This window comes from Sceloporus occidentalis, unplaced genomic scaffold, assembly GCF_023333645.1.
Source record: "Sceloporus occidentalis isolate IW3139 unplaced genomic scaffold, rSceOcc1.0.p SCAF_96, whole genome shotgun sequence".
In the NCBI taxonomy this organism is placed as follows: domain Eukaryota; kingdom Metazoa; phylum Chordata; class Lepidosauria; order Squamata; family Phrynosomatidae; genus Sceloporus; species Sceloporus occidentalis.
In genome coordinates, this window is record NW_028317076.1 from 2095005 (window position 1) to 2167093 (window position 72089).

General features: G+C 38.8%; 1 protein-coding gene across 1 annotated transcript; it reads right to left on the bottom strand.

The window, feature by feature from the left end:
* Positions 1–6283: 6283 nt before the first annotated feature.
* Positions 6284–46707, bottom strand: LOC149284264 (choline transporter-like protein 1). The gene is made up of 17 exons (XM_089496958.1): positions 46691–46707; positions 46555–46602; positions 45722–45809; positions 38770–38912; positions 37865–38001; positions 35810–35903; positions 31710–31879; positions 28858–28947; positions 27890–28029; positions 25990–26176; positions 24097–24262; positions 23465–23621; positions 22616–22699; positions 20707–20844; positions 11250–11486; positions 10253–10327; positions 6284–6307 (listed from the first exon to the last, which is right to left on the bottom strand). Exons 1-17 carry the CDS (start codon positions 46705–46707, stop codon positions 6284–6286), a joined length of 1995 nt encoding a protein of 664 aa, XP_089353084.1.
* Between the last annotated feature and the right edge of the window lie 25382 nt (positions 46708–72089).

Sequence of the window (72089 nt, forward strand, 5' to 3'; positions counted from 1 at the left end):
GTCTGTTGCAGCAGTGGGAGCGAAAGAATCAGACATACCATTCCAATACCCTTTTAACAAACCTGACTCAAACAACAAGGGGGTATTTTGTGAGCCAATGAAAATAATCACAATAAATAAACAAAAAACAGAACTGGCTCCATAATTGCTTTGCTTCTGGTTGGGATGTATAATGCATACTAATTAATAACTTCAAGACAGATATAGTTACACAAACATTAAGTGTATGAAAGTTTCTTCGCATTGTCTAATTTTGAAAGAAACGTAAGAATGTAAGAATGTCCTCACTTAGTATTCTCAACTGGGAAGGTTAATGACCATGAACAAAAAGCAACATGATATAAGCTACACAATACAACTATTATGAGGTTATGTATAATGAATAATAATAACTGTGGTAAGTGGTTACAGTGGAAATTGTAGTCAGAAGTACCTTGGTCTGATTTGTCTTGTTACAAACTCTGGTGCCAGTGTAAGAAAAGGGCTCTCAGCGGCTGCAGTTGTGTCAAGGCCCTCAGACGGCCCAGATGCTCTGCACCACCTGCAACTTTGTTCTTGTGTCTAGCTGTGAGAGCAGATCTGTGCAACATATTAGCACAGTTAGTAATAGTACTGGAATATCATCTCCAGGCACCATCCATGCTAGGGTTGGATCTCCTACTGCTGGGTGCTAGACAGAGGTGCCCAAGGAGAAGGCTGGTGCATAATGAATTGTAACTACCAACACAGTATATAAAACTCTGTTCTTTTGTGTGTACCCAGGCTATGCTTAAATGAGGCCAAAGCACATCCACCAACGGCTAATCACCTCAAAGCACTCTTAGGGAAAATCTTAGTTATGTGCCCTTGATTTAAATTGGTAGTTGGCTCTGGAGGAGACTTTACTATCACTGGTTGAGTGTCTATTCAGAATACAGTTTCTTTAACAAGTGCAGTCACATGCTTACTATGAAATGTTCAAAGTCCCATAAAGTTCAATTCATTTAGCTAAGAGGGTTTTAGTAAATAAAACACTAGAAGGTCATTGTCTAATGGGTAGTAGCAAATCATCACATAATCACAATTAACAATCTAAAAAAGCCCTTTATATTTAATCTGCACTAATTGTACATAATACACAGGCCTCTTATCACTTAAGGTTTGTAAACATCAAACATACCTGTATTTCACAGCAATGTCTATTTACATGGACAGATTATATTGTGGTTTATTATACAGTATATCTGGAGTGTAGAAGGCAGCTATACTTAAAGTTTACATGCTCTCTCTCCCCGTTCCACAAAAATATATTCATATTCATTAATTTTATATAAAACATAATATTTTATATAAAATATGCTAAGGATGCCCTCTTATTTCTTAAATACCCTCTTTGTAGACAATATTCATTACTAAACAGACTAGACCGTTATATAGATGAATCTGTGTCATATTCTTGACTATAAATATTAAAAAAGTGCTAAAATATTTACACTGCGATGTGAGAACACACATCTTCACTGCTGTTTAGGTTTCTTAAACACTAAATTGAATTCTGAAACCAGTAAACATACACAAACTTTGACTGAAGACAAGTCATTTGGCCATATAGTCTGCTAATCTTCTATGTTCAGGATTGCCTTATCCCTATTGTGTACATGCTTAACTTTAAACCACTTATTAGAAGAGTTATCGTAATATTAACTTCCGCTTATCAGCACCCCTTTCATATGCTCTCAACATTTCAGGTAACCAAATAAGTCACCTAGAGGTGGGAGTGGGCACAGCCAGAGGCATAGCCACCCATCCACCTTACCCTGAGAGCCACCTAATGGAGCCATGCAACAGCACAGATTTTGATTTTACAGCACCCTGGGCTGGTCAGGAGATCTGAGGCTAACCTGAACCAGCCCATGACCACCACTGCCCGCACATTGCATAGTAAAGTCAGTGAAATGAAACTACAATGCTCATGCAAATGCATTCCCGAAAAATGCTTAAAATGTGCATCAATCAGCGTATAAATCACACCAACGTAAAGCAAAAAGACTAAAGCTGGCATCCAATTAACACTTGGATGCTGGCTTTGTTGGGGGAGATAAAGAGACAAAATTAACAGTGAAATGTGTGTTGTATTCTCCCTTAAAACTAGCCATAACCCATCCGCATTAGAGTACCTTATGTTAGATACTCAGTAATTGTACCTTGCCTTTTTATGGCCACCCTTTTTTCATGCCGGGAGGTAAGATATATTTTTTCTCCTTGCTGTGAATATCAATCCTGTTATATTATTACAGCCTACGTTTACTAATCAATACTATAATTAGCATTTAATCTTACAAGTCTGGGAGGGAGGTAATTATTGTATGATGAATAATATTAAGGACCAAGCCAGAAGTTTTCAATGATTCTTGATTTGGTTATTACGCGAGCACAATCTGTAAAGCAATCGCTACAGGTGACAATGTTTTTCTTTTTTGAATAATGCTAGCACTAGAGTGTGTCTGATTATGCCAATCACACAGCCTTCCTTTGGGTTTAGGATCTGTAAAAAGAAAGAAATGATTGAAAAGTTTGGTTCTTAACCTCAAATTTTGTATTGCAGGTTTAGACGAGCATCATTGACTGTTGTATTTGCAAACAAAAAGAATATTTCCTGGAGGTTAATGTACAGTGACATTATACAGTTCCATTATCTCACAAAAACGCTGCCTAAGTTTATCTGGAAATCCAGCTGCACTTCACTACCTTAAAATTCCAGCTCAATGAATAGTGGTTTTCCTACAAATTCTAAAATTGCCAAATTAACTACGGAATTTACTTGTTTTGTAGACTTACCATTACCACTCGCCCTTATTAATCAACATGTTATATGTTTGAAATACAGATGAAAACGTGTGCCGTCTTCTTTTGATAATTGATAATAGCCAAGGATACATCTAGCAGAATGCATCTGTAGAAGTGCCTTTTGTGGTCACATGATTTAACATAATTGATAATCAAAGTGTTCATGATGTGTAAAAGCACCAACCATTTCACTTGACTGCTAAAACAAAATGGTATCCAATGATTTCTTCAAGAGCTTAAATCTGTTCACTTCAGAGAAAAAATTCTCACCAGTTCATTATTTATAATGCAGTTAGTCATAAGTCATGACCCAAGATTAATTAAAGACAGGGATTGTCAGGTGCACGTGGCTCCTAATTCGCCTAAAACCACTTGGTGGAATCACTGGATTTTTCTGTTCTTCTCCAAGTTGAATCTACATTCATTTTAATTGGAATGTGGCTCATTAGCTCAAAAAAGGGAAGACTTCCAGCTTAATGATTTGCACCCAGGAACTTTGTTAAGGTTAATGCTAAAAAGCCCCCTATGAAAAAAAATCTGCATAAAGTTTCTAAATACGGTATTTGATTTTACTTGATCTTGGGTTTAGCCAACTCCTAGTTGTCTGAAGCTGCTGAAAAGCTCTCAAAAATGCCCCACAGGGTATAATTTGGCACATCTCACAAGCTGCCATTAAGCACTTACAGTTACAGTTGGCAGGCGAGTTGTGGTTTAAACTCTCTCACTATTTAGGGCCACTACTAGCTTTTACAAGTTTCTCCTGCATAGAGGGCCCCATTTTATGCATACTTCAATGTATGAGGAGACTGGATAAATCTCACTGATTTAGCTATGCCTTACACAGGACTAGCCAAGCTCTTCTTGTAGCAGAAGATCACTGGGGTTGGCCCTTGATAATGAATCGTGATGTGAATTCCACTGCATACAACACTCCTTTTTTGTAAATAAACCCCTATGTGCCAGTATCTGCTTCAGAGCTGCAAACGCAAAGAAGTAGCCAGGGACTCATCTCACGAGTCCTGTTCGCATCTGTGAAAGCCATGCCTTCTCCAAGTACACATAAAGATCACTTAGAGTTTTAGTTGCAGAGTCAGGTAGCTACAAGTCACTATTCAATGGACAGACCACTAGTAACTAAGTTATGGATCCAAGATTTATGAATGATGATGAGAAACATAAATTATGTAACATGGATTTCTTGAAAAGAGTTTATTAAATTACATTCTTAGCTGCATAAAACCAGTCAAAATATATGAAAAATCACTGTAAATACACATAGATCCATTTTTATTATAAAAAACACAACGTAAAATAAAATGAAAATCCCTTTCCCCATCCTACCCCAAAAAAGAGTCACAATGGTAAGACTTTTTTAAACCTTCTGAAAACATTAAACATATACAGTAGTATCACAAGGCCCTTTTTGTAATTTCAGCAGGAATAGGAGCAAATCAGCCAATAATGTTACGCCAGACAGGCCAACTTGGCATACGCTCCTTTATCAACTCCTCATTTTGAAAAGAGGCCAGCTCACAGAAGTATTGCTAAACAATCCCTGTCAATATTAATATTCAAGGTGCTGTTCCACTTAGACAAAACATACCCTCCAATATATTAAGCAAATAAACTTTAATACATCTGTCATTGTATAAAGGTTTCGTCACAAACACGACAAAGAAACTTTAAGGAGCATTTTCTGCTTCTATTGCAACAACCAATCATTCCCTGTGTTTGTGTTACATGCCAATTCACTGCTCCCAGCAAAAATTCTAAATAAGCCATATTTTTAGATGGTTAAAGAATGAAAACTGGGAAAGGTTTGGGCATTCAGCAGTAGTAAGAATGATATTTCCAGTGCTTTATTTAGTTATAGAAGTATAAGTGGACCAGCACCATTTAGCCATGTTCTGGTGATCTCAGTACACCATGCACTTGTAACTCTTTCCCCTGTGTTGGCATAGATACATTCTGCATAGACTCTCACCAACAAACCAGCTGTCTGGTGATGGTACAACCAAGAGTTAATAACCTGAGCCCCACTTTGAAGAGAACTGAGGAGAAAAATATGTTTCCGAAAACTGTAAGCCCTACGATGTGTGCAGGTACCGCAAAACACAATCTTAAACTTCCATTTGTTTCTTTTTCTTTTAAGATCTGTGTAATACCAAATTAAAATGCATTGTATGATTCAGTAAAACAGCTTTTGTCAAGAATCAACATTTTTGGATAATCTGCTTCAATATGACAAAAAGATTCATTAATTAACATTTTAGTGGATTATAGGAATTTATCAAGATGTACAAAAGACATTTGATGACACGTAAAAAAAAAAAAAATAACAACAAACAATGCTCTTTTTTCTCATCAGGTTACATTAAAACGTTGTTATTACTAATTCAATTATTTGAATGTCTGAAAGTTCACAATTTAACAGCCTGGCCTTTTTCCCGTGCAGTGCTTCTCAATCCAGTTGTTTTTTTAATCATAAAATGAAGTTAATATATAAAAAAAAGTACACTTTACAAGTATTATTTTCAGTGCTCTGCCAAAGCTCTCTCTTTTGGTTCAGTAGCCCTATATATATACTTCATATATATCCAGTCTGTTGTACAAGAACGTGGTGGATGCCAGAAGTTGGCAAGAATGTCAAAATCATGTAAACTGCCCGGGACAAATTAGTCAATGCTGTCGCTTGCAAAACCTTCTAGGATTACTCAGTCTGCATATACTTTTAAGGGAAAGCGTATACAAAAAAACAAACCTGTACACAAACTATGGACGGTACATATTTTTAACTATATTTTGTATATTAGTCCTTTTTAAAGGTGCTGTTTGACAAACATTAAAAGTAGTCGCTAGTATGCTAAGCAAACAAATCGTAGCAGACCAGACATTTTATTATGAATTGTATTATCAATGGCCAGATATTCTAGTATAAGATTTGAATCAGTTTCTATCAGTGCCCTTTTTGCCATATGTAAAATTAGGAATGAGGCAAATCTTACTTTTTGGGTTTTGGGGCATTGAATACTACTCGGAATTATGTTTCTAGTTACAACAGCACCTTTAAAAGGTAAAACTATTGTAAACCGATATGGACCTCTAATTCATTAAACGGTGCCTTAAAACCTGAAAAAGTGTCACTCTAACATGTAACTGAGGTACGGCTGCTATGCACTCCCTAACTTTCATATGTCAACACAAATTTGATTGCAAGAAAGAAGAAAAAAAAAAAACCTTTGTTCGTTTTCCCCCAGACACATACCTCGACCTTTGTACGCTCTGCACATCTAGTACAAAGAAATAAATGTAACAATGCTGCTTGCAGCAACCCATATGAGACAGAGCAAAAAAATATATATGTATATATAAACAGGAGGTTTAAAACCCTGCTTTTGTTTTGGCTGCTTGTGTTTATTTTGGAATGTCAATGGGATCCAATATTGCTGGGCTAGATTCAAGCTGAACTTGTTCCAGAAGCCTAGAAAACAAAGCCATACAAGGTAGTCTTAGACATTGTACACAATGTGGAATACAGAACACATAGTAAAAGGCCTCCAGTGTAAGAATAGGACAGAAAAGGGGACCCATGCCTAATTAAAGCAAGACTGGCTAATAAATAATTGAAGTCCGCTAACATAAGAAATAAGGTGCTTTCTTATGATTGCCCAGCTATATGTTAGGGGGTCTGGTGTCCTACAGCTGCGCTTTGGTTAGCTTGGGGAACTCACCTTTCAGGAACGTGTTTTGCGCTCATATCAAAATAAGAAAAAATTTAATTAATTTTACATATTACAATAAGATTTAAATATATTTAAGCTAGCAGTCAGGGTTTACTAAACAGAAAGCCACTAATAAGGCTATTCTTAACACCTCTGTTTATAGTACAGAGACGCCATGTCAAGACGCAAGGGGGAAAAAAAGTCTTCTTTTGACGCAGCTGCAATGCATTTTTGGAGTAGCACATTGACATCAAGACGATACATGTTCCTGATTGCCATTCTCTACAAATGTATTACTGATACTTTTAACTAACATATCTAACAAAAAACAGTTTTAGACTATTAGTATCCCTAGCTCTTTCAGTCACATTTCATCCACACTAGTCGTAGAACCTGTTTTAGACAATCGCCAATTCTTCATAAGTTTTAGAACCTTTTTTAAATGGAAAAAAAAAAAATATACATTGCATATAAATGTCTTGAAAGGCGGCCATTCCCACTGCCAATTGTGTTTTGTTGTGTTGCTGCTAAAAACATCTGAGCATTGGCAAAAATCACAAATTTATTACACCAATTAATTAAATCCTGAAATTCTGCCATGCCCAGAGGAACAGATGAATCAGATTTATTCAAAGCATCAGGATTAGACATGTTTAGAGAAGAAGAAATAAAAAGATGCACTAATAATAGTTTTACCTTTAGCCATTGAAAAAAACAACCAAAATTCTGCTTTGCAACAATTTACATTTTCAAGTCTTACCCTTTATTAATAATCGGGATCACTTTGCTTTTGAGACATTGAAACAGGGGCTCATTAAGGGTTAGTGTTTAAGCCTAACACAATGATGCAGGCATTTTAATGGGTATTTTTTCTGGAATAAGTTTCAAATTGTAAAAGTGATTTCAAGTTATTTCAGATGGAAAAAAAATACACATTACACTGTCTTATGTACCGTATTTTCCGGCGTATAAGACCTGGGCCGGTCTTCAGGGCCGCGCCGAGGTAGGTGCAAGATCGTGGTCTCCCCAACTAGCCCTGATCAGAGGGCGCCCGATGAGCAGGGCTGGTTGGGGAGATCACGACCTCCCTCTAACTAGCCCAACATTAGGGAGCTCGAGGTCTGGCACTTCAGACCTCGGCTTCCGTGCTCCCTAATCACTACGTGCCGGCTATTGATGCAGAGCGCGGGGATGACGTCATATCCCTGTGCTCGGCATCAATTGCCGGCGCGTAGTGATGAGGGAGCAGTAAAGCAGAGGTCTGAAATGACCTATGGAAGATAGAAGATGAGAAAGGTAAGAGATGGGGAGAAAGAGGTGTAAGTGCAGTGTATGTGTATATATGTGTGTGTAAGGTCAGTGTATGTGTATGGTCAGGTGTGTGTAAGAGCAGTGTAGGTATTTGTGTGCTTGTAAGCTGGTGTGTGTGTATATGTGTGTTTGTAAAGGCAGGGGTGTGTGGTGAGGGCAGTGTATAAATGTGTATGTATGGACAGGCGTATGTTAGTATGTGTAGATATATATATATGTGTGTGTGTATGGACAGGTGTGTGTAAGGGCAGTGTATGTGTATATGTGTGTTTGTAAGCTGGTGTGTACGTGTATATGTGTGTAAAGGAAGGGGTGTGTGAGGGCAGTGTATGTCTATACATGTGTGTGTGGACAGGCATATTTTAGGGAGAGCTGACCCACCCAATCCAAGCAGGCTTTGTATACAACAACCAGCCAATCACCGGTAAGGTACATCGCTTGCCGTGATTGGCTGATTGTTGTATACTGGGTAGAGGGGTAGTCTTATACGGCGAGTATAGACCAAACTCGATATTTTAACTGGAAAATTTGGGGGTCGTTTTATACGCCCAGTCGTCTTATACGCCGGAAAATACGGTACTAAGTTACTCATATGAAATTAGTCTGTGGCACTCATGCACATGATGTTTGAGACATTAAAAGTTGGTCTGCTGGGTACCAAAATAAAATAATTCCAGTATCACTGTATGACTTAAAAAAATCTGCTAAATCCATAGTCCAAATTAATTAATCTAGTGGACTAGGTAAAGAGTAAAATATTTGATTACTAAATTAGAAAGATGTTATTTTTTGTTTCCCGGTCTGGGGCAAAACAAAACAAAAACCTTTTAAATTGTATTCAGAAAAGTCTACTGAAATTATCTTGGGCATCCTCATCTGAAATGAGAAATTATTGTAAGATCGTTTGTCTCTGTAAGTTGTTATGTTACATACTACTTGTTATGTCCTGTCCACCAATTGTACAGCGCTACAGAACTTGTTTGTTTAATTAGTATTATTATTTATTGTTTTTTATAGCGCCATCAAAGATGTAAATCAGATTTTTCAAAGAAGAGCATTTGAGGTTTTAGACGTGAAGTTTAAAACTTGAGGTGCTACAGTTTTGTGAATATTGATAAACCTCACCTTTTCCACAATTGTGTTGCTCATATATAATTACTGCAGGGCAGATTAGCAGAAACTGTGAAAAGCAGCATTTTGTTCGACAGGAAAGCTGACTATAGTACATATCGATTAACTGTGCATTAATTCATATTTTAAAATGATTTGGTATATAACATACAAAACATGAACAAGAGCAAAACAAAGTCTTTTTTTCCATAAGATAAAGCAGTGTAACAATTAAATGATATAAGCAAGACATTTAGAACAGATGGAACAAGTGTTTTTAGCAAAGCTGAAAGGAATATACAGTCTGTCCCACAGTACCTGTTTACAATTTTCCAACACTAGCTCAAACACCCACAGAATTATTCAATTGTATTGTGTCTCTATTGTATACAGTGAGATGATTTTAATCCTAGCAAGTTTTTTGTATGTTAGGAAGAGTATGGGTGCACAAAAATACTCTCTCTTGGAATATATAATTATGATATAAAATCACAGTTTTATTAAAAAATATGTAGAGGAAAGCTTGAAACCCTCAAGCACACTGTCTAGTGACGGGTTTATAGGATTTCATGCAGAGGCCGCTATGTTTGACTTATGTGTTGTAATAGCAGCCAATTATAGTACAGTTATGGCTATGAGTGACACCACACATGTCAAGTCCTCACGAATTGCAATAGAAACTCATCTAAAGGGAAAAAATCAGGAGAAACTCAACTTCAAATGAGTTTTATAACATTGAACTTGTCTGAGTGTTTGTAAATACCCACTATTTTTCATAAATCATAAAATGAAAGTGAGACAATCCATCCATAAAAGGTTTCACTTCTGTCGATGTGTCCAAATTTGCCGGTGCAACAGAACATATTGATCATGCCCACACAAAAACGCAAAGACGGGCAACAAGTGCTTGTTAACCAGGTTCAATATGAACCCTTTTTTTTTTTATTCTGGCCCTCCTCTATTAGCACTGGCCATTAACTTAATGGATCTTTTAATTTCCCAGGAAATATATCAAAACAAACCTCAATTAGAGGTCAATAATGGTCCTAAAGTTAGGAGGACAGAATTCCCTTTCAGCTTGCTTTTACAGGAGATGGTTGAAGCTGTAACATTAGCTCTGCCAGCCAGCTGATAGGTAAGCAGACAAGCACAAACAGAAAGATATCCTGAGTGATGCAGAAAACAAACAAGTCACCAGAAGTAGCCCAGTCAGTGAAGACAGAAAGGGGGAGGAAGTAAAAGTAAAATTCCTGGAATGTGGCCATCTCCTTGCCTGCACCTACCATCGGTTTTAGCTCTCTGCCCTCTGCACCACTGGCAGTCTCTTTCATGGCTCTTCTGCTGTTTTCCACAAACTCCTGGAAGAAACAATTAGAATAACATCACAGCGGGGAGCTGTATGGGTAATCCTCATCATCCTGGTTTTCATTAAAAAAAACTTTTTAGTGGTTATAAAATGGATGTGATCTTTTAATGGAGATAATATTAAGATAATGTAAATTATATTTCCCCATGTATCCACAATTAATAGGGCTTGGCTTATACTGCAAAAATGGTAACTGTGTCTGTCTGCATTTGGTTAACCTTATTACCTATATTGTTTATAGTTTTATTGTTAAAGGAATTAAAGACTAGATGCATGTCCTAAGAACAAAAGACAGGCAATAGAAGAGCATGTAAACTATTAAATATTATCCACACACTGTTGAGAGGTTTAAAAAAATGTCAATCTGACTGATTTTTCATGCAGGTTGAATTAAAAATACAGAACTAATTTCCTGGGGGACGTAAATGTGGGGTCATATTTTTGTTTGTTGATTTTGTTGTAAAAGAAAAAATTTCAATAAAAAAGATTTTTTTAAATCTGCATTGTGATTTTTATGTCTCAAGTGCATTACTTGCATCTATCAACATTAAACTGCGTCTTCCAACACTCTCAACCATTCTTCTAATTTACTTAAATACTTTGTTCCACCAGGGGCGTCTACCCTATTGCAGACCTTTGTACTATGTGGAAAAATACATTTTCAGTAATGATTCAATTAGAAGAACATTCCATCCACAGAAGAGCCTTCAGGGGTCCTGAAAGCTCATGTGACACCTTTTTCTATGTTGGTCCAAGAAAAGGTATGACCTTCTAATGCAAATATTACTGTTTGGTTTGACATTTTCTAGCACAATATGTAGCGTATCTTTAAAAGTAGTAATGACAGACTTATTTATGGATGGATTTTCACCTCTGACAACTTGTCACAAACAGTGAAAATAGTTGACACCTACCATGAGAACTTTGTCCATGTAAAATTCTTTGCCTGGGCTCCCATCATTATATTTTGTGTCAATGGCAAAACACAGGAAGAGGACATCCACCACCATTTCATAGATGGATAGGAAGCAGTGAGCCACCAGGAAGGCAAATAAGCAGACAATGATGAGTGGAAGTACCCACACTGTATAGTCCCGTTGGTAGTTGAGGAGCATAATTCCTGCTAGGCCTGTACTGCACATAATCAGGATCTAATGTCAGGAAAAAAGGGAAAAATAAACAGAATGAACAGCATTAGCAAGTAGGTGATACACTAAATCAATCTACAACAGTGTTTCTCAACATATTCTCATTCAAGGGCATCAATACATTTGCTTAACAAGTAGCAAGCTTTTTGACATAAAAACCACAAGAGCTTCCTGTCCAATGTAAGTAGACCCTCAAACCAAGAAAATACTGAGATCTCACACTTTCAAAGAAACTTGAAAACACTTTATAAAAAATTTAAAATAAAAAGCTCCAGGCCGATGCGTGTCAAATTCAGTATTTGATACCTGCAAACATTTAAGTTCTTGTGCTGTAGCTATTTTACTGTAAGGGGTCCTTCAATATTAATTTTGAGTTGGGCAAGATAATAAGTTAAACAAGTTAAAGAGTAATAATACTACTACTACTACTACTAATAAATTATTAGCGCTTGGTGTTCAGCCACAGGCATAAATCTTCAACAAGATAACAGTGATAGGGTACAAGACCAGTTGGGCAACCAGTATTTTATGAAGACAAATCAAAATAACCCACAGCACATAATCTGCTGGCTAGACTGCAAAATATTTGACGACAACAGATTTTATAATGAATTATTTTCAATGGGAAAAAATAAGTATGAACATGATGATTAAGACTAAAGGTCACAAAGCATTATAAAAGTCATGAAAAGATGGTTTGAAATCATACAAAATGATAATATTCGGTGTTATTAACACTAGAGCCATTTAAATAATTACTTAGCTGACTCTGTTTGGTTTCCATAATCATATGCGTTCTGCTAAGTGTTTATAATTGGGGTTAACTGCATGAGATCAGTCAGACAGATGACCTCATTTAATACAAGGTCATCTGTAGAAGAAAGGTACTGTTATGCAAAGCTATGGAAAATGTGGAAAACACTCTTTTCATTTAATTTTTTTTTTATGAATTTACTAATAACCAATATGTACAGGTCAATGTATTAACCTCTTCTTTATTGGGTGTCAGTAAATTCACTCCTGGTTGAAGACCTTAATTTAATTACTTTTTAGTTTAATGAGCGGAGGTTCACATCACCTGTCAAGAAAGTTGGAGACACATTTATGCTCCAAGGTGATAATAAGGCTAAAGTGGAATGCAATTATAGTAAGGCATGGCTGTTAAGCATGTGCTGTCACCTTATCGGCACCTGATATTGCCATGGAATGCTTTTTATCACCAGAGACAATAATAATAATAATATTACAGTGATTTATCTATAGCATTACCAAATGCGACTGTAGTGGAATAGTAATGGCTTAATGTGCTCATGCCTTGAATATATTACAATCAGGCTACTTAATAAATGAAGGGATGGCAGGAGAGCAGAGTTGCACAAGGTCACACAAATGGATACACTGAATTTTCAAAGCCTGAGGACATTGTACGTGTTATTGTTCAAGTTTTATAATTACGCAGGTCTCTGACTATAAAATAAATGTATTAAATTGTATTGTGTAGCATATACATTATATATATACATACACACACATACATATAGACACAAACACATACAGAAGAGAACACATTTTAACCCATTAAAATCCTACCCAGCTACATGTATGCACATTATAGGGGACGTCATTATGAATGACCATTGTGCTGCTTGGCCAGTAATACTTTGTATGGACGAATAGAACCTGGGTGGGGAGAGGGTCAAACACCGCACCGCTGCCCAGAGATGAACTAGACTCCAGGTGAAACTCGGCAAATTGACAGGTTTGTATACTGAACTAAATGAAATATGTAGGAAGTTACACAAGACTACAGATAGGTTCACACTGGATCCAGAAACACATTACATGAAAATGTAATGAAAAGTAATGAAATGAAAAGTAAAATGTACAAAAAAAGTCTTTGGTCTTTTTTACCACCAGTTAAAGCTAAACTATTTGAAATTACATAAACTTCCTGAGATATTAGAGAAGACACTTTGAGATATACCGTACTGGCTCGGATATAGGCCGCCCCCGTATATAGGCCGCACCCTAAAAGTTTGGTGCTTTTTTAAAGAAAAAGTTTTTTTCTTGAAAAAAGCACCAAAAAAACATGCAGCCACTCTGTCCCCCTCCCCGAGATATGCTGCCACTGTCCTCCTCCCCCCGAGATATGCTACCACTGTCCTCTCCCCCCCCCCGAGATATGCTGCCACTGTCCTCCTCTGCCCCCCCCCCGCGACTTACCGGAGCAGACTCCCGGGTGTCTTGCGGGGCCGGCGGGGGACATCTACGCAATACGCGTATACAACGGTCCGCACGATGCGCTTAGACAACCTCCCGTGCCTAACCCCGCTGCCTGCCCGGCGCCCGGGACTGCATGTCCTGGGCGTCGGGCGCTAGACCCCGAATATAGGCCGCACCCCCACTTTAAAGACTTAAAGTGGGGGGAAAAAGCGCGGCCTATATTCGAGCCAATACGGTATTAAAACGGCATTTTGGGTTAAACTTACTATGGTACCTGCACTGGTCTTACTTTGATCATAGGAGGAGGCACGATATTATAGCAATAGTTATTATAGTCATTAGGAGGGCTTATATTATGTTGTGATGGTGTAGACTGCATTTTTGTGATTATTAATTAAGACGGCCAGTATGCTTTGGTTTGCTAACAGTTAACAAAATTGGGAATGGAAGACATATAAGCTATTGCAGCTTCAAGCATCTCACATTGATTTAGTAGACTGACTAGGCCATTTATCACTGGGTTTCTTAAAAAAAAAAAGGTAACACTCAATCATTTGACAAACGTCAGTGCTGGTTCACAGCAGACTGGTTTACTGATCTGCATGATTCATACCCTGTACAAAGAAAAACAGTACAAAAAGACTCCGTTCATGCCCCTCTTTACACAAAGATACCATTTTTAAAAGAAAAGTGAGACAAATCACATTATTGTGATTAGGGCTGCAACAACTAATCGATCAAATCGATAATAATCGATAATGAAAATCGTTGCCAACGAATTTCATTATCGATTAGTTGAATCGATTTTTATCGATTATAAAATGAGGGTTTTTTCAGAGCAAATGCTCTGAAAAATACCCCTCATTATATAAACCGTTTCAGTGACTCACAGCAGCAGCTCCTACTTACCAGCCCCTCCCTGTAATCGCTGTGACAACTGGCCCCGCCCCCTTCCTTCTCCCACAAGGCCAGAACCACATGGCTGTGACACTCATCTAACTGTAAGTATAAAATTAATATTTGGGCTGCTGAAAGTTAGGGGAGGTGGGGGTTAATTTAGGGGCAGTTATGGTTAATGGGGTGTTTAGGGTTAATTTAGGGGAAGTTATGGTTAATGGGGTGTTTAGGGTTAAATTAGGGGCAGTTATGGTTAATGGGGTGTTTAGGGTTAATATAGGAGCAGCTGTGGTTAATGGTGTGTTTAGGGTTAATTTAGGGGCTGTTGTGGTTGATGGGGGTCTTTAGGGTTAATTTAGGGGATGCTGTGGTTAATGGGGTGTTTAGGGTTAATTTAGGGTAGTTGTGTTTGATGGGGTATTTAGAGTTAATTTAGGGGTAGTTATGGTTAATGGGGTGTTTAGTGTTAATTTAATGATGAGGACTGAGGGTTAATTTAATAAAGTTAACTTAAGGCGCAGTTAGAGGTAAAGGGGGGCAGACTAAGGGGAATCTAAATCCTGGGGGCAGTGAAGATTAACCCAGTACTTATTTATAAAAGTATGGTGTCAGTGTGATGCGAACGGGTCTGTGACTCTGAGGGGACTATGAGATATCTGGGGGTATAAGGCATATATGGGGAGGATGGAGAGACATATCTGGGGGTATAAGGCATATACGATATTTAAGGCATATGTGGGGAGGGCAGCGTGGCATGTCTGGGGAGGATGGAGTGGTGTATCAGGGGGTATAAGGCGTATCAGGCACAGTGGCATATGTGGGGGTAGAGTGGAATATGTGCGAGGCAGCGTGGCATATGTGGGAGGCAGCGTGGCATATGTGGGAGGCAGCATGGAGTGGAATATGTGGGAGGCAGCGTGGAGTGGCACATGTGGGAGGCAGCGTGGAGTGGCATATGTGGGAGGCAGCGTGGAGTGGCATATGTGGGAGGCAGCGTGGAGTGGCACATGTGGGAGGCAGCGTGGAGTGGCACATGTGGGAGGCAGCGTGGCATATGTGGGAGGCAGCGTGGCGTGGTATATGTGGGAGGCAGCGTGGAGTGGTATATGTGGGAGGCAGCGTGGAGTGGCATATGTGGGAGGCAGCGTGGAGTGGCATATGTGGGAGGCAGCGTGGAGTGGCATATGTGGGAGGCAGCGTGGAGTGGCATGTCTGGGAGGCAGCGTGGAGTGGCATGTCTGGGAGGCAGCGTGGCAAGCCTGTGCTCAAATGTGCATAAATTGGGGGGGCTGGTTGGGAAATAAAGACAAGAAATGCATTTTATCAGTTTTTTTTTTTATTCTGCGTTTGTATTTAACATCATTTGTTTATTAAATTATTTTAAATAAATGAAAAATGTACATTCATTTTTTTATCCGATTAATCGAAAAAATAATCGGCCAACTAATCGATTATGAAAATAATCGTTAGTTGCAGCCCTAATTGTGATTAGTTTTCTGTGTGTGCCTGTCACAACTAGTACATGGGCACAAGCACTAACTAGACAACTGGTAAGAACCATTTTAAACATTTTAATAGAATCTTGATATTTTAAGAGAAAAATCTAACCTTTTGTGTGTTAAGAAATCACCGTCAATAATGAGTCTAAAATAAGTTTTTGAACCGTAATGATTAGGGATACAATATTACTCTATACGTAAATATGCTGTAATATTAAATCAGTTGTTTATAAAGTTAGAAGATAGCATGTAACCTATTGGCTAAAGCACTACATGTATACATGTTTAGGCTTTTTAAAGACACTCAGAAAAATAGATATATTAACACTTTAGAAACAAGAAAATAAGGTAGTAATAACAAAAGGAGATGTGTACATTATTTTATTAGCTTTTAAGCATGGTTCCCTCTTTTATTTAGGACAATTGCAGCAATGGCAGTAAAGCCATATACAGAACGGCAGTCTGGGCTCTTCAGACCTGGTATACATATAATTTCATTGATAAGTGCTAAAAGGTTAAACCTTGCATATTGGCAAGTTACTTGCTCCTGAGAGCTAATGGGATTAGGCAGTCAAATGCAATTTAAATGACTGCCTAAATTGTATAAAGAAAATCAAATCTCAAACAATGATATCATATGGGCAGCTAGGCAAAAACGGAATGAATTTACATTGGCCATTCACTTGATGGTCCTCAACACAGTACAAGACACCAGTTACCCATAGTAAACCAAATCATTCTATGTTTTTATTTTTATCATACATACAGTTGTATGTTGCCTTTGAATTCAATGGTTTTACATAACAGGACATAATAACTATCATCTCTTCCTAAACAGGCCTAAAAATTAGGTAAATACAACCTCATGAACAACAGCACACGGCATGAAAAACCAAGTACAGCATTACGGCTTCCAGGAATTAAGATGCTAAGTAGCAGACAGGTGCAGGTAATCAAATGATCTTGATGAATCGATCATCAGAAAGTGTGACCACCTCTATAAAAGCCAAAGTTTTAGCAGTTTGCTGGTCTGCAGCATTCAGGTGTGTCTTAACACATGCCAAGGAAGAAAGACATCAGCAATAATCTTAGTGAAGCAATTGTTCCTGCCCATCAATTTTGGAAGGGTTGAAAGGCCATTTTTCAGACAAGGTCATCGTTCTACAGTGAGAGAGATTATTCAAAAGTGGAAGACATTCAAGACAGTTGCCAATATTCTCAGGAGTGGACTTCCCAGCAAGTTCAACCCAAGGACAAAAAAAAAAAAAATTTAGGTTCTACATGCCTTAGTCAGCATGTTAAATGTTAAAGTTCATGACAGTATAATTAGAAAAAGACTGAACAAGTTCGGTTTGTTTGGAAGCGTTGCCAAGAGAAAGACATGGCAGCATGGCTTAGGTTTGCAAAGTTGCATCTGAACAAACCACAAGCCTTTAGGAACAATGTCCTTTGGACAAATGAGACAGAAGTAGAGATGTTTGGCCATAAAGCACAGCGTCACGTTTGGCGAAAAACCAGACAGAGCTTATCAGCACAAACACATCATACCAACTGTCAAGCATGGTGGGGTGATGATTTGGGCTTCTTTTGTAGCCACAGAACCTGGGAACCTTGCAGTTATTGAGCCGATCATGAACCCCTCTGTTTACCAAAGTATTCTAGAGTCAAATGTGAGGCCATCTGTCCAAAAGCTAAAGCTTTGGCGAAATTGGGTCATGCAACAGGACAAGGATCACAAGCACACCAGAAAATCTACAACAGAATGGGTGGGGGAAAAACAGAATCAAGCTGTTGCCATTGCCCAGTCAAGGTCCAGACCTCAACCTGATTGAAATGCTGTGGTGGGACAGGAGTGTTGTGGCGGGACCCTTTTTTAATAGCTGCTACAAGCAGGAAGCCAGGAAGCAAAAGGCACGGCTCTCTTACCAATAGCCTACAGTCACAAGAGCAAGTAGGAGCTTGAATATCGCGTGGGCTTCAATGTGGGGGATTTCTTAATACCGTACTCACTGATTTAGCTATGCATTTTATCAGGGTCAGTTCACCCCTCCTTGCAGCAAAAGCCTCTTGGGTTTGCTTTATGGCCCCATCTGAACTTGATCCACCTCTGTCTCCAAGTTCATCGCCTTTATTAGTTTGTAATATTAAAAAGTGATAAAGAGCACAGAGAATGGACCTCTACTAGAGGTCAATTGAAACATTTTAAGTAAGTACATGAAATTATCTGTTCTGACGTATGTATATTGACTGCTAATGCCATCAAGATCTGCAAGTAACAATTGATTGCAATTTCAATACACCACGGCTGGAAGTGGAATTTGTCTGTTTAATTATGTGCTGCTCTCATACAAAATGTAGCAATTGCGGTAAGTGGACAATTTTGGGAGATTGTGTATGCGTGTGTACTAGAAAAATGCTAATAGGGCAGGGGCGTCCAACATGCGGCCCGCGGGCCAAATGCGGCCCGTGAGACCTCGAGGTGCGGCCCGTGTAAGATCGGCAGCCAGGGCGACCGATCTTACGCGGGCCGCACCTCGAGCCCTGCTACTTACCTGTGGGAAGGTCTTCTGTACTGCATAGAGGAAGCGGAACCTAGCAGAGTTCACGTGACATCACATGACTCTGCTCCAGTCCTGCTTCCTCTGCGCAGTACCAGAGAACGCAGAGGGAGGCCGCGCCCTCTGCTGAAGTCTGAGAGCGGCATCGAGGAGCTGCAGTGCAGGTAAGGGGGTGGGGAGGGTGTTTGAATGAGTATGCGTGATTGAGGGAATTAATCTGAATGAATGAGTATATGAATGAATGAGGGATAGCATGGACGTGTAAGTGCTGGAACCTAGGGATGATGGGACTGTGATTGCCGTTAGCAATCACACTCCTATCATGCCAAGTCAGCCAGTACATGCTGAAACCTAGCTAGCTGTCCCCCTTGTGTATCGATGCTGCCAGCAGTATGGGGTCTGCACATCACTTACAGCCACCCTGTACCAGCATGTACTGGCTGACTTGGCATGATAGGAGTGTGATTGCCGTTAGCAATCACACGCCTATCATGCCAAGTCAGCCAGTACATGCTGAAACCTAGCTAGCTGCCCCCCTTGTGTATTGATGCTGCCAGCAGTATGGGGTCTACACATCACTTACAGCCACCCTGTACCAGCATGTACTGGCTGACTTGGCATGATAGGAGTGTGATTGCTAACAGCAATCACAGCAAGCACAGTCCAATCATGCCTAGGTACCAGCATTTACTGGTTGCCTGGGTATGATAGGAGTGTGATTGCTGTTAGCAATCACACTCCTATCATGCCAAGTCATATTCCGATTTTTTTTTGTCCAATTGTGGTGTGTTTCCTACTTTTATTAAAAATTTGAGTTTTTATTATTATTTAAAATAAAATAAAATCATTTTTGGTTTTGGCTAAGTGAACTGTGAATGTTTTGGTCCAGAATTTTTATTTTGGTGCATCCCTAGAATAAATAGAAGTATTTCATTTTTAATTATCCTGAATTTGTAGTCACAAAACTTTCTAGGCCCAGAAATCAGTGAGAGGAAAAGTAAAGGTTTTGTGTCATTTACTTTATTTTAATCTGCATATTTTATTAAAGGCCATATTTTCTCACTGTGAAAAATGAGTGCGGCCCTCGCATGTATACAATTCTGATGAAGTGGCCCACTGCAGAAAAAACTTGGGCGCCCCTGTAATAGGGGAACAAGCACAGTCAGATGTTAACATTTTGGGCATATGCAGCATGAAAATATGGCACAATGCCGACGTATTTGTATCGAATGCCCTATTTTTTATTGACTTGTTATTTACATTGTAAGATCTCTAGTCAATACCATTACTATACAACAACAAAAATTATAAAAACTAAGACAGAGGAAATCTACTTCCGTACTTGGGCTGAAAAAGATTCCTTACAACAGTAAAAATATCTATGGCTTCAATCAAATTGTATGTCCTACATTTTTACAGCAAACCCCCAAAATAGTATGACTGTCACGTATAGCATATAAAGTCACGTTGCTTTAAAGGCACTGAAGTTTCAAGCACTAAATCTCCAACGGTGTCAATAATGTTTGATCCTTAAATCTACATTAAATAAGCTGGGTGCAGTGGTATCCAATAACAAGAAACTTGTATGGATTCCACTTCTCTTTACATTGTTTGAGCTACAGGTATTTATATACAAAAGGGTCACACATATCCAGTTAACATTACCTGTACTCCTGCAGTTATTTCACCAACTACGACATACTATAAACACCTTTCCTCTAAACTATTTAGTATTATTAGAATTGTGGATCATTCTCATTTTTGTTTGTTGTTTGCTTCTACTAAAATACGCCAGAGCACGTTACTGCAGCCCAATGATCATGCTACAATGAGTCAATGAACTTTACAGCACAGAATAGGTCACATCTTACTGAGAAAGAGCTCTGGAAACTGACCACAATCTAATACACATATATATATATATATATATATATATATATATATATATACACACACACACATTTTAGCACTTGGCACTTCATGAAGGCAGTTTATGGCTCAGAAAGAAATGCATTTTGTGTTTCATCTTGCAGAACAAAGCCTTACCTTGCCAAGGAAGAGCACAAAATCCCCCACTGTGTTGATGGTGGCTACTCTTAGGGCATTTTCCACTAGAATAACAAGAGCATCTTTTGCAGACGTGCAGAAGTTTGTGCTATTGATTGCGGTGGCTGTGTATGCATTCTACGGAGAGAAAACATAATAATGTAATTTTTGTTTTATGATAGAAACACATTCACGGTTAGTGCTCTGAATCAGATACGCATTTTCTGTGTGTTTTTTTGTTGTTTTTTTTTAGATTATTTTTTCTTTCCTTAATAGCAAAATACCCTATGATTCATCTAGGTTCATATATATCCATAATGTCCTCCCATAGTTACTTCTATACAATTTAATGACTTTTTACCAAGCAATGGGTCACAATTTACTTAACCCCTTAATGACAAAGCCAGTACATGTACGGGCTAAAAATGCATTGTTTTCAATGGGTTTAGGGGCCGCCCATTGTCCTTAAGGGGTTAAGTTAAGGAATGACTCCATGATAAACTGATTATCCAACAATTTTGTCATGCTAAAATGCCAAGCCAAATTACGATTTGTTTCCATAGTGCCAACCATGTGTGTAAAGGACATAATAACTGACTATACAATTTTGTCTTTACGTGTACGTGCAGCTTGCAGAATCGCTGCTCAGCCCACATCCCAAGCAAGAAAACAGCTTATACATGCAGCACGGAAGTCATTTTCACTAATACTGAAAAAGAAAATACACTTTTGCTTTCTCTGATAGAATTTAACAAAAAAAAAATGCTGCATTTAGCAAAGGAAATAAAGAGTGGTGAAGGCAAACAAAACCTGTAATACAAATTATCCAGCATTAAGATGACTCAAAGGGCCCACCAAGGAAACCCAGAGCAAATATTGGAAATTCAAAAGAGAAATATGATTTGAGGATTACAACCTCAATAACTTCTAAAAGGGATTGAGGAAATTGATTTTCTTTTACGAACTTGGCATTTGGAAACGTGAAAGTCGACAAAAGCTAAGTAAGGCGATTTGCCATAAAATATATAAGTGATATCCAAGCACAGGAAGCAACATGTGGCTTCTTTTTCAGTTTCTTCTTCTTCATACTATTATTATTATCATCATCATCTTTTATTTATCTAGCGCCAACAATTTACGCAGCACCTCTTACAATACATATATTCAAGGAGTATGACTAGACTACACATGACAAAGACAGACTTCTTATTATGCCGCTTCTGTAATAAAGGAGAGCAGAATCACCTGATTAAAAATTAAAATTGCCAGCTAAATATAGTATGTGGACATTACATGTTAGCAGATTATTCATAACAGCTGCTCTATGGGAGAGATTAGCGGTAATAGTAGCTGGTATTTTTTACGTCTTTCATCAAGCACTTGCTTTGTAGCACTCACAGTATTTTAAGGACATTGTACAATTTCCTAATGTGTTTGGAATGGTACCCGACAGTTCTTTAACACACTGGGTAAAACATGCATATAAAAAAAACTGTTGATTGACTTGGTACAGCAAGTACATAAATACATTAAAAACACAATAAAAGAAGGTCCTGGTGCATACAGACGTTCCATATCACACGTTACACAGTTACTGACACAGGATAGAGACAAACATGACAACTTTATTCTTTGTGCTGTGCATGCAGATATCCAACCACAAGGATGGCAAATGTGAATGAGTCAAAAACCACTTAAAGCCTAGGGACATCTCTATATGCACTCCATTGACAAAGGTGATTCATCAAAAGACTATGGATGGCTTCAAAAAAGATCTGCCCTACAGCTACTACTGGTCTGCCCTTATTAAACAGCGGCATATGTGGATTGGTATGATTTTCACAAAGTCCGTCAGCTTACACAACTTCTTTCCGATAGCCTTCTAATCTCTTGAGAGAGCAGCTCTTACCTGATTTAAGAACACGAGGCACTTTTCCAGACACCATAGGCAGCAGATGCAAGACTTTAACAAACAGCGTGCACAGGCATTTTCCTAAAGACCAAAGGGAAGTGAAGATGCTTAGAGAATTCATGTAAATAAGTAGATACAAAAAAATTAAAAAAATATTATTACATTGTCATGTTGTATTGGCGCTCAAACACCACAAGTCTCAAGGTACATTCTTGACATTTTTTCCCCACTTATTTGATCCTTCATTGTCAATAGAGAGGTTCCTGGAGCCTTCCCAACCTCTGTAGAGTGTTCTGGTGTGAAACATTCTGCAGAGAGACTCTTCCTATCTATCCCCTTAGGAGCGGATGATTTGTTGTTAATTTGACACATTAGGCTGTCTAGCATGTTAGAGCAGCACTGTCATAAGACCGGTTCCAGCAGGGTTCCACGGAGGACAAAGTACTGGCTTACGTTCAGCAATGGACTGCACCATGTTGCTTAAGGAAATTGTACTAAACAAGCAGTGCTGTTCACTTAACCAAGTCATCCACTATTGCTTGCGGTGGGAAAACGAGCATGGATGTTCCTTTATAAACAGTCTTTGAAATCGTAATCTTGAAACAGATGGTTTTTGTGTCCTATAAACAGCTTCACCGTTTAGGTCTATGAAGAGTTCATTGATTCTATGTTTGATTTGTCTTCATTATTCAGAAATTGGGTGTACTGAAGTTTGTTGAATTCCTTTCTAACTTTAGTTGGGACATCCAATCTACAGTACAGTAACAATGCAGTAATACATATACTTTGACATAAAAACAATAGCTAAGACTTCCTTTCTGCAGCTTCCATAATATGTATTTTTACCTTTCCCTTAAGCTGGCTGTGGATATACATTAAGATCATACGTGGAATCTTCACTAACGTGATAATGAAGGCCCCTTTGGCAACTGTCCCAAGATGGTAACGAATAAGTCGATTTATAGAGGCCAGAATAGGAGTGAAAGGTAGATCTCTCTTGTTCCTGCAGAAAGAAGTTGGTGACGTTATACACTGGAAGACAATTATACAGCTATTGTTTCACATGCAAATTGGATTATTTATACTGGAATAAGAGACACAATCATTTTTGTTTATTTTTACATATGCAAGAATTTATTAAAAAAAAACATAACATGCGCAATCTCAGAAGCCATGTAGCTAACTTGAAATGCTGAAGCTCACCCAACTCATCTACAAACTCGTGGTATAATGAATAAAGCCAATAATGTTATAAGTAAAATAATATTTTTCTTAACATCCAAGGAAACTCACAACTGGCAACATTTTAGAGGCAGACTCAAGGGACATGAAAAACAGTCATTTGCACATTTTGTAAGAAAAAAAAGGCTTGTAATACCCATAAAAGAAAGGATCTTGTTTTAGTTAGAGGCTATTGCATACCTGCCAGGCCTCCCATGATCGGTTATGTATGCTGTCATAGAAGTATGAACTGTTACCTTGTGAAATAATAGGTTACAACAGCTCCTGCAATGGTCATCTGCTGGCAGGCTAGAATAAACTCACTGATCCAGATTAGTCCCACTAAATGATACCACCACATATACTGCAGAGGGCCACTGATCTTGAACTCAACAAACCCTTGCTCATTGGTGGAAGGATCACCTAAAAAGTGATGAAAAAGCAAAACCATCAATTATTTTTGCATTCACTTCTGCATCATATAAACAATTAAACATTAAGCATCCTCTATTGCAAGTCTGGACAGTAACATTTTAAAAAAATATTCAATGTGAGAAAAAATATTGTTTAACAAAGAATATCCAGTTAAGACTGGTGTGCTGCTATTGTATAAATCAACACCACAATGCATATTGGCTTTGATTTTACAGCTAACCAAAGGGAAAAATATACCCATCACGTCATTTGTATGAATATGTTTGCGAAAGCATCTGTTAATTATGTTGCCGAGCGAAATGTGCCACATGGTATTCACACATTGTGCTTAAGTGCCAAATCCAGACTAGAGGAAGGAATTTAATTACATATACCGTACTTTTTAGCATCGGATGAATCCGTGTACTAATTTTGTCTGGATATTAAGCATAGTCACGTCTTAAATAATTATTGTTTTCCTATGGTCAGTAATCTCATAAAAATATATTATTGCAATTCAACGTATGTATTATTCTTCTATTTACTCATAGTTTTTTTTGGTATTTTTGAATTAGGAGCGACAGGAATAATACTACGAAGATGTACAAAGATACAGGGCAAAGGGCATGGAGAGAGTGGCACCTAGATTTGAGGCTCAGTGAAAACAACAGTATAAACCAAAGTGTGAATAAAAAGAATGGCCGCATCTTTTTCTGTTTTATTTATTTTATGTTACTTCAGTGCCACTTCTTTGCTGATGCTGGCACGCTAGTCTGTTTCGACAGGCGTCCATGCCAACAGCACAGTTTGACGGCTGCTAGGCTCAGTACTGAACGCAGCTGTAGTGAGGGAAAAGAACCAGGACAGAATATAAAATTCCATTTTTTTCTATATACATACCTGGTAACTTTCCTAATTTGACTCCTGGGTCAACAGCTACTACCCTGGGACTCTGGGAACGTTTCTTCGATCTCCAGGGGATGGTATTATTATTATTTATTTGTTTTATATAGCGCCATCAAATTCCGTAGCGCTGTACAATGGGGTTTTGGCATGCTTACTTCCTGCTGAGGTTCTGCCCACTTCCTGCCTACTCACCACTCACTGCTGCCCATTCCCCACCCGCTAAAGTCTAACAAAGACTAGCTCTACACCTACACCTGGATACCCTCTCCCAAATTAAGCCACACTCTCAAATGAGAGGGAGCCTGAGGAACACTGGCAAGTTCCCAGTTATGTTTACATATAATAGGGAAACTGGATACGGCTGTATTGGTCCAAAATAATCAGAACATACTTGTACATTTTGTTAAACGCGTGTCTTCAGTTTTGTAGATTGACATTTTTTATGTTGTCTTTTTTTCCTTTACATTTTGTAACACTACAGAATACACTGGTGCTCTAAGAATAAAATGTAATGTAATAACATTTTTTTTTTTATTACTACTACTTGATTAACAATATCTTGTATTTTGTCGTTTTCTTCTACTTTTGCATACTATGATTAATCACAAGGTAATGACACATAGCCTCTGAGAGTTTGTTCAATAAACTTAATTTATCTTCAAACTGAAATAGAACTCCGTTTTCTTTAATGCTAAATTTTATTATTCCATACTATTTAATGGTCAAATCAAATTAGTTATTTTCCCATGGGACTTGATTTGGAAATTGGTCATAAGACATAATCTGCTGCCCTTCTACCCAAAACACACATACAGCAGACTTTCACATACCTGCAGTTCCCAAGAAGAGAAGAACCATGATCCAGTAGATCCAGAACAAGAGCAGAGCCACAAAAGTCCAAACAGGTTGGAAGACGAGCAGTGGGAGATGAATGAAAACCTTCCCAGCAACGTGAAACAAGGCAATAGTGAGGGCCACCCGCTTACGCAAAACCAGTATAATGAGCAGCAGGATAACCTAGTAGAGAAAAAGCACTCAGATATTGAGTATATGATGAATCAAACAAATATAATAAGCACCTGTTAACCAATGTTTCCATTCTGTGAAATGAAGCTTGTGTTACAAGCTCTTCTAGATAGTGACTTGATTTGCAAAATACCCAAGCATACAATAGATGTCATGGTTTTTTTTGCAGATTTATTCATAGATATACATGTGCAAGGATATAGGATTAGAATATTCACAAAATACATGATAATCCAGTTCTAGCAGAAGGAGCAAAGGTAAAACCTTAAAGAAACAGTGTTCCAGCTCTAATAGACCTTGTATTGCAGTTTAGCAGATTTAAAAAGATGCAAGTGGGTGCAAATTTGACGTTAAAGACACAGCTTTCATGAGACCAAAATAGCATTTTTATCTTGCCTTTACAGTGCATGTATATCCCAACACAGCTGGAAATCAGCATCAGTGACAACATTAAACAATAATGATACCAGCACTAATCTGAGTGCTGGCATCCTTCCATTATATGTCCATCTGTTGGTGCCAGGATTATCTCCATGCTTCAAGGGCAAAGGAACAGGTTGGCAGGGGAAGGAGAGCTAAATCAGAATAGTCAATCGGCAGTTTGCACTTTTAATGGCAGATCCTGCTGACGCATCAGGCTTTCCGAAGAGAAACAAAGGAAGAAGCTTAGACATACGCTGTGCCGTCACTACACTAACCTATTTACTGCATGACGAAACATGCAGGCTCACTTCAAGATGAGCTAGAAAACCACAATATCATTACAACACTCATGTCTTTAAAATATTAGTGTTAGTGCTGCAGCAAACATTCTTGTTAGACTTACTTTTGAAAAAGTGGTGTTTAAATCTTTGTTTTTTGGGATGCTATCAGTATTCTTTTAAAAACCAAACTGCAGCGCTGTATACATCTATCATTGTCTGTATATCTAATACTACAGTGGTACAGAATTTCTTGGTGCTACATAAAAAAAAGATAATAATAATAATAATATATTATTTCAGCCCCAGATCAAGTGCTACATGTTCTGGAACACCCGTGTTATCACATGCACTTTAATGCTGCGCTGCTGCTTCTCCAAAAAGGTATATTCTTTACAATGTTAAAACAAAGTATTCTCACATCTATCCTTTGTTGATGAGACAGCCTGGGACACTGAAGTGTTTCTATGGTACTCATAGCCCCTAAGCATTATGCTCTGTTCGAGGAGGTGACCATATCGAGGAGGTGCTACCAAAACCTTATTAATGTGTTGGGGGAGGTGCAATTAAATGGGAGGAGGTTTAATTGCACCTCCCCCAACACATTAATCTGGTTTTGGTAGCAGTATAAACTGCTTTGTGTGTCCACTAAGTAGGAGGTGAGAGCAGGTTCTCACCCTATTGAGAGTGTGCCTTGACGTGGCGGGTGAGCTTAATTATGCTTTGGCCAATTCATATAACCAAAACCTCTCATTTATATTATGTTTATATATTTGTTGCCAATTTTATTAGGGTGAGAAGCGCAGACAGTATTTTGTTTTTTGTATACATTGTACAGCCAACACACTGTATTTGCAGCATGCTCACACTGTTTGGTAGGCCTCATATTATACATTTGTATTATTTGAGCCTGAGACTAGCTTAGCGCACCGACATTTTTTCTTTTCCCTGTTTCCACTTTCATGAGCTGCAAGCCTGATCAGGCGCAAATCAATAGACTTACTGTGAAAACAGTGGCCGCAATGGCATATACAAGCAAGGCCTGGAGATTGTCTTTGGAAACCTGGAGCTGATCTGGTGGAAGATTTTCATCCATGAACTTCCTTTGAGTTGCATACATCCACCAGAGGACACCTGTGCCACCTATAAACCACAACGTGACAAAAGAAAAGAAATTAAACGGGGTAGTGCTGTGAAGCACGAGTGTTTCTATATTGTAATAGTAATCCCTGCTTGAATACGTTGGGCCTCAATTCAAAAGCAGCAGCAGTTCTCATGTGTGTTATAAATCCATGAAAGTATTTAAAGGTAATAATCATACAGGCAAATAAATAAATGCCTAATTAAAATTTAGTGCCTCTTCCAATAACGGCAATATGACCCGCTTCATAATCTGAACATTAAGTGTGACGGCATTAAGTTCACCTAACCTTGGCAGCAAGTAACTGAGAAACTGATTAATCCACTAGTAGACATAAAAGGAAATCCTGAAAGGATGTAATTTAATTTTAAATCCTGAGGTGTTGTGCTTTAACCACGTCAGTGGAGTTGGGTGAAGGTGCATATGCCATTGTAAGGTTCAGAGGAACACTTGATTGATGGCCCACAGTTATCCTTAACTCAATGTGGGTGATCAAGCTAGGAAGGATTTAGAGCAGGGGTGTCCAACCTCCGGCCCTCCAGCTGCTGCAGGACTACATCTCCCATAATTCTCTTTCAGCTAAGGGGCTGGCTGAGGAGTATGGGAAATGTAGTTCTGCAGCAGCTGGAGGGCCGCACGTTGGACACCCCTTATTTAGAGGTTGGATAATGAAAGCAATTAGGTTATTCTATGGAGGCTGACACACACAGGCTTCTTAGAATTGTCACTTTCTAACTCATCAATACATAGGAAATGTGAGAAACACTAAGCATTAACCACACCTAATGTATTATTTGATTTTGAAAGAATTAGTGATCTACTAAGCTTACCAAGTGACCCCAATATAACCAGTATAGTTAAGATCCACACAAGTATTCTGGAGATGTATCTGATTATGACCATCAGGATCATGGATAACACTGCAAAGAAAACCAAAGGAAAAATTCACGTTCATATATGGACGTAATGAAAATTTACACATGAAAAGTAGTCTTAATATATTTATCCATCATATTGCATCTCTCATAAAAAAATATATGTGACCCTGTGTATAGGTCTTGTTAATCTTTCCTTGTCTCCTCTCAGATATAAAGCGTGGGAGACATTTCATTCCAACCATCATAGGTTCACCATGATACGGGCATTCAAAAATACGGCAATACCTTCAAGCTTTCACAGCACTTTCATAATTCTAAAAAAAAAACATTATGAATTTATAAAGATGTTACATACTCCACAGCAATGTACAACGGGTACAAGAAAGACTAGATTGATCTTAATATTTATTAGACCGATTACAGCTTCACCGTGCACTGAACGTTGTCTGATGAACCATTTAAAGAAACGTCATATAGTTCTTTGTGTCAATAATTAAAAAGGGAAAATGTATTTTGCTTCACCAAAGCATTATTCTGCAATTTGGTGAATGGAACCTCCCAGCTCCAGGTCTACCACTTTTACACATAAGGGAGCAGTCTAAAATGAAGATAAAATAATACAATAATATATTCGAATAGTGAAGTATAACAGAAGCACAACATTTCTACATTGGATGGGTTAATTACGTTGGATGTGGTGAATATGCTTCTCGATGTGGTGAGCACAGCCGTTTTTGGACACTGTATTTATGGATCAAGTTTGGATGTCTGATATACTGTACAATGTGAGACAGGGCTACTTCTCAGTATTATAGATGGCAATCAGCTAACTGTTATAGGTGGCCTTTCTGTCAACTACTGTATTGATTTTACATCAAAGCTCCCTTTGTGAATGATGTGCGATGCTCGCAGACTGTGCAGTATACAAACATGAGAATAAATGACATGATTCTGAGAGATGTAATCAATCTACCACTACAATGCAACTAGGAAATGTTATTAAGTCTGTTCGTTAAAACAAGTCCTACATGTCTCTGTTTAAAAAAGGAAGGTTCAAGGGCATGTACGATATCCTTTAAAATCTACTTTTCCTAGTTATGGGTATATTTACTAAAAGTATGGTGACCATGTGTCTAATTACCAAGGGTAGGCTCTAAATCAAAGCAGTTGTCTTGTGTCCCAGGCAACCCTATATATATTTTCTTCTTCCAGTGTCCATGGGATACTGGAAATGCACTGCCAAATGAACACCTGAAAGACTTTGTGTAAATGTTGCTCATCCTTTTTCTTGAGCAAAATCAGTAACATTTGAAGATACGCTTTTCTAGGCTTTTTATTTTTTTATTTTTTCCCTTAATATTTGCCAAACTTAGAGTAACTGTTTTTGAGCTCCAACGTATAAATGTACAATTTATATTTCAGTCATATTAGAGAACAAGTAAGGGATTAAAGGTACCATAAGAGTAAAATAATTACTGCCTAAATATAGCTGTTTTGCACCAGTTGCTCTAGAATATAAAACATGGTTTAGTTAAGAATTAGGTTGCTTAATACTATTTAAAAGTCACAAATGTTCTCTGTTACGGGTCGGTTATTGATCTAGAAAAATAAAAAAATGCCATGTCCATTTAGCGTAAAGACACAAAAAATAAACTCAACCTATGTTCCTATGTATACGCTGGCACCTAGCAGCCTTACTTCATGAAATATACATCAAAGCCCACTGCTTTTGAAAAAGTCACTCCTGAGCGTTTTATGTGACAAGTAAAGCTTTAATGTCTCGGAAAAGGCTTCCATTAAGAACGCTGTAAGAAATACATTCCCTGCTTGATTGGGAACCTTTCAAATTCACTCAGGTAAATCGGGTAAAATCAGCTCAAGCAGGCAACAGCATACTAAATAAGGGACAGAACCATCTTTAAGTTACTAAAAACATTGGTATCGTAGGCTCTAGAAACAGCAAGGCTTAGAAGAAACAATCCGTCGGTTTTATGAATGGTGTGATTCTTGAAATTAATATTAATATCAATTATGCTGTAAAAAATGTAATGATTAAGCAAGACAGAAACATTTTGCAAAGATATGTGAGCTGCCTGAGACACAAATAGAATCTGACTCTGGCCAGTAGAACCCACATAATATCTGACCCTTGTCCAAGGACGCAGGTCATCATGCACATCTAAAGAACAACTAAAACGAGGAGTACGGGAACATTTTCTGGTTTGGTTCGATTCATGATGGCACACTATCTGCTGAGCCAAGCATAGAGCTTGACAAATAAAGAATAATATATAATGTGTTAATAATTATAGGGAAAACAGAGATGAGAAATAAAATGATATATAAAGGAATATGTGTCAATTTACATTTTTTTAAATCCATACACTGTACACATGTATTACTAGCAACCAATAATGCATAGGCTCCACACATGCAGAATGCAAGGCCTGATTTATTCTCATGCATGTTAATGATGCCGAGGTCTCATTAATCAATGGGAAAAGTGTTTATGGCTACATATCACAAGCACAACACATGTATAATAGTGTCCTTTAAAGATAAAAAAAAACAGAATGCCCACACCAGCCTCTATTAAAATTACACTATGTAACAAATAAAGAAAAGGTTACACATGAAGAATAATAATATATCAAAACATGTAGATACATTTCTGTAAAAAATATATATTATTGCATTAATATTTTGGAATATATAAATATAATCCCAGGTTATGGGGCATTGATGAGTTTAGTTGCCTGATACATTACTACACAATAAAGGCTAGTAATTAGAAAAACCGTTACCTAGTGATAACAAGCAAAGTCCCATTATAATTTCTTTGCTGGTCATTACTCCACTAATCAGCCTGTGTAGGACACTATTGTCACTGACAAAAGTGATCAGGGCTTCTGCAAACTTGGCATAGCAGGAAATGTTCACAGGAGCACAGCGATGGAAGAATGGAATAGGTGCACTGGTGACACAAGGAGAAAAAAAAACAAAAAAGGAAAAAAAATTACTCCTACCGAAATAGAAAATGGAAAAAAAATGTAACATCAACACACAAATGGAAAGGTGAATGGAAGCCACATTCCTGCCAGTACTACAGCTTAAGAGAGGATTGTGGGAAGTGTTATTCAACTTTTCCCAAAGCCATAATGAAGATGTCAAGGAAGTGGGACGGTGGTGGCAATGGCATAAAATGGTTGTGAAAGCCAAGACTAGCTAAACAGTACAGTGTATACATTTGAATGGCAGCCAAGTAGCCGCCAGTAAAGACAGATGAATGTAATAATCCCATCCGTCAGTTTTTTTTTTTGTACTAATACCACATCATCAGTTAAAATGCTAGATTGTTTTCAGTGCCTGCTTTTTCAAGCTTATTCTTTTGATTATTAATGTAACTTTGAAATTTCATAATTACGTTTATTTTTTTGGGGGAGGTATATTTTCATTATCTTTATTAACAAAAGTAAAAAGCCTGTCCCTCAGGCCTGCTCAGACACACACGTTTTCTTGGAAAAATTGTATTTATCCTGGTGGTACACATTTTTTTAATTTTTTTTTTACACGCACACACAAAATAATAAACCTTCCCAAAGGACATAGCTTGATAACCCCTGACTTACCTCGTCTTGAAATCCAGGCTGTTATTTTATTCATTTCCAAAATGTAATTAATTCTGACCCAAAAGTGGTCATTGTGGACCATTTTATACACAATTAAAAACAAGACAACTTGTTTAAAAGGAGAGAAACATATTGTTGTTCGTTTTACAATACAGGAAAAAAGGAGAACAAAAAAGGGTCCCGTGTAGGACGAGAGATCAAAGTCATCCACAACGTATAGAAAGCTACCATAGTTTGATGCATATAGATTATTATAGATATGTCAGATAATTGCCTGATCCTGAGGATCTTCACCAAACAGGAAAAGTAACTTAAAATAATGTAAACATTAAATACTTAGATGTTTCTGCAAGAGATCTACAGCATTCTTGCTAGACAACATACTAGACTTGTGCTCCAGGTAGGGGACGTGGCGAACATCGGCTTAGAAGTTCATTGGCAGCCCCTGTACTCTACAGAATGGTTTTCTCCACAGTTGCTTTTTAACAAGGACCCTGGGTTTAATTTCACAAATGCATACATAACATATACGTGGTTGACACTAAAAGGGTTAAGTACGTCTAGGCCAAAGACTAATGTAAGGTAAATTGCTCCTTAAATGGAGAGGAAGGGTTTTTTTGAGAAATACAATTTATCTTCATGGCAAATCTAACCTGCATATTCATAATTACAGTTTACGTTATGATAAATCCAAAATGTTCTCTCTTTAAACCCCCAAAACAGCTCATTACATATAGATATGTATGTGCACTGATCTCATAAATCCATGATGTGTCTTTGTTGTAAATTGTAAGCCGTTTGGTTTGGCATGGGAACTTGATTATGCCAAGTCAAGGTTTTAATGGATTTTTTTTAGCCAGGAGAAAGAAACATAGAATAGGCACAAAAGCTGAATATTTAAAAAACCTATTTTATAATTATGTACACTGTGTTTAACTTAAACTGGATAGAAGTCCCTTTAAAACAAATATAGTAATAACATTCACTTTGTAAGTGCCCAGCTAGAATACATTCCTGAATGGCCTTTCAATGCAGTATTGGGCGAGTTGATTTTGGCTTTGCCCAGATTCCATTGCCAAGAAAACATAGTGTCTCCTTCACTGGAACTTGTTCCTCTCCCTTACGACTATCTGTTGGTGTTCCTCAGAGCTCAGTTCTTGGGCCTCTACTCCTTTCTGGATTATCGCAACTCCCTATTAACTGGTCTCCCCCCCCCCCCTTCCGCGTTTCAGCACTTCAATCCATCCTCAACACTGCTGTTAGATTAATCTTTCTCTGTCACTGTTCCTCATTTGCTGATCTACTGAGCACTAAACAACTCCGCATCCCCTTTATCTCTACCCTCCTATCCAAATACACCCCTAACAGCTCTCTTCTACTATAATTACCTCTTCCCACTAGCGTATTCAGCTCTCTGAAAACCCACTTTTTTCAAAAAGCGTACAACCTTTTTTCCTAAAACACTCAGCCAGCATTCAAATCAAGCATCTAAACGACCAACAACCTCTACAGATAACCCTAACTCGGACAACTCACCCCCATCAAAGCAGTCCTTTCCTATTGTTTCACTTCCCCCTCCACCACTGACTAGATTGTAATTTCGCAAGAGCAGGGACCTCTTCTCTTTTTGTACCAGTTTGTTATTGTTTGTGATTTTAAAATATTCGACCAAGTCTGTTGTAACAGCGCTACGGAATCCGCTGGCGCCTTAAAAGATAAATGTAATGTAGATTCTATTATCTGTAAGAAAAGGAGCAATGGTTACATCACTAAATTCTACTAAAGACTACAAGAAAGGAATGTATCGATATAAAAAGGTGGCGCATTTATCCTATGCAGTTAAGTCATGTATACCACTCAACTTCACTAAATAAAGTGTGAGTTCTTCTAGTTACTTGGTTGCGTGTGTGATCTGTGCATTAAGATTTTCTTAGGTCTGCTCAATATATTACACATGAAGTTAAGTGTATTTTCTTCTAATTAATAATATTCAACGCATCCTTCATGTTTTCTACTGTGTTAGCTAAATACCACTTGGAGGCAAGCAAAGCAACAGAGTCGGGACTCTAGTTACCACTGAATAGAATGGGTGACAATGCTTTCAACAGCAAACTTGACACCTCCATAAACTTGCAGCGTGCATACTGATCTCAAATGGGTCAGCTTTAAAGAGGCTTCAACTAATACAGGCAAAGGTCCAGAGTCCGGTTTATCTATTTGTAACCACAATGCACCACCTACAAGCCTTTAACATAATACTCAAGGCATCCATAGCAACTAAGGCACTGTGCATCCCTCCAGCCCTAATCTTTACAATGTCAAAACATCAACAATCGTATTATATTTGTTTCAGCAGGAGCACAGCCATAGATTTGTGTCTAGAACTAGTCTGGCTTTCACTAAAGAGATGCTTACAGGCAAGGAGGGCACTGGGGAAGATGGCAATTAGAATTTTAAACACTGATGGGCACTTAAAGTCATTAGACATACACGGAATGCGCTAAAAAACATCTAATGGGCTACCCTATTGAGTGGTGGTGTCCTATTTTTTGAATGGATAAAATGAAATTATGATAAGGATAAAGTGGTCTGCACATCACTAGTTGCACTACAATGAGAATTACTCGTTATAGTACAGACTCACAATACAGTTAAACCAACAATAAAAATATTGAACCCACTACATACTCAACATTCACCACTGGATACTATACGGACAGAGGGACACAAAGCTAGATTTATAAGTGTACCACGGGGTGAAAACAGCAAAAATGTGTCAAACTGCAATGAAGAGTACCACCAGAAAGCACTCCAGTAGCATGGTCCATTTTGCTGCCAATGCCTTAAATATGAGCAGTAAACAGAAGCAAGTGTTGGGTTGGCTGATAGAAAAGAAACTGGGAAGATGTGGAAAACTAACTCCTACATACTCCTAAGATTAAGTCAATGACTTATTGTATTGCGTGAGCTAAAATAAAAACTGCAGAATATTTTAAGATTACACAGAGGAAAAGTACAGGAAAAAAACACTGAAGTAGTTTATTATTTTAACCCAAAATGGCCTTGTCTGGCTAGCTTTTGAATACATTGCAGGGTAATTTAATATGTTTATCTAGATCTGTTGCATAGTCAAGGTTATGTCAAGAATGTGGTTTACATGCAGGGCGATTATTAAGGATTGCACCATTTATTAAACATTAATCGAATGGCTTGTCCCTTAGATATTAGGGATGAATCCAGTGGGTCATTTTCAAAGCAGATATATTATACCTTACCTTGGAGGCACTGGAAGCTTGGGACACAAAGATTGCGCTCTCTCATCTGACGTGTACTGAGAGGGGCTAAGTGCATAATCACACAACGCTGACCCTGCAGAGAAACATTATCGTCATTAATCACAGACATCTTTTACAAAAACATCAAGATTTCCAAAAAAAGGACATTTTTATCAGTTATAATTAAGAATAAGCTACAAGAACCATCATCACATACATCAAGTTAATCAAATATTTTTAAATCTAAAATTAAACTTCCAAGATTGGTTAATAGCAATTACTAGTTCAACATTGGACCTCTAGATGCCAATGCGAAAATCTGGGATAAAACAAAACCCAAGAACAATAAACATAACTGTCACCGTTTCATCTAATTTTTCCAACAAAGTTCACTTGAAGATTGATATTCAAGTACCTTTAACAGATGTGTACCGGACAACGAACTTCAGCTAATTAACAGAAAAGGTAACTTTATAGTGATATGTAGTAACCATTTGTGGTGATAAGTGGAGTTTTTTTCCTTCTTTAATGAAAGCAACAGAATGTGTTTCCAGAATGTGTAGCCCTACACCCTTTTTTCAAATATGTATTCTCAATGGTCATACAGAGAAAAAACAAAAAGTGGGTCGAAAATACGGTTTTATCAAAATCATATTGCAGTGTGCTTTAATTATTAATGCATATATGCTAGATGGTAATAATCAGGTATCAAATCAAAAGTATTCAAAACCGTGAATGGTATAAAAATAACAAAAATTATCATAAACATGTTAATTAGTGTTACATCTACATACCCATCACTTTGCATATTCTGCACACCATGGAAAACTAAATGGGGCTTAATTAGAAAGAACATATTGCCCTCCCATAGCCAATAAAGGTATCGACTGCACCAAATTTGCTCCTATTCAAAGATAAAATGGCTTTAACTTTTGTTTATGACCTCCATAAAGAGCATAATAAAACACATCCTTTGTAGGTATAATTTCAGTTTATACGCGAAGACAATCTTATTATGGGTCGTCCGTGCAGAGGGAGAACCGCAACGGGTTTTATGCCCCCGCGCCATGGAGATTAATATATAAATGCATTTAATACTGCTGTAAATATACATTAGGACTTGGAGAAATGAAGGCGAAATACCCTCAAGGTGAATGCTGACCTCACAATCAACTTGTTCCTGCAGGTACATAATAGACATTTTTGTCAACGGTACTAGTTTTTCTTTCCCCCCCCCCAACAGAGAAAAAAGTAAAGAATGAAACATTTTGATTTTTATTATTGATGTTGTAACTTATTTTACATCGCAACTATACGAAGATATGGCAGCAAAACAAGAGCTTGCTTTATTCATGCGCCTAAACGAAAAATATGGTTGTGATGTTTGAGACAAGAACATCAGCACTTAAATGCTTAAGGAGGGATCTAAAAGCACCGGGTTTACAGAAAACATAAAATTGTAATATGTACAATGGAGTTTCTACCCGCCTGCAACAGCAGCTTCACAGGAGAAGCCATCACAACTGGATACAAATGCATTCTGTGCTATTATTAAATATTTTAAAAGATCCTGAAGGCTAAATGGTTTTAATGACAAAGCAAAAAAATAAACCTTGGTAGAGCACTGTGAACGATTGCTAATGATCATGGTCACGTATAAGATATAAATGGTTTACAACGATCATGGTCATTTATAAGATTTAAATGGTTTACAACGATCATGGCCATTTATAAGATTTAAAGGGTATACAACGATCATGGCCGTTTATAAGATTTAAAGGGTATACAATTAATACCAGTCTGGGTTTACTTGTTGCCAAAAGTATTTGTACAAAGGCTTATGTTATTTTATTTTTTATTTAATTACAAAAAAACACAAGTGTTTAAATGCCTGAAACAGTACACGTATATATCAAGTAGCTCATCATGCCCAAGTATTATTATATGACAGGTGCTACTTTATCATAATAGCTTGAGACGCCATACATTCTGTAGGAATAATGCTCGAGCCATTTTACAGATCAAGGCACAAGGTCTTTGACGCAATGTTCTCACCGTTGGTCTCTGCAAATTTCTTTACATCGCTCAGGGTTTTGAGCTCTTCACGCGGGCACTCGGAGACACACAGAGCTATAGACTTGATCTTTCGGTTTACCAAATCCAGTTTGCAGGGATCCAAGAAAAACACATACCTAGAAGTGAAAAGAAGCAGAGATGAAGGCATTGACGGGGATGGAATTTGGTCAAGGATTATATGCCACCACACATACAATGTGTACCAGAAGATGCCATGTTTTTTTCCAGGCTAGGTGTATTCACAAAATAGAGTATTAACAGGAGCGTCTGAGGAAGAATTGTATTACAGTTCCTTAACTTGACCACACATGTTGAACGTCCAACCACGGTGAGCTTCTCCTAGACAGCTTGGCCGGCCCTGTAGTCGAATCTGTGAGATTTTTTTCAACGTCCCCTCTCCCATTGAATTATGCATTGTATGGGACCAGCTCATCCCTTCACATTGGAGAAACCTACTAGTGTTGGCCCTTCACAACGAATAGTGAAGTGAAAGAGTTAAAACCCCCACTAAGTTCTTAGAGACTGGAGACCATTGGTGTAAGAGTAGAACTAGTTTGTACATTATAAATGACCATTAAATACGGTGAAAATAGACGTACACTGAAGCCTGAAAAAGAAGAAGATGCCATCTAGAATTTTACAAAGCTCTCTCTTAAGTAAAAGAAGCATTTTGTTTTAATAATGCATTCTGTGTTTTTGAGACTCCACAAAGGGCCTCAAACCACATTAGCTGTTCAGACTCTTATAAATCAAGGTGTAAAATAACAGGCTGCCTCAGCTATTATCTGCTAGGGAAAAAACGGTTCACGGAACCGCAGAAATTTCTATTTCATAGAAGACAATTGTATATATCCAAAGCATATGTGCCTTCTTATCATACTTACTTGCGATTTGTGTGGTCCATGCCGCTGTTTAAAACCCCTTCCACCTTGGCATTCTTCTGCCCGCATATGTTTCCATAGTTGTCATAGCCATACACTAGCCTCGAGGCCGCTCCAGTTGCGATTGAGAACCCACATATAAACCCCTAAAAAAACAAACAAAAAAAACCCCACAATCACCATATGCCATTAGTACGCCTGCTCCTGGAGACTACAGGAAAAAACCCAAAACTTAACGTTCTGATGGTGTTTTGGAGGAACAGGAGGACAGTTTTGTACAAAGCAGAACTCTCTTCCTTTCAGAGCAATAAAAATAAATGGGTCCGTTTTTATGAACTCATTTGACTGAAATGTGTTGCACATCATTTTTATGACTATGCTTTATGGTTTTACAATTGAAAACTGATTTTGCATGCGTATGAAAATGAACTCCGTGTTATGGCACCTGAATGGCTAATCATTTTTTGCATTTATTTATTTAATTTATTTAAACACCAAAGTTTATTTCCTCAAAAGAAGCTTGTGGCTAAAGAACTACAGATCCTGGCAGATTGTCATTGATTAGAACGCGGCAGCTTCAGGACAGGAAATTGTTGACATTATGCTACTTGAGACATACTGAGGCACAAAGTCCAACTTCCCTGACATAAACATAATTCCTCCAAAAAGCAACTTTTTTAATGAAGGAATTTAGTTGTGCTAAATTTGTGGCAGATTCTTAACCCCCACCCCCCCCGTCACATGAAAAGATATAATAAAATAAATGTGAGGGGTGTCCTCATTTTTGTGAGATACTGTATATACACATACACACACAGTGTATATATGTATATATATATACACACATACATACACACACACACACACACACACAATGCTGCATTATGTAGCATGAGTTGTAACACCACCTTTGAAAGCAGATTTTGTGTTTCTGTAGGACTTGTCCATTAGGAGGAGCCATAGTTTTCAAACTCCAGTTTCCATCTTAATAAGTAAATGTGTACCCCGAGATACTTTTAAATGAAACAACGTAACACACAAGAAGTACTGTATACTGCTCTTGAAATTATTTCTCCTGCTGTCCTTGTGAAGGATCCACACTGAGAATGGGTTTTGACATTTTACGAGTGTTTCTTCTTTTGAAGTCTAACAGATAAATTCCCTGGGTGGCATTCATTATTCTGCTGGCATTGCAGAAAAAAAAAAAATGTGTTGCGTGGCATAAAATGAATTTGCACATTTAAAAGCTACCGTTATAGAACTGGTTCAAAATTTAATGGAGTAAAATTACATATTCTAGATATTATTTGGTTCCCAAAGTACATGTCTCAAGGGTACATAGCTGTCAAGGTCAATCTAGCGATAGAAACAGAAATAGTGAGCGGGGGATCTTCTAAACAATCTGCAAATGTTCAGCAAAATTATTATATATATATATATATATGTGTTAATATGTATAGCTTTACTAAGGTTTTACATCAACCCGAGAAGGCTGAGCCGAGCTGGAAAGCTCCTGCCTTGAGTGGAAGCTCAACTGTATGAGAAGGTAAAAGAATTAGAACCCTTTTTATTTTTTCACTTTTACCTGGGGCCTTTATGAATAACTTCTGAATAATAAATACCCTATAATGTGGTAAAATGAGAAAAATGCCATGATCAGAATAAATGAGGTTGAAATGCTTAGCCCAGTATAAATAAATAAAATGAATAATTGCGATTAAAAAAAAAAAAAAAAAATTAAACTGCCTGCAAAGCGAGTTTTAGCAAAAAAAATTTAATTACATTTAAAAAAACAAAAAACAAACAGTATTTCTGTACAAAATAAAAAAAAGATGCCTTTCAGCACAAAAGAGGGTCCATGTCTGCATACATATAAGCAATTTTAATATGTACATGTGCAAACTGCGAAAGGTGAGCAAACAAACATATTAATAAAATATATTACAAACTGCTACATCTACCAAAACAGAAACTTGCAGGAAAATCCCTCATCATCCTGCCTTACTAACCTTTTAAGCCAAATGAAAATAGCAAGGAGGGCGCTTTGGCGAGCTGAGAACTTATCAGGGAAAAACAGGCTGGCAGATATAAAGAAACATCGATAATTGATCTTGTCTTCAATTGAAGCCTGGCTGTGCTTACGCAGGGTTGTGTTACAAAGCTCCCTCTAATTCCCAGCAACAGAGAGAGAGAGAGAGAGATATGAAGTCGCATAGAACTGGTGTTTCACATTACATTTATTACAACACCATGAAACAGTTAAAGGAAAATAGAGCTGGACACATGCAAGAGAAAGAAAATATTAGGACCTTGCTAGAACTTTTTGGACATATATATATATATTCATAGATATCAACAGAAAAATAGCACAAAAATGATGTCCCAAGAATAACAATTTATGAGCTATAACTAGCTTCTGGTATCTTTCCAGCCACGCCAAAAGACCAATGGGAGAAATCATTGAAAGCCAACTCAAGACGGTCCCTACTGCTGTTCTACATAGGCTTGAACCCCCTCAGCCAGCTAATCACAAGGACTGGATACAGGTACAAGTTCAAGAGTGGAAGCCACCTCCTCTATATGTATTACACTGTATGCCAAGAGCGAACAAAATATTGACTAGCTGATCTACTGGACAAGGATTAACAGAGAAGACACTGGGATGTCATTGGAGAAGTGCAGCCGGATTATAGTAAAAAGAGGGAAGATACTCAAGACCAATGGTGTGAAATTTCAGCAGCGTACACAACAGACATACCAGACCAGGTAGGAAGGCAGCAACATCCAAATACCACCAAAAGATAAGGGAGATCCTTAAGAGCCAACTCAATGGGAAGAACAAGATTCATGCCATCAACACATATGACCAGTCATCAGCTACCCTGCAGTCATAATGTGCTGGCCAAAGCAGGACATGGAGGCTGCCAATGTGAGGAACAGCTGCGCAGAATATAAACTAAATCCTCCCAGGTCCAAATAGGATATTCCACAGAAGGTTGTGGAGAATAACAAGGCTAAGATCCTGCAGGACTTCCAGATCCAGATGGACAATCAGGTACTGGCAAATCAACTCAACATTGCGGTAGTACAAAAGGACCAGAAGACGTTGGTAGTGACAGATGTAGCAGTGCAAAGTGACAGTAATGCCAGGAAGAAGTATGAAAAGCTGGAGACCTACCAGGGCCTGAAAGAAGTACTAGAGAAGATGTGGAGAGTGGAGACCAAAGTGGTCCCAGTGGTCATAGGAGCACTCAGGGCAGTGACTCCTAAGCTGGAAGAGTGGTTCCAACAGATCCCAGCAATAACACCAGAACACTCTGAGAAGGGGATGGATATATACACATTATATATATATACATATATATACACACATATATATATATATATATATACACACATACACACACACAAATGCTCTGAAAAATACCCCTCATCTTCTAATCGGGGTCGTCTTCTAATCAGACCTCAAATAAAGGTCTGATTATGAGACTAAGATCCAGATCCCCCGCACCGCTGCAGGGGACCTGGATCCTCCTGCCCCCCCCCCCCCACACACTTACCGGTGCTTCCTGCTGTATTGCCGGGGCAGCGGGTTGACGTCTACGCGATCCGCGTAGACAACGTCCGCTGCAGACGGAAGGAGGTGTGGCTAGCAGCGGGGGGTTGTCTGCGTCCGTCGCGGATACCTTTCCCGACTGTCAGAGATCAGAGTTCCCCGCACCGGTGCCAATACAGCAAATGGACAATATCTTTCTTTCTTTGGTGTGTGTGTGTGTGTATATATATGCCACCGTGCCCCATGATATGCCTTTTGACCCCCTATGCGCCACTCTGCCTCCAGAATTGCCCTATACCCCTATAGGCTATAGATTATTCTTCTGATATGTGCATTTGCATCACCTGTCTAAGGCTTTACTTCATAAGCTCTCAAGCAGTAGACAGCAGCTTAAGTGGCAGCTTCAGGGTTTAAATACAGAAGTCCTCAAGTATTTATTCACCGTCTGCTAGCGGCTTCAACATATCTTGTGATCTGGTAGATTTGTAGGAATTTACGGTGTGGGCCTTAGAAAGCATAGGGGAAAAAGGTCTTGCAGGATTTGTGTAAGTAGGGATGTTTTTACCTGATGATGTAAAAAGGGAATATAACACGGTTTACTATTCAATAGTCCTTTAGGGTTTAGGATAATGCCCTATACTTTATCACATCCATTGGTGAAGCAGCTGACGCTGAGATCAAAACTAGGAGAGTTGAGCTGCGTCAATGCATTTAAATAAATAGTTTCTTCTAAAATACGACAGCACACACATATGATTTCATTTATCATCAGCTCTCATTATTTCAGCATTTCTTTGTTACTCTATCAACATTTGCCTCCATACGCTTGCACATTATAGCCTTTGGACAACTACTATTGCATAGTGGCTTTGGTTTGGTCAGGACAGTCTTGACATCAGGACTTGCATCCCCTTGGTGGATCCTCCCAATCAATATTTCAACAGCTTGGAATCCTAACCATTACCTGTGGGCTTAGAAGGAGCATTGCATGACACAACAGCACAAGTACCTGGGGTTACTAGCATTTAAACCCTAACAGAGAAGGACAGGACATTGGAAAGTATGCTTTGTACCATACTTTCAGGAACCTGTATCATTATTAGTCAACACTCCTTAGTCCATCCTCTACATACAGAGAATTTCTATTTGTTTTTTTATTGAAACACACACACATATATATATATACATATACACAGAAACACACTTCGATGAGAATAGAGTATTGCCTCATTGTTCAGTGTGTACAGAATCTGGGATGCAGCCCTCCAAATTAGTTTTTTTGTTGTTGTCAAAACATGTTAACACGCTAACTTGTACATAAAAAGAATAACACCGAGACAGCTAATTACTTGTCTTCTGAGCCGAAAACAGAAACAAAATCTGAAAGCTCTACATGCTGCCCAGCAGTATTTGGCACGCTAATTATAATTTCAAGATCGCCAAAAAAAACAAAAAAAACAGAAATTACAAAGCTTTGTTGGTTTATATTGCTTTGTTTTCAGGCAACAACAAGAGAAGAGGACAGGTAACTGAACCGGATGCACAAATATCATTAAATCAGAGCACGGATATGTGATCCGGAGAACTTGCACATGTACCCTGTTTTAGAATCGCACTGCACTTTCAGACAGTGCCTAGTGGGATGGAGTGATCTCAAGCAGTGTTCCCTCTAAGCTGTGCGCGCACACATAACTTTTGGAGGGAGCGCGCACGTTCTAACATTGTGCGCACAGTACCTAACAGGGAGCTGGGGGGGCGGGCAGTCCGTCCAGGGTGATGCTGGCACTCCTCCAGATACGGACATTAATGTCCGCCGCTGGAGGAGCAAGCTCGGTTGGGGAGATCAAAAATCTCACCCCAACCGGCTTAAAATCAATCAAAGGAGCAGGAGGTCTGTTAATACAGACCTCCGATCCTGCTCCCTTGCTATGCGCGCAGCAACTGATGCTGTGTGTCGGAATTTGATGTCAGATCCCGGCACACAGCACTGAAGCCACGCCCACCTTCTTTACTGCACCGGAAGGACAGGACACAGAAGAAGAAGAAGAGTCAAGTGGAAGAACGAAGAGGAGGAAGAAAAGTAACTAACAGAGGAAAGGTAGGAAAACATTAAGTGAGAGTGGATTAGTAAGTGTGTGAGAGTGATGGGTGTTATGCTGTAGTTTATGCTGAATGTTTGTGAATGAGTGTGTGTGTGTGTGTGTGATAGCATGGATGTGTAAGGGGGGGGGTAGCATGGCATAGGGAGGCTGTAATCACATTAATATGATGCCCAGGTTCCAGCATGTTCTGGCTGCCTGAGCATCATAGGAGTGTGATTGCTGTTAGCAAATATATATATATATATCATATTGTTGTTGGGGGTTTTTGTCCAATTTTGGTGTGTTATTTTTAATAAAGTGATTGCTGAATTGTCGGTCCAGAATTTTCATTTCGGTGCATCCCTGTATACTAAGCCAGACACTGAAGCAGTAGGCCTACACCACATCAATGTTTGGCTTAGTATATAGTGATAGGGGTTATGCTACATTATTGGCAATGTCTGGCTCAATGTATAGTGATAGGTGTTGTGCTGTGCCTCAGTATATAGTGATAGGTGTTATGCTGTACCACCGTCAATGTCTGCCTCAGTATATAGTGATAGGTGTTATGCTGCACCCCAGTCAATGTGTGCCTCAGTATATAGTGATAGGTGTTATGCTGTACCACCGTCAATGTCTGCATCAGTATATAGTGATAGGTGTTATGCTGTACCCCAGTCAATGTGTGCCTCAGTATATAGTGATAGGTGTTATGCTGTACCCCTGTCAATGGTATGCAGTTTTTCCCAATAAAAAATAAATAATAATATATATATATATATTGATCCTTTATGCAGCCCGGAGCCCCCGCTCATAATTAATTTTTGCGGTGAGAATTTTACCTTTAGAATAGACCATGGAGTCAAAAGGGTTGGAAATATATAGCTCCACCCCCTTGCAATGTGATTTTTTTTTTTCAGCTCCACCAACTTTATATGGACTGTAGAAGCATATTGTGCGCACAAAATTTTGGCTCTGGGAAAAATTTTGCACAACAGAAATTTTCTGCGCACATCACACAAGAAAAATTAGAGGGAACATTGATCTCAAGTCTCAGGGTATAGTCGACTTCTAATAGAGGGTCCACATTTCAGAAGGGCAATAATGTACAGTATTCAAGACTGTGTGTATTAACCGGGTGAAACAACTAGTGGAGGGAACAGTGATCAACATGGGTCAGTGGTGGTGAAATACATTTGCAAGCATGCAAGGGTACATGCAAATGAAGTATGTATAGGACAAGAACACACATCAGAAATCATCTCGCAGAGAAAGCTAGGGTTCCGTCACATTTACAAAAAGAAACCTTTTTACTCACCATCCCAACACAGAAAAGAATGAACAGCAACAACCAGGGGATATCAGTGCAGCTGTGTTCTTCCAGTGGCCTCCAGTCTCTCTTAGAGCTCTAGAAATTGATATACACAGCAAGTGAGACAATGAATACTGAATAATACTTCTGCATATTAACCTACATCTCTGCCAGGTGAGGCTCCCTCTGGCAGACACACAGCATATTGTTCTGTCTGCTTCAATACTAAACATGCTTAAAATTACTTAAATAATATTCAACTCTCTAAATTCATATATAGATCTGGGGAGTGTCACTACACGTTGGAACGTAATGCTATTTTACTAAAATATCTAAGACTGGTCAACAGATCTGGAACATTCAAAGACCCCCATCAAGATTGAAACGCATCTTAAAAACCCTGTCATAATAAACAGCGAAATGTATTAACACTTGCAATTTTCAATTGTATTCTCATAAATCATAAAATCACACACAAGTGTATGTTAAATGTGTCTTTAAAGAAAATTAAATGATAGAGGAGTCCTGCAAAAGGACCGTTTGTCGCAATAATTAGGGAGTATAAAATATGTAAAACATAATTCCAAGTTTTATAATCAAAGGTTTTTCACTTATGGTTCATGGTTCATACCTGTTAAAAAAGGTATTCATTACTAAAAGTATTAATTATTGACAGTTACTTTAAATATAAATTCAGTTGGGATGGCTTAAAACCCCGCCCACAATGACATCTATCACAGCTAGCCTAGTGCTACATCATCAGCTTTGTGATGTCATCAGAAGCTAGTGTGTTTACCAGCTGACATAGGTAGACCAGTGATTTGCTCTGAGGAGCAGGCGATTGTGAAGATGTGGAATACAGAGTTTGACACCCCGCTGTTCTCTCTCTTTGCGTTTGTATGCGTTTGCATTACCATTATATATTGCATTATATCCATCTTTGCACCAGAAAAAGAAGATGAAGCTCATAGTGACATCTTTTCTCTGGCCATCAAGAATTATGTTTCTAATATTCATAATTCATTGCTGCAAATGGAAAATGACCACAGGGCTGCCCTGTCCCATCTGCAAAAAAGAATATCGGCTCTGGAACACAGAATGACATCTGGAGGTGACACTAATGAACATCAGTGTCCAAAATCAGGAAAGGATTCCAGAAGCGCACCTACCAAACATGTTTTTCCTCAGGAAGATGAGATCAAGAAACTCAAGGCAGTGATTTTGGATCAGAACAAGGAGAAGGAGGTATTAGAACATTCCCTGGAGGAGATGAGAGAAAGACTGTTCCATCTGGAGGAAAACATGGATTCTAAAGATAACATCATACAAACCCTGACAGACAAACTTCACCGGACGGAAGAAGCTTCTTCAGGGCTGCGTAAGATGGTGAGCAGTCTTAATTTTGAGCTCTCCAACACTGCAAAGGATGCAGACTTTTTGGGTGAAGCCAACACTCAACTAAATGGCCAGTTACTTCGCTGCAGACAGGAGATTCAGGATCTCACTGTCAAGCTGGAAGATTATGAGGATGCCTTTAAAACCATGGAGGTTGAACGTGAAACATTAATTGTTTGTGATGGACAAGTCATGGGGGGAGCTACTCCAAAAATGGAAACTACTAAAATGAAAGTCATTGTGACCGAAATAAGACACACAAAGTGAAAGACCAATGGAGTGCACTGTGAACCTCTGACTGATGAAGTGGTTGATCTTGGGCATCAGTTTATCATATAGAAAGACCTCACCCACAACAAGACATTGCAGTCTCAACACCTAATCTGCAAACATCAGCTTTTTGATGGACTGTCTTTAATCATTGTAAATAAAGCTTAGAAATAGAGCATTTTGTATTTGTAGTTATTTATATTTTACAATAAGTCAAGTAAGAGTTTTTATTAACCCCTTAAGGACCAGGCTGCTTTTATTTTTGTACCCTTTGGGATCAAGGCTGTTTTTACACTTTTGCTGCGCTTGTGTTTAGCGGTTATTTTGTCCTCTATCATTTAGTGATATATTGTTGTTTTCAGGACAAGAAGGGCTTTCTTCAGATACCATTTAGAGATAACAGATATAAATTTTTTATCATTTCATCTAATTTCATATAAAAAAAAACCAATAAAATGATGAAAAATCTTTAGAGTTTACTGTTTGTCCTGAGTTTAGAACATTTTTTTGCAAGTTATTGGGCATAAGTACAAGTAGCATTTTGCTATTTCAAAACCATTTTTTTTATATTTGGTCATTCTGTCCCCCCTGTGCGATTTGGAATATCTTTGAAGCTGGGCAATAAGATTTAGCCCATCAAACTATACGTTTTGGAAAACTAGACACCCCAAGGCATTTGAAATGCTAAATGCTGATATTTTAACCCTTTCCATTCATTAATTCTAGCAGTAGTAATTTGTTCAGGTGTGAATTTACAGCTCCTGGTATATGTCACTGTCAAACAAACACCCTAATGAGATGCATCTACAGCTACTTGCTGAGTGAGCCACCATATGCCTGGATCCCCATATGCCTGGATCTCATAGCTAGTGGATTATTTTGATATGCTAAGTGACCACAAGCAGTCAGGAAAACCATTTCTTCCAGGGTCATATGCAACATTCGCGTAGACAACTTCCGCTGCAGCCGGGAGAAGGTGGGGTTAGCAGCGGGGGTTGTCTGCATCCATCACGCAGACCTTCTCTGGCTGACAGAGATCACGGGGAACTCTGATCTATGACAGCCGGGGAAGGTCTGCGCGATGGACGCAGATAACCCCCGCTGCTAGCCGCACCTCCTTCCGGCTGCAGCGGAAGTTGTGTACGCGAATTGCGTAGAGCTCTACATGCTGCCCGGTGCTTAGTCCGGGCAGCGTGTAGAGCTCTATGCGAATCGAGTAGAGCTCTACACGCTGCTCGGCCTAAGCACCGGGGACTCAGAAGTACCAGTAAGTTTGGGGGGGGGGGGGGTTGACAGTTGGATCCAGGTCCCCTGCATCTGGATCTTAGTCAGACCTAGTTGAGGTCTGATTATAAGACGACCCCGATTATAAGACGAGGGGTATTTTTCAGAGGAAAAAACCTCGTCTTATAATCGAGCTAATACGGTAATTTGTGAAGTCAGGCACTGCTCTTGGACGAGAAGGCTTGCAATCTGTGTTCCAATTGACCCCAAAAGGTTTTAATGGGCTCTGTGCAGGCCACTTATGTTCTTCCACACCACTTAGCCATGTCTTTGTGTACAGTCATAATAAAGCATGAAAGACCTTCCCAAAACTGATGGAAGAATACAAATGTCTAAAATGTGTTTAGTTTTTTTGTGTTGTAGCATTAGCATTCACTGGAATTAGGGAACAGCCCCAGAGCATTTTCCCTCCGCCACCAAACCTACAATAGACAGTATGGATGTCATTCCCCTGCCATCTGCAAAACACTTCTAGATAGCAAAGCTCGATTCATCACTCCAGAGAACACTTTCCACTGCTCCTGAAACGAGTGGCCATGTGCTTTATATCACTTTAGCTGACTTTGCCATTGTACATAGAGATTTTTGGCTTGTGTGTAGCTGTTCAGCCATTTAGAATGATTTAAGTGATGTTTAGATTCAAGAGGACTGGCAGTAATCATGCCTGGGTGTTTCTAGTGATATTGAACCCAATTATCGATTAAATTTAAGTAACTAAGGGGCATTTACTTTTTTTTTTACCTAGGGCCAGGTACGGTCAGATAATTTCATTTAACCCCTTAATGACAATTGCCGGTCCTGGCACGGCACGGAAAAGCATGTGCTTTACGACAATTGACGTGCCAGGACCGGCACGTCTTTAAACGGGTGCAGAAAGCGATCTACTATCGCTTTCTGCACCCAAAAAGCGTTGCTGAATGCCTCGACCTCGAGGCATTCAGCAACGCCGCGATCGGCACGAAGGGGCCATCTCTGGCCCCTCCACGGGGCGTCAACATCCGCCATACTTTGTATGGCGGCGGACGCCCGTTTTAAAAGCGTTTAGGAGGCGATCGACGATCGCCTCCTAAACTTAAATGGTGTCGCTGGAATGCCTCGATCAGGAGGCATCCAGCGACACCAAACACTAACCTTTTGATGGGCTGTGACCGCTCCGGAGAGCGGTCACAGCCGCAGCTGCCGGCAATCTTCGCCATCAAGGAAGATGGCCGCCGTCCTGTAACAGGAACCACAAATTTTAAAAGTTCGCTAGATGGTCCAGACCATCTAGAGAACTTTGGCTCCACTTGCAGGTTGAATACAGGTACTGCATTCACCATGCAAGTCAATGGAGCCCAGCTTTCTAATCACAGTGTGATTAGTAAAAATAAATTAAAAAATAAAATAAAATTAATAATAATTAGAAAAAAATAGTAAAAAAACAGTAAAATGTAAAAATCATTTCCCACTGATGTCACCATCAGGGGAACCTCCAAGTTGAAAAAAAATGTTAAATTTTTTTTTTAAAAAAATAAATAAAAAAATATATATATATATAAAAAATATATTTTTGTGAGCAAGTCCTAAAATTAGCATATTAGCTTAAAACAATTCTCGCATGGAGAGAGTTAAAATACTGGCATATTAAATGCCCGTGGGGTGTCTACTTTTAAAAAATGTATGATTTGATGGGGTAAATTGAATGGGCCAGGTTCAACAACGTCCCAATTAACACGGGGGGAAGGATGGCCACACATCTAATTTCCAATTAGAAAAATGCACACGTACCAAATGTGGCCTTTTAGTTCCCCCCAAAAATGACACACCCATGCATGTGGGGTATCACTGCACTCAGGAGATGTTGCTGAACACATTATGGGGTGTCGTGTGACAGCGGCATATACCAGGAGCTGTAAATTCATACATAAAGTAGGTGTGTGTGGGAAAAATACACACACAAAAATATTACTGCAAACTTTGAAAAAATGCTGGTGGTAAAATATGTGCATGCAAAGAGTTAAAATACCAGCATTTAAAATACCCTGTGGTGTCTAGTTTTGAAAAATATATGGTTTTGTTGGGCACACTGAAATGGCCCGGCTCAAAGATGTACCAAATAGGGCATGGGCAGTGGATCCCAAATGCCAAAGTTCAACATTGAAAAAAGCGCATGCCCCAAATGTGGCCCTTTTGCCCCAAAACAGCCAGGCAAAATCATTCATGTGAGGTATCGCTGTACTCAGGAGATGTTGCTGAACACATATTGGGGTGTTTTGTGATAGTGACATATACGAGAACATTTTAATTCATACCTGAATTAAAATGTGTGTGGAAAACCAAATGCAAAAAAATGACTACCACAAAGTTTGACAAAGACTGGTGGTAGATATGGTGCATGGAAAGAGTTAAAATACTAGCATTTGGAATACCCTGGGCTGTCTAGTTTTCAAAAATATATGACTTGATGGGGTAAATTGCATTGGCCGGCTTCAAAGATACCCGAAATGGCACATGGGGGGGAAGAATTACCAGATTTGGAAAAAATGGCTTTGAAATAGCAAAACGCTACCTGTACTTATTGCCCCATAATGGGTAGAAAAAAGCAAAAAAACATAAAAACATTGGGTATTTCTAAACTCAGGACAAATAGTAGAATCTATTTAGCAGGTTTTTTCATTACCTTTTATAGATGAGTAAAAGATTTTTCAACTAAAAGTTAGAAACAGTCATTTTTTTCTAAATTTTTCACCATATTTTATAATTTTTTTAATAGTAAATAATATGATACAATCAAAACAATGTCATCTAAAGAAAGCCCTTCTTGTCCTGAAAAAAACAATATCTAATGTGTGTGGGTTCAGTAAACGGGAAAGAAGAAAATTACAGCTAAACACAAGCAGCGCAGAAATGTTAAAAAGGCCATTGTCACAAAGGGTACAAAAAGTAAAATCAGCCTTTGTCTCGAAGGGGTTAAAGAAGGAAAAAAGTTATCATTCTAAAACATTGTGTTTATTCTAGTTATTTTTGTCTAATATTAAAATTACCGTATTTGCTCGATTATAAGACAAGGTTTTTTCCCCAGAGCAAATGCTCTGAAAAATACCCCTCATCTTATAATCGGGGTCGTCTTATAATCACACCTCAAATAGGTCTGACTATAAGACTAAGATCCAGATCCCCTGCAGAGATGCCCCCACTTACCGGTGCTTAGTCCGGGCAGCGAATCGCGTAGAGTTCTACACGCTGCCCGGACTAAGCACCGGGGACTCAGATGCAGGGGACCTGGATCATCCTGTGTTATGCCCCCCCCCCCAATTTATCGGTGCTTCTGAGTCCCCGGTGCTTAGTCCGGGCAGCGTGTAGAGCTCTAGGCGATTCGCGTAGAGCGGAAGTTGTCTACGTGAATCGCATAGAGCTCTACACGCTGCCCGGACTAAGCACCGGGGGACTCAGAAGCACCGGTAAGTTTGGAGGAGGGAGGGGGAGGGAGTGTTAAATGGGGGGGCAAAAGGCATTTCTGTAGGCAGAGTGCTCTGTGAAATGCCTTTTAACCCCCTTAATGCCACTCTGCCTCCAGAAATGCCTTTTAACCCTCTATACGCCACTCTGCCTCCAGAAATGCCTTTTAACCCTCTATACGCCACTCTGCCTCCTGAAATGCCCTATACCTCCCTATATGCCACTCTGCCCCATAATATGCATTTTAACCCCCTAAATGCCAGAGTGGCATATAGAGGCATAAGGCATTTCTGGAGGCAGAGTGGCACAAAGGGGGTCAAAAGGCATATCATGGGGCACAGTGGCATATAGAGGGTTAAAAGGTGTATCATGGGGCACAGTGGCATTTAGAGGGTTAAAAGGCATATCATGGGGCACAGTGGCATATATGGGGTATAAGGCATTTCTGGGGCAGAGTGGCAAGCCAGGGGGCAGATGTGCATAACTGGGGGGGGGGAGGTTGTAAAAAAAGGAAATAAAAACAAAATATTTTTCTCAATCATAGCTTTTATTAACAAACAATTGTTCACATAGTTTACATGAATTAACATTTCCCATAGGGTCGTCTTATATTCAGGCTTTTTCTATTTTTCATAAATTAATATTCAGATTTTAGGGGTTCGTCTTATAATCAGGGTCGTCTTATAATCGAGCAAATACGGTAGTTGGATGATCTGAAACATTTAAGTGTGATAAATGCAAAAATGGAAGAAAACAAGGAGGGGCAAATACTACAGCAGGGCAGAAATTTCACAAACCGACTTGTGGCAAAACATGGCATCATGTGAGAGCATGCCACATTTAAAGTCACTGCGGTCTTGAGTACAATCCTTTCCACGACCAATGTTTGTCTATCAAGATGGCTGTCTATGTCCAATACAGCTGTTTTGATCATGTTTGGGTAGAAACGGCTACAATCCATGGGGGGGGGGGGACACTTTAAAGCAAAGCAGCTAGCCACATATTCAATAGGGTTATGGGGAATCATAAAAGTGACAAAAGCCCCAGTCCTACAGTATGGCATATAATCCAAATAACAGAAAAGAAGAGAGCGGTCTGCATTCATAACTCTTACTGAAAACACCTACAAAAAAAAACTAAAAACGTCACTGGTAGCATTTCCAGACACACCACCTTTCACTGTCTTAGTTTTAATCCATAGACTTTCCCCCCCATTTACCCTTCAGTTAAAAACATTAGCAGCTACGTGTACTGCAAGATTTACAAAACAAGGCAAAACAACTACATTAACTTTGTAAAGTCCAACCTTCCATGACCCTATAGGCCCGAGACTTAAGGCAGTATCCATTACGTAATCCTATGGAGAAGCAGACAGAGAGCTTTATAGATTGCGAGTAAAAGTGTGAAAGAGGGAGAGTGAACCACAAAAACCCAAAATGACACATTTTAAAGTGAAAAATCCTACGAATCTGGATACACAAGGCCATCCAACAATAACTAAAGAGGCAATAAACAGACTTTTATTACCCCATTCTCATGTACACTAAGAAAAATCAGTTAAACCAGGAATAAAGATATGAAAGCACTTAAGCACTGCTACTATTGACTCTGCTAAATAGTGTTTATAAACCCCTAAGGCACCCAATGTGCTACATCATTTTCTAAATTTAGTTGACTATGGACTCAGGCTAACTGTTGCAAAAACAGGTTCGGAATTATTAAACTCCCATCATTTGAATTTTTAGACACGCGAGGATCTGAACTTTTTGGGTAGTTTTACTTAACTCTGCTTCTACTCAAGCTGGCTATATGACAGATATAAAAGAAAAAGTTGCAAACAAATGTTAGTAGTGGGTTAGGAGCTACATGGTTGAAGGCGGAATATGCATTGGTGTGGGTGAATGTTTTAGTTTAGTTCATTTTAAAGCATATATATATACATTCATGTCTGAATGATGAAAAACGGTGTCACTTTAGTTCTTTGGGATTTTATTTGAGTATACACTGATTTGAAAATGTGGCTATATGGGATGACATGGATACCTAGAATGCGACTCATGAAATTAAGGTGGATGGCATGGATGATGAGCTTGGGACCTATTTATTCATTTACTTGTTTTTATAACCCTATTTGTACTTTGTTCTAGCCTCCCCAATGAGTCCTCTTATGAACTGCCTAGGTGACAATTTTCATTCATATCTGTGGTATGCTAGAATTTATTACTACTATTATATTTTTTTCACCATCATGGTGCTCGAGTGGAATCCATGCATAGATGTATTAATGGGTAACTGTGAAAGCTCATTCAAGGGTCTCCAGGACACTGAGTGGCCTTTCACTGCTAGAACCGATATCCAAGATGAAAGAAACGCTATGGAACAATGCATCCAAAGCTCAGGAGGTCATTCTTCAAATGCATTCCCTTAGTATAACTGTATCATAATATATATTTAAGAACACAGGAGGACCACCACAAACATGCAGGCTCTGTTTGCCATGTATTTACAGCGCTAGTATCAGCTGCCAATGAAGGTAAATTGAATGGCAGTTACAGTCAATATTGAGCCTACTAATTTGCACGATGGGTCCAATTACAGTTCTTAAGCATAGGCTGCTGGGGAAAAAGAGGTTGTTTGCTTTATTGTCCCTGACTAGATTAGCTCAACTGAGAAAAGAGCTTCAAGGCGGTCATTTTGACCTACGAAGCAAGACGTGATTGAAGCTCACGAAGACGTAAAAAAAAAAAAATGTTAGTACTGCTTAGATCTGAAGGTTAGAATGATTCAGCCCTGTACAATCCAATGTTATTTAATGTCATCATCTTCCTAAAACACAGCGAACGATATGTGCGGAGAATCGCTTTAAGCATACCTAAGTAACTAATACAAATTCATTGTTGGTTTTTCTTCCCATGGTGACAAGATATATAAATACTCTATAAACCCCAAACAGCAGCATTTCCATAGACTACATTCAAAAGTGCAGAGTGTCATGTACAACACCAATCACTCCAAAAGTATTAAAGAAAAAAATCTCATTCTTTACCCCATTACCAAAGCATCATACTAAGGCATAAAAACGAGTATGCTGAATATTAAGTTGAGGCACAATAAAACTAACACATTGCATACTAATTGTGTTTGTATATTTAACATCAAGTGAATGATACCCTAGAGCTCTAATAATTACTTAGCAAACAAGTAAAACCGCGGCTAAATGTCAATACTGTTTTAAAAAAAAAATAATAAAAAAAATAAATCAGCAGTCGTAACATAAGTACAGATCCTTTTGAGAATACATATATTTGCTCCTGTGTGTTATGGGATCAGTGTATGTACTTCTAGCCTACTTATGCTTGATCCAAGGGGGGGGGGGGGGAAGTGAGTAATTAGTCTTCTGCATTCCGATTTGTTTAAATTTTAATGAAATTTGCCAATTCGTCTCATTCGCATACTCTCTCAATATCTCCCTTCTCCACTTCTGTGTTCCCGTGTCTTTTCCGGCTGCTCAGTTTTTTTCTCTTGCATCTTGTTTTCCGTTTTCGCCTGCTTCTCCCAGTGTCTTCTTTCTTCGTCCGTGTCTCTGTGAACCAGGCTTCAAGGTGCATATCCTCAAAGAGGACGGCGCCTCCGGGAACACCCTTTCCCAGATTGGATGAATGAGGAGAGGCTGTCCCCGTGACTCCCCTCTTTTAAGGAGATGGAGAGTTTTCAGTTATGAAAATCCTCACTAGAATACCTTAAGGACTAGCTGCATTCTTTAAAGATTGATTGGTTGATGCAGCATTGACTTTACTCATTGGTTCATAAATAGCTATATCTGGCTTAGAAAAATTTTTTACTGGTGAAAAGTCCTGTATCCTTGTACTTCTGTGTGTCAATACTAAAAATTTTATTGCCGTAGTTGTAAAGGTTGCAAGTACAAAACTTGGCAGAAGACAAGTGCATTATTTAAATTCACATATAACATCAGATTTGTAAAATCTATTGCGATGTCCCTGGAAAATGGACCACGACCGAAAAATGTCATTTGGGAAAGTAGTTTATAACCAGCCAGTAGCCTAGGAAATAAAGTACTACCACTTAGCGCCAGCCCTTATATGAAATATTACAAGGTGTTCTGCAAATTTCAGAATGGTCCGGCCACCTCTCTCATAATGACTTTGTTGCGAGAGCGGCCATACATTTCCCTGTCTGACAGGCTACACAGCACCATAATTATGCAGCTCTTGTATTGAAAGGCCCTGGTGATTTATACATTTGGCTTCAAGCACATGGGAATTGTTTACCGCAACTGGAGCTTTTACGGCCTTGTTTTGATTAAGCAAAAACAGTGGTAGACGTCACCCATAAGTATCTCACTCACAAATAAAACTATTTCTCCCCTGTACACCAAATCTTGCAGGCTGGTTGTTTTATTTAGACGGAATGTACTGTATATAGACACTATATACTCCCATAACAAACTGCATGTGCCACCACTACACAATGGACCGATTAGGATAGCCTTTTATAGGTTTTTCTTTAAAAAAAATAACTACTAAGTAATCAAAATAACCAAATAAGTAAAAATAAAAGCCAAACTGGTTGCTTTATTGAGGGGAGAGCAAAAATTCCAGTTAAGTATTATAATGTTAGAAAGTGGTATTTATCTTAAGACTGTGACATGACATTTACCTCTCAACCAATCAGTGTCTAGTGAAGAGATGGAGTTAAAATACATTTTATTTAATGTCATTAACCCCTTAAGGACCAGGCTGTGTTTTACCTATTGTACCATTGGGACCGAGGCTGTTTTAATACTTTTGCGGTGTTCGTGTTTAGATGTAATTTTCTCTTCACTCATTTAGTGAACCCACACAAATTATATGTTGTTTTTTTCAGGACAAGAAGGGCTTTCTTCAGATACCATTGTTTTAATCATATTATCTAATTTCCCATAAAAAAAAATAATAAAATATGATGAAAAATGTAAAAAAAAAAAAACACATTTTCTGACTTTTACCCCAAAAATCTTTTACTCATCCAAAAAAGCTAATGAAAAAACCTACTAAATATATTCTACTATTTGTCCTGAGTTTAGAAATACCCAATGTTTTTATGTTTTTTTGCTTTTTTCTGCACGTTATGGAGCATTAAGTACAGGTAGCGTTTTGCTATTTCAAAACCATTTTTTCCAAATCTGGTAATTCTTCCCCCCATGTGCCATTTCGGGTATCTTTGAAGCCGGCCAATGCAATTTACCCCATCAAATCATATATTTTTGAAAACTAGACACCCCAAGGTATTTCAAATGCTAGTATTTTAACCCTTTTCATGCATAAGATTCTACCACCAGCCTTTGCCACACTTTGTGTTAGTATTTTTTTGGTATTTTTTTTTACACAAATTGTACTTTGGGTATACATTTATAGCTCCAGGTATACGTCACTATCAAACAACACCCTAATATGTGTTCAATAACATCTCTCGAGTACAGTGATACCACCCATGCATGGGTTTGACTGCTGTTTGGGGTTAAAAGGCCACATTTGGGAAGTGCGCTTTTTCCCCCCTATTTTGGTCAGTCTGTGCCTATGCCCTATCTTTGAGCCTGGCCACTACAATTTACCTCATAAAACCATATATTTTTGAAAACTAGACACCCCAAGGTACTTAAAATGGTAGTATTTAACCCTTTCCATGCATCAGATTCTACCACCAGCCTTTGCCACACTTTGTGGTAGTATTTTTTTTTATTTTTTTTTTCACACAAATTGTACTTTGGGTATAAATTTATAGCTCCAGGTATACGTCACTATCAAACAACACCCTAATATGTGTTCAGGAACATCTCCCGAGTTCATTCATACCCCACATGTATGGGTTTGTCTGGTGTTTGAGGTTAAAATGCCACATTTTGGAAGTGCGCTTTTTTTTTTCCCCCATTTCGGTCAGTCTGTGCCTATGCCCTATCTTTGAGCCCGGCCACTCCAATTTACCCCATCAAACCATTCATTTTTTTAAATTAGACACCCCTTGGGTATTTGAAATGCTTTTATTTAAATTTTTCCACGTCAGGATTTTTGGGAAGATACAGCGCTAATTTTAGCACTTGCTCATAATAATAAACTTTATTTTTTTATTTTACTCTTTTTGGACTTTTTTTTTACATTTTGCTGGAACTGGATAGTTCCTCTAAAGCATAATAATTTTTAAATGTTACCATGTTTTTTTTAAGCTTTTTCTTTTTTTTTTTTAAATTTTTTTTTAAATATTTTACTAATCACATAGTGATTAGAAAGCTGGCCTCCATTGACTTGTATGGTTGAATGCAGTACCTGTATTCAACCAGCAAGTGGAGCCAGAGTTCTCTAGAAGGTCAGGAGACCGTCTAGCGAACTTTTTCAACTTTATTATTTTTTTTCCCGGACCGCCGCCATCTTGCGGATGGTGAAGACTGCGTGCAGCTGCGGCTGTGACCGCTCTCCGGAGCGGTCACAGTCCATCAAGAGGTAAGTGTTTGGTGTCGCTGGATGCCTCCTGATCGAGGCATTCCAGCGACACCATTGAAGTTTAGGAGGTGATCGTTGATCGCCTCCTAAACGCGATGTATGGCGCCTGTTGACGCCCCGGGGAGGGGCCAGACATGGCCCATCATGCCGATCTCGGTGTTGCTGAATGCCTCGGCATCGAGGCATTACAGCAACACCGTTTAAGCTTAGAAAGTGATCATTGATCACTTTCTAAGCTTGTTTAAGTCTGATGACGTGTCAGGCACGTCATAGGTCGTTAAGTGACCGTTTTGCATGACGTGCCTGACCCGGCAATGGACGTTAAGGGGTTAAAGAGTACTTAAATATGAATTCTTCTATAACAGGGGCATTAGGGACATTAGACTCCGCTTTAACCCCTTCGTGACAAAGGCTGATTTTACTTTTTGTACCCTTCCTGACAATGGCCGTTTTAACATTTCTGCGCTGCTCGTGTTTAGCTGTAATTTTCTTCTTTCCCGTTTACTGAACCCACACACATTAGATATTGTTTTTTTCAGGACAAGAAGGGCTTTCTTTAGATGACATTGTTTTGATTCTATCATTATTTAATATTAAAAAAAAAAAGTATAAAATATGGTAAAAAATTTAGAAAAAAGTGACTGTTTCTAACTTTCAGTTGAAAAATCTTTTACTCATCTATAAAAGGTAATGAAAAAACCTGCTAAATAGATTTTACTATTTGTCCTGAGTTTAGAAATACCCAATGTTTTTTTGCTTTTTTCTACACATTATGGGGTAATAAGTACAGGTAGCGTTATACTATTTCAAAGCCATTTTTTCCAAATCTGGTAATTCTTCCCCCCATGTGCCATTTCGGGTATCTTTGAAGCCGGCCAATGCAATTAACCCCTTCAAGTTATATATTTTTGAAAACTAGACAGCCCAGGGTATTCCAAATGCTAGTATTTTAACCCTTTCCAATCACTAATTCTACCTTTGTCAAACTTTATGGTAGTAATTTTTTTTGCATTGGTTTTTTCACACACATTTTACTTCAGGTATGAATTAAAAGGTTCTGGTATATGTCACTATCATAAAACACCCCAATATGTGTTTAGCAACATCTCCTGAGTACAGCGATACCTCACATGAATGATTTTGCCTGGCTGTTTGGGGGCAAAAGGGCCACATTTGGGGCATGCGCATTTTTCAATGTTGAACTTTGGCATTTGGGGATCCACTGCCCATGCCCTATTTGGTACATCTTTGAGCCGGGCCATTTCAGTGTGCCCAATAAAGCCATATATTTTTGAAAACTAGACACCCCAGGGTATTTTAACTCTTTCCATGCACCATATCTACCACCAGAATTTTTTCAAAGTTTGCAGTAGTATTCTTTTGTGTGTATTTTTCCCCCACACACACCTATGTTATGTATGAATTTACAGCTCCTGGTATATGCTGCTGTCACACGACACCCCAATATGTGTTCAGCAACATCTCCACACATTGGAAACTAGATGTGTGGCCATCCTTCCCCCTGTGTTAATTGGGACATTGTTGAACCCGGCCAATTCAATTCATCCCATCAAATCATAATTTTTATTTTTTTAAATACCCCATGGGCATTTAATATGCCAGTATTTTAACCCATGCGAGAATTGTTTTAAGCTAATGTGCTAATTTTAGGACTTGCTCACAAAAATATATTTTTTTTATATATATTTTAGGGCTGCAACTAACGATTATTTTCATAATCGATTAGTTGGCCGATTACTTTTTCGATTAATCGGATAAAAAAATGAATGTACATTTTTCATTTATTTAAAATAATTTAATAAACAAATGATGTTAAATACAAACGCAGAATAAAAAAAAACCTGATAAAATGCATTTCTTGTCTTTATTTCCCAACCAGCCCCCCCAATTTATGCACTTTTGAGCCCAGGCTTGCCACGCTGCCTCCGAGACATGCCACTCCACGCTGCCTCCCACATATACCACTCCACGCTGCCTCCCACATATGCCACGCTGCCTCCCACATATTCCACTCCACGCTGCCTCCCACATATGCCACGCTGCCTCCCACATGCACATTTGAGCCCAGGCTTGCCACGCTGCCTCCCAGACATGCCACTCCACGCTGCCTCCCACATATGCCACTCCACACTGCCTCCCACATATACCACTCCACGCTGCCTCCCACATATACCACTCCACGCTGCCTCCCACATATACCACTCCACGCTGCCTCCCACATATTCCACTCCACGCTGCCTCCCACATATGCCACGCTGCCTCCCACATGCACATTTGAGCCCAGGCTTGCCACGCTGCCTCCCAGACATGCCACGCTGCCTCCCACATATGCCACGCTGCCTCCCACATGTGCCACGCTGCCTCCCACATGTGCCACTCCACGCTGCCTCCCACATATGCCACGCTGCCTCCCACATATACCACTCCACGCTGCCTCCCACATATGCCACGCTGCCTCCCACATATTCCACTCCACGCTGCCTCTCACATATTCCACTCCACTCTACCCCCACATATGCCACTGTGCCTGATACGCCTTATACCCCCTGATACACCACTCCATCCTCCCCAGACATGCCACACTGCCTCCCAGACATGCCACGCTGCCCTCCCCACATATGCCTTATATATCGTATATGCCTTATACCCCCAGATATGTCACTCCATCCTCCCCATATATGCCTTATACCCCCAGATATCTCATAGTCCCCTCAGAGTCACAGACCTGTTCGCATCACACTGACACCATATTTATAAAAGTAAGTACTGGGTTAATCTTCACTGCCCCCAGGATTTAGATTCCCCTTAGTCTGCCCCCCTTTACCTCTAACTGCGCCTTAAGTTAACTTTATTAAATTAACCCTCAGTCCTCATCATTAAATTAACACTAAACACCCCATTAACCATAACTACCCCTAAATTAACTCTAAATACCCCATCAAACACAACTACCCTAAATTAACCCTAAACACCCCATTAACCACAGCATCCCCTAAATTAACCCTAAAGACCCCCATCAACCACAACAGCCCCTAAATTAACCCTAAACACCCCATTAACCACAACTGCCTCAAATTAACCCCAAACACCCCATTAACCACAGCTGCTCCTATATTAACCCTAAACACCCCATTAACCATAACTGCCCCTAAATTAACCCTAAACACCCCATTAACCATAGCTGCCCCTAAATTAACCCTAAACACCCCATTAACCATAGCTGCCCCTAAACACCCCATTAACCATAGCTGCCCCTAAACACCCCATTAACCATAACTTCCCCTAAATTAACCCTAAACATCCCATTAACCATAACTGCCCCTAAATTAAACCCCACCTCCCCTAACTTTCAGCAGCCCAAATATTAATTTTATACTTACAGTTAGATGAGTGTCACAGCCATGTGGTTCTGGCCTTCTGGGAGAAGGAAGGGGGCGGGGCCAGTTGTCACAGTGATTACAGGGAGGGACTGGTAAGTAGGAGCTGCTGCTGTGAGTCACTGAAACGGTTTATATAATGAGGGGTATTTTTCAGAGCGTTTGCTCTGAAAAAACCCTCATTTTATAATCGATAAAAATCGATTCAACTAATAGATAATGAAATTCGCTGGCAACGATTTTCATTATCAATTATTATCGATTTTATCGATTAGTTGTTGCAGCCCTAATATATTTTATTTATTTTTTGCCTTTTTGAAATTTTTTTACATTTTTTTTTCAACTTGAAGGTTCCCCTGATAGTGACATCAGTGGGAAATTATTTTTACATTTTACTGGGTTTTTTTACTATTTTTTTCTAATTATTATTAATTTTATTTTTTTATTTATTTTCACTAATCACACTGTGATTAGAAAGCTGGGCTCCATTGACTTGCATGGTTGAATGCAGTACATGTATTCAACCTGCAAGTGGAGCCATAGTTCTCTAGAGGGTCTGGAGACCATCTAGCGAACTTTTTCTTCTTTATTGGTTTTTTTCCCGGGCCGCCGGAGCGGTCACAGTCCATCCTGGGGTAGGTGTTTGGTGTCGCTGGATGCCTCCTGATTGAGGCATTCCAGCGACACCATTTAAGTTTAGGAGCTGATCGTTGATCGCCTCCTAAACACTTTTAAAACGGGCGTCCGCCGCCATACAATGTATGGCGGATGTTGACGCCCCGGGGAGGGGCCAGAGATGGCCCCTAGTGCCGATCGTGGCGTTGCTGAATGCCTCGAGGAAAGTAGATCGCTTTCTGCACCCGTTTAAAGACATGCCGGTCCTGGCACGTCAATTGTCGTAATCGACTTGTTTTTTCGTAACGTGCCCGGACCGGCAATTGTCATCAAGAGGTTAAGAGATGCTTGTCGTTTTATTTTGTTTGTGTTTTTTGTATTGCAAAAGAACATCTGGATGAATTTATGAAAACATTGATTATGTGTAGATTCTTATATCTTCTACTAGTAAATTGAGAAGGTATCTTAAACCGATTGTTATACTTGTCACACTTCACATTGTATCATTGTATAGATTTTATGTAATGTTTTAAATAGTCCTTATTTTCATTGATGTTGGTCTGCAACACTGAAGCCCATAGTCTAATGTGACATTTTAACTCAGTGGACCTCCGGTTCATGTCACTTTATAACCCACTTAGCCTCATGCCGACAGAGAACAACTGGTCGATGTTAAATTACTATAACCTAGTAATCGGGCTGATGACAACTCGCGGACCCTCTGACCAAACAGGGACTCCGACTCTGACCAGCTGACCCTCCAGCCAAGGTCATGTAAAAACCTGGTGATCCTCCTCCTGACATAGAGCTGCTTCGTTTGTACAACACTTTATGATTGTCCAACAATCATGCAGACTTTAGTGTGCTCATCCTGGAGAGAAACCTTGGACTTTTTATACAACATAATGACAAAAACAATACTATAAAAGACGCAAACATGCTTTAGTACAGTCCAGTGATTTTACAAGAGACTTTAAGGCAGGACAAAGAACTATATTACTTCTCAGCCTTCTCCTTAACACCAAACCACTGTAAAAATTAATGACCTGCTCCAAGGCATGCAGTTTTCCAATGCCAATCTGCTGAGTTATATCCACCAACAGTAGGACCTCATTTGTGAACACGCAATAAGCAGTCAGAAAATATATAATCTTAGGATCTTGATGCTGTTCTTTTGTATTAGCAACATTTTTTGTAGGTTCTTTTTTCATAACAGTATTCATAACATATCAATAAGGTCTACAGTCAAATAATCTGTGCATTTATTGCCAAGGGGTAACATCACAAACTGTTATGATGCATTTGGATGAAAGCACAGCTGCCTACGAAATAAATAATCCAGTAGCGGATATTCGCTAGGAATTGAAGATATTGTAATTAACAATGCATCCAAAGCTTTAAACACAGAATAAGCAGATGCTGTATAAATAATGCATGTAAGAGACATTGCAGCAGAGCTAGCCCTCTAGTGACTACAGCTCTATGTGTGAATTCTCGTTTTTTAATTAGTAGGGTACCAGGACACGAGGCAGGTAACAATCACAGAACTGTACCCCAATACCAAACTAACATACATTACGGTTATATACGTTCTATTTGGTTCCAACGTATGGCATTTATTTGAAAAGGTTATAGACGCGGCTTGTGGTTATATTGTGGCCAAAGACATTGTGACCCATTGATAGGTATTTTTGTACATTAGGGAAAAGAGGAAGAAGAAGAGGGGATTTGGGTCAATATTTAGAAGGGACACTTGGGAGGAATGTAATATATCATAAGGTATAGCATTGGCTACTGCCACAGAATACTCAAGGTGGGTGTTTTAATAGATTTACATTGTTACCTTTAATCCGTAAATGTCATTACAAGGGTTTGCTGAACTGGGTAATGTAGGAAATAAGAAAAGTGACAGATCTGCTTTAAGCAAGACTTAACAGCAATCAAAGCCATATTACATTATTAGTCATCGCTACAGCAAGCACCGAGCATGTAATAATTCTGCAATCTAAATCTCCACTATTCATACTGCGGATACTGGCATTCTACTTTCCATTTCGAGCAATCACCGAGTCCTCAGATTTACACAAACCCAGTGACAACCGTGTAGGCAAAGACAGAATATAAATGAAATGACAGCGTTTTTATGGGGTCATTTGAGATGAGATTACAAAGAGCCCAGTAGTGAATCAGCCACGGGTCTTTTGCCTATTATACAGAAGAGCTTTTTTCTTCTATTAGAAATTCAAGATCACTCTCTGTAAAAAAAAAAAAAAAAAAAAAAAAATGCCCTCTATGGATTTACCCAGACTGACAGTATGGCGGAGACAGCAGAAGTAAAAAAACGTAATAACAAACTGTAACGATTACTAGAATCCAGCTTAAAGTTACCCGTTCCTGCTGAAATGTCAGTTTTGAAACATTGCAACACCAGTTTTAACCTCACATAACACCGGCTGATTGTGGATTTAGTAGCTGTAGGAGATGTTTGACACCATAAGACCAAGATAAATTATTGACTTTTCCTTTTTGGGTCTATTCACTAAAGGGGGGTTGGCAGAAACTCCAGGAAGCTTCTGCTGGATGATGTGTTTGGCCAGCCATATATAATGGATAGTTAAACCAGTGACAATACTCTTATCCTATAAACCATGCAGTATACAGGTTTACTTCATAATGAATAGTGAAGTAAGGGAGCTGAAGCCCAGACTCACCAGCAAACTTTCTATTCCCCGAATAAATCCCTAAGTCTTTGGTCAAACGCCTCTCTTTTTACATTTATGGAAAGGGCTTGGCTTATCTGTATGGAGTTTCTGACTTTAAAACTATGCTGATTATGGGGACTGCAGGGAAAAAGACCTCAAATTAGTACATGAAATAAAGCAGTTGGTGAGCTAGGGATTCTAATAAGCCACAGGGGGATCTTTTATGTAATCGCGTTACATGCCACTGAAGGAAAACAGACTTTACTTGAGGTTGCCAGCAGTAACTCAAGAAATAAGGAGATATGCATATCTCTGCTGTGACTAGCAGGAGACAACATATGGACATTAGAAAAGTCCTTTAAAGTTTACTTTGTGACAATGATTGTACCTCTTATAATGAACAAGGGGAGGCCCTCGTGAGTTCAACATTGCAGGTGGGAAGTCACCATAGATTTGTTTTCCATACATTGGCCAAAATATACTTTGGATGTCATCATGGGACACGGGATCCAACGGCTTGTCTTCGACTTGCTTGGTGCAAGTTATATTAGGTTTTCTCTTTTCATTTACTCTGTTGATCTCAAACTAAATTGTCTATGCAATATTATGTAAACTGCAGCTGCATGCAAGGAAAGTGCGATATAAAGTTATAGCGTGCAAAACAATGTACAACTTACACAGCCTCCCTTCATTAAAGACATATCTCTGTCACAAACAATGTGTCAGATGTTGGATAATATTCTAAAAATGAAAGTTTCAATAGGAAAGAAAGCTTAAAATAAATATATAAAAACGCAAGTGTCTTAGTGTTACTAAAATGCAATATTGATCTTGAGTCCCAGGCTCCTAAAAAGTATTATATTTACAACTTGCTTTGTTAAGCATTTCATATTGAACTTAACATTTCATAAAACAAATTTTAACACAAAAAACAACTTTACAGATCATAAAATAATTAAGATCATTAACTCTCAGAAATATCTATTTTTTCATTTTTTTTTACAATTAAAATAGTGTTTCTAAAATACTACCGAAAAAAGATACACTACTCTCTCAAAAATAAAACTGATTATAAAAAAAATGATTTGTTAAATGGCATGCCAATGTGGTGAAAGGTATGCCTTTAAAGTAATATAATTGACAGTGTTCTGTATAAACCAGATGCATAAAATCTGAAATTCCATAATTGCATGACATAATTTAAGACTCACGCCAATTTCTGTTTTTCTTTTTAACAGGGCAGCCCCCAATTAACCTACATATTCTAGAAGGAAATTTGCAGACTAAATCTAATTTCTAAACAAAAAAAAGCGATGAGGAAAGGTAATGTTCCTTATAAGGAACTTAATTAAGCTTAAAAGTATAATTTTTTTTTTCCACATTCAATTCAAACACAAAGTAAAAGAGGTTAGTGAGGCACTGTACTGGAACCGCTATGAATTGAGGACAGGAAGGAATTTGACAAGTTGTCATGTTATGCTTAAAGCACAATGACACCTCACTGAAGAAAAGAATCCCGTTTATCCCGGGAGATTTTAGTCCTCGAGTGCAACAAACACAACAAGCTTCCAGAATGGTGTAGCTCTGACACAACATTAATAATTATTCATGTTTTCTACGTATTGTAAATCAGGTCCATAGTCCATAAACTACCCCCCCCCCAAAAAACAATTGTATAATATATAGATATATACACACACACACATACACACTGGGGGGTTATATTACTTCCTTTTTTCAGTTTTCTTATAACACAGTTGTGTTACAGTAAATGTCATGCTATCATCATTTACAGTGGGGATTCCTTGGATTGGAAATAACTTTCAAACTTGCATGTTGGTATTACACATAAACTCTTTATTTGTACAGCTGGCTATAAAGAACCAGTAAAATGAGTTTTAGAAAAATATATGTATCTTGTGAAGCAGTCATGGAAGCTGTCTAGGTGACAGCTGATTGGTTATTCGCGATGCTTTCTGTAGCCTATCAGCTGAGGCCCGATGTTGCCCGAGCTATCACTACTCCTGCAATGAGAATCACTCATTGCAATGAGTGGCTCAGAAATGGAACATTCTTGGCACAGGGGCAGTGAGTGACAGTCTGTGACACGCATCCTGAATAGATAGAGGCATTGATCCCCCCCCCCCCCCAAAGAGTACCGGCACTTTAAAGTGAAAGTTTTGTGGACATAGCCGAGTACTACACTTAATTATGTAAAAATGAACACAAAGTGCTACTTAGCATACTCGCAGTAAGATTATGGGCATTTAACGTACAAATAAAGACTACAAAAATGAGATATTACATTACATTTATTTATATAGCGGCGGATTTCATAGCGCTGTTATGAATATTTCAAAATCACAAACTGGTACCAAAGGACCCTGATCTTGTGCACCCATCTAGTGGGTGGTTGAGAGGCAAGTAAAACAGTAGGAGAGATATTACCATTGTTACCCGCTCGGCTGCCCTGTGATGTATTGAAGCAGAATACAGGCATATGAGGTCATATTAGGATGCTCTGTCTCAATACATTATGTGAGGGCCGGACAGTGGAGATCCTCTGATGTCCATAACTGGCCCACGATACACACAGCCTGCAAACAGCGCCTGAAAATAAGTATCATCCCACTTAAAATGGGATTTTTGGGAGCTACGCAGAATAACCACCTACATTACATACACACTTGTTGCTATCACTATTTTTTGTATATTTTAAACTCTAGCAAACAGGGCGTTCCACACATCCGGCCCCTGTTAAAAACAAATCTCCTTTATAGATTATATTATACGGCACTTTGGAATTTGCTGGCACTCTACAGCTGAAAGATAATAATCTCGCACAAACAGACATGCCTAAAGGATAACACATAACTAACTGGAAACTATATCTCCTAACCTGTCCACTACAGCAGAAGGTGGCCTATAAAGCACAGCTATACTAAATAAAGCAATATATTGTTACTGAACTGCTGAGGGGCTGGGTGGGGGTGGAAATGAGAGGCTAAATTGCAAAGAATAGTAAATAAAATTCACAGCAATGCTTTGCGGGGTCGTAAAGGGACTGAAACGGGAATAATAGCTCACACAAGTGATCTCCCACATAATAACACGTATTATTAATTTATGTGGCATCCCTGCAGTATCTGTGTGAAGTAAAAGGCAACCAAGTAACCAATTTAGTTGAGCGGAATCTACAGCTTGGTCTTATCTAATTTCTTTAAAATAAATAAAATGACTGAAAATTGTGCATAAAACGATACTTTGGTAAGAACACCTATCATTTAGATGTCTATTTTAATATTTTGCTATCCTCATATATTGACTCCTTTTTATATGTAACAATGCATCGTTTTTCTTCCTTCAATGACCAACAATAAACACTGTGAGCTACGGTACAAAGCGCTTTGTAAGCCGCAGGTGGAGACAATCTGGATTTGGAGCAGACAAGAACGGCCAAGTCCCACTCAGCATGTTCCTCTCCCCACAGAAAAGATTAGCCTGGTCAGTAAAGACACCATTGAACTACCACATACCCAATACCACGGCCAAAAAAAATCTTATTTCACACAATGGGGTGTCAAAGCATCTGCCAAAGAAACTCGTGGATTGATAATGGTCTTCTAACAACCTGTTTGATTTTGTCATGTGTGCATAAACCAACTCATTAGGTTATTATGCCCCCTTATGACTCTCACAAAGTCACAAGCTGCCTTTGATGGGTGTAAGCAAGCATGTCAATAAGGGTGGAAAGTGGAGATGTATTCCACATAACTAAATAAAAGAAATAGCTGCCTCTCGATATATGCTGTCCGAGCACGCAGAGCCCGCCCCCGAGCCTGAGATCACTCCCATGGAGTGATCCTGTAGGCTGAAACCACGGTTGCTGCAAAACCAGCAATCGTGTTTTCAGCTGCCACAGGCAGCTTCAGGGAAGGGGGTTGTGTGTTGATTGGGTCCCCACACAAGTGTGGGGACCTGACCCAACACCCCCCAGCTGCCCGATCGCTCCATGAGAGCGACAGTGCAGCGTTAACCCCTTCAATTTAGCGGCATTTAGGGGTTAATTCCCGTTTTGTACGGGGCTCTGCTGCTGGTGGTCTGCCTGGAAGCCCAGGCAGACAGCAAACAGCAAAAACGAGCCCCCACAAGCTCTTTGATGATTCCTGTAGGCATGGAATCCTACAGCAGTCATCAGAGACTCCCCCTGCAATGGCTGGTCTATAGACCAGTAATTGCATCCCAGCTGCCAGAGGCAGCTTCAGGGACAGGGGAGAGGGTTCTTTGCTCTCCACATGAGTGTGGAGAGCAGCCCCAACACCCCCCTGCTGCCTGATCGCTCCATGAGAGCGACAGTGCAGCGTTAACCCCTTCAATGCTACAATTCGTGGCATTGCAGGGATTAACATTTGTCCCCACAAGCTTAGAAATATCTTGTCATGGGGACTAAATATCAGTCAATGCTGTGCTCCAATGGAACATCAGCATCGAAAGAGTTAAAAAACAAAAACAAAAACCAGCACTGACCTGAAATCCAGGGTGCTTCCAGGTCAAACGCTGTGAGTTTAGTAAGTGGGCTGATGATGATCAGATTACTCCTGACCAACTGTTAGTTTAAAAAAAAATCCTGGCTCCTAACTTTTTTACCTGGCGCCTAGATTCACAACAAATTTGTCAAGCCCTGCATTACGCAATACATCAAGGTTATCAACAAGCAGTTGCTTTGGTTTGTATAAGTAACCCGTCTTAAAATACGAGATGCGTTTTGTTGCAGTAATGGGTATATTTGTTAAAACCCTGTCACCAGTAAATCTGCAAAAAGGGTGTGGAAAGCAAAGCTTAGGAATCTGTAGTCCATATAATAAAAGCGCCACCCATAGCAAACACCAGAGAAACAGAACAAGATATTTAAACACCCGCAGAGTGGTGGAAGCTACAAACAAATAACTTCAACACTTTTACATCGAATAACCTGGAGCAAAGTTATTGATAATAAAATAAGCAATAATGACATCTCAAAGACAAGTTATCTTTCAACAAAAAGTACTTTTAAAGAAACTATGTATGTATTGAGATATATTAGTGATACTTGATTTTCATACAACCTCAAATATGACCCAACACCCAATGGGGCATAGAAATTTAATTTTTTTATAGAAATTTAAAGGAGCAGAAACGCCAGCCGTGGACATGTGGTATGTATCCTGGTTCCTAAAATAAGTTCCAAGCCCACTTATATCAGTAGCCCCCCCCCTTATATCATTCCCAAATACCACTCTTTACTGACCAATGACATGTAATGGTGTTTCAGTTTATATACACAATCTGGGCTTGTCGCTGTATACACTTCATACCACGATCACAAGAAACAGCCCAAAGATCGTGTGTTATAAATAACAACTTTGCGTCCTCAAAATTACTAAAAATCTACTCTAGATACTGAGATCAACAAACGCCTACTTGAACACCAAAGTATGACTCAATCTTGTTTTCTCCCGATCAACAACAGTGATTATAGTTTCCAAAGAAACAATCATTTAAATCATGCTCAAAACCAAACAATATCCTCATAATAATTTATATTCCTTTCTATTACGACATCTATAACTCTTATTTTTAAAAGTTGATCTCAAACGATGATGGCCCAGATAAGGGAGAGTTAAAGGACATGAAAATTTGAGAAATTGAAACTTTTTATTTTATTTTGTTTACTGAAGCTATGACTTGGATGCAAAAAGAGTTGTATTTGCCAAATCAGGGGTAGAATTGGTACTTTTTGGACCACTAGGTAACTTGTGTATTACAGTAATGCAAAAGTTAACTTTAAAGGATTTCCAGAAACACTTTTTTTTTTGAGGTTGTCACTGTTGGAAACGGGATATATTTGGGAAAGGGGGATTCCAGGTGCCGACACAACTTCCTCTAGAGGTTAAATTCTTATGGCATAAAACAAAAATGAAGAAAGTTTTCCGATTATGCAAGGATTTATTTCTGCGGTTCAGAATCAGGATCTTCACACACAGGGTTACAGCATAAGTTCCCCCAAAAAGATGTAACACAACTAAGGATATACAGGGAGTTCTTATAGAGAGGGATCAAAGGATTTCTAGTTTTATGGTACATTCCATTACCATTCTTATGACAAACCTATGGGTTAACTAATTACAATATCAAAAAGACAATACTAACACACAACATACTAATTAAAATAGCAAAAGGACTTTATAAACTGATACCTCTGATAATCAATAGCATCCCCAACCTTGGCACTCGATATATGACTTCACAGGCAAACAGGCATATTCTAATTCTATGTAGAAAACCTAAGGGATGCTTTGCAGGGAGTGTTATTACTGACCTTATAATTTGCTGTAATGTAGACCCCATTGATGTGCCAATCAGTAAGTGGGCAAACCCAATATCAAAGTCAAGTTAAAGGAGGCTGCCTTGTACATCAATATCACAGGCTGTTTAGCAGCCTGGACAAATGTGACAAATTTCCAAAAATAGGGTAAAAGGGGTATTAACAATGTGTCCATATCCAGGCTCTACCGTGTACAGAGCAAGATGTCTATAGATGTTTTGTAACTTGCGCAAGAAGATGTTTCTGTACCTTAATCTGATTAAAGCTGCCACTGGGCACCATAACAGTAAATAGTTTATTAATCTGATAAATCTCTTAAAGTGTCGACAGAGAGCTCCTCTTTAACCACAAATCAGGTTTATAAATTGCTTTCAGTGGCATATTTCATATCACCGTGATGAAGGTGGGGTGTGA

Coding starts and splice junctions, on each gene's coding strand:
- LOC149284264 (XM_089496958.1), bottom strand. Junction 35,904..37,864: donor GAAATTTGCAGAGACCAACG/GTGAGAACATTG, acceptor GTTTCTCTGCAG/GGTCAGCGTTGTGTGATTAT. Junction 11,487..20,706: donor TTGTGCTCTTCCTTGGCAAG/GTAAGGCTTTGT, acceptor TCCTGACATTAG/ATCCTGATTATGTGCAGTAC.